Here is a 72,089-nt window from a genome sequence, read left to right as displayed (position 1 = left end):
GAATTTACTGATTCTCCTCTTATCTGTTGTGTACTCTCTATCTCTTTCTCAGATTCTGTTCGCTGCGCCGTGTAATATTTTACATGGTATCGGAGCCCAGGGGGCTCTAGAGATCGGAGAGCGTGCAAGAGGCAAAGGCTTCAACAGCAAAGAGAAACGATGTCGACTCCGGGAAGCAGTTCTGGCGTATCAGGAAGCGGTGCAGGAGGTGGTGCTACTGTACCGGCTATTAAAACACTGAGGATTCGTTCACCAACCTTCAGCGAAGGCAAGTTAGATGGTACAAACTACACCTTGTGGAAGTTCAAAATTACAACTATCCTTGATTCTTATGAGCTTCTGGAGACTGTGTTGGGGACTGACGCAGAACCACAGCCTACCCCCGACCCATCAAATCCTAGTGTGATGATTCCTCCGAATGCAGATCTTCTACGAGCTTGGAAACGAAGGAATGCAGATGCATTGTGTGCCTTAGTTACAAGCTGTTCTGACAGTGTTTTGACTTTGATTCAGCATACAACCAAAGCGTCAGAGGCTTGGAATGTGCTAAGGAGTCAGTATGAAACACGAAACCAAACAAGGATTCAAAACTTGGAGAATCAACTAGCAGCGGAGAAGTTTGCTGAAGGAGAGACGGCTGAAGCATTCATCACTCAGATTAAGAATCTGCGCGATCAGATGGCTGGCGCTGGGATACAAAAGACTAGCGAAGAGCTAGCTCGGAGGTGTCTTCGGATTTGTCCACAAAAGTTTGATAGACTAGTAACTGCCCTTAATACTCAGGTGAGACCTCAAGCTTTGACTTTTGAGGAGTTTTGTGCATTATTAATGGAGGAGGAGTTGAGGCTGAAAGCTCGAGAAGGAAGCAACAATGGAGATGCTGCATTCTCTGCCAATGCAAAAGGCAAAGGTGTCTCCTCCACCAAAAATGATGGTGACAAAAAGAAGAAGGGTGGCAAGAAGAAGTTTCAAGGAGAGTGCTTCTACTACAAGAAGAAAGGACATGTAATTGTAGATTGTCGTGTCAAGAAGGCAGATGAAAAGAATGGTACTCTTAAAAGTAAAGGGAAAGAGACAGCCAATACGGCTGAAGCAGAGTTGGAATTATTCATGGCGACCATTGAGGAAGTGTGCTCCTCGGCGCAAGAAGAATCTACCACTGACTCTTGGGTATTGGATAGTGGGGCCTCCCGTCACATGACCAATAAGAAAGGTCTATATAGTTCTATGCAGCCTCTACAAGAATCCATCACTGTGACAGTTGGAAATGATGCTAAATGCCCTGCTGTGGGCACAGGTACTATTTCTTTTGTTGCTGCAAATGGTGAAGTCAAAAAGCTTTCAAATGTGTTGTATGTTCCCGAAATCAGGAGAAATCTCTTATCAGTTGCTGCCATAACTGATCTTGGTCATGAAGTGAGGTTCAAGAAGACAGGTGCAGAAATTATTGATAGTGCTGGCACAATTGTTGGCAAAGGAGAAAGAAGGAACAACCTGTATGAGCTAAGTGCTCTTACAGCCACCGCTGGAGTGGGCACAAGTAAGCTTTGGCATGAAAGGTTTGGACACATCGGATTTGCAGTATTGAAGGAGATGCAAAAGCAAGGTATGGTTACTCACCTACCTACAATAACTGAATTGAAGGAACCATGTGAAGCTTGTATGATGGGCAAGCAATAGAGAAAGGCATTTCCACAAGAAAGCAAGAATAGAGCACAGGCTCCTCTAGAGTTGGTGCATGCTGACTTGTGTGGTAAGATGCCTACACAGGCCTTGGGGGGATCTTCTTATTTTATGTTGATTGTCGACGACTATAGTAGGAAGATGTGGGTGTACTTCCTTCGTGATAAGGCTCAAGCTTTTGGTAAGTTTAAAGAATGGCTAATACTTGTTGAGAATGAAACAGGGAAAAGTGTGAAGAAATTTAGAACAGATGGTGGTGGTGAGTTCAACTCAAAGGAGTTTGAAGGTTTTTGCAAGAGCAAAGGGATCAAGCGTCAATTGACGACGCCTCACACACCTCAGCAGAACGGTGTTGTGGAACGCAGGAATCGCACCATTGTGGAGATGGCAAGATGCATGCTAAAGGGCAAGGGATTGCCTAACCATTTTTGGGCTGAAGCTGTTAATACTGTAGTCTACATTCTAAATCGGAGCTATACAAAGGCTCTCAAGGGAAAAACACCTCATGAGGCTTACACTAGTAAGAAACCATCTGTCTCACATTTCAGAATTTTTGGATGTGAATGTTATGCACATGTTCCAGATGAGAAGAGAAACAAGTTACAACCAAAAAGAAGAAATGTATCTTCTTGGGTTATAGTGATGAGTAGAAGGCTTACAAATTATATGACCAAGAGGCAAAGAAGATCATCGCGAGCCGTGATGTGGTGTTCAAGGAGGAGCCGCATACAGTGGAGGAGGAGAAGGAAAGTTCTTCCACTTTATCATCAAGCGAAGAAGTAGTCCACTATGAACCTATCCCGAGAGCTATCCCTATCCTTAAGGAGAAGGAAGCATCATCTTCAGATGATGAGGAAAAAGTTCACCAACCTGACATCACCCCACCGGAAAAGCCATTGCCACGCTGGGTGAAGCAGCTCTATGACCACAATAATCCTATGCCTCCATCTGTTGAGGAGAAGGCAGACGGACCAAGGAGGTCTCAGAGAATAGAGGAGCAAAGGAGGGCTTCTGCTCACATAGTCAATATGGCCTTGATGGTTGAGATTATGAGAGAAGTAAAGGAGCCAACTGACTTAGAAGAAGCACTTGCAGATCCATCATGGAAGGCTGCTATGCAGGCGGAGTATGACAGCATAATGAAGAATGACACTTGGGAGCTAGTGGATCGACCATCAAAGCGGAAGGTTATTGGCACCAAGTGGATCTGGAAGGTAAAGTACAAGGCTGATGGTACCTTAGAAAAGTACAAAGCTAGACTGGTTGCCCAAGGATTTTCACAAGTTGAAGGGTTTGATTTTCAAGAGTCATTTGCCCCAACTGCCAGAATGACCACTATTCGCACGGTACTTGCAGTGGCTGCCCATGAGAAGTGGCCAGTATACCAAATGGATGTTAAGTCAGCGTTCTTAAATGGTGACCTCAAGGAGGAGGTGTACGTGGCTCAGCCACCAGGGTTTGAGGCCCCCCATTCTGAGAACAAAGTGTGTAAACTGAAGAAGGCATTGTATGGGCTGAAACAAGCCCCCAGAGCATGGTACCAGCGGATAGATATGTTCTTTTTAAACCTAAACTTCAAAAGATGTGCCTCAGATGCTAACTTGTATGTTTACAAAGATGGTAAAAAGTCTGTAGTGATTGTCCTATATGTGGACGACCTTCTTATTACAGGTGACTATGAAGATATGATCAACAAAACTCGAAAGGCTTTGAGTTCTGAGTTTGAAATGACAGACTTGGGCTTGCTGCACTATTGTTTGGGGATTGAAGTCTGGCAAGAGCCAGGAAAGATCTTCATCTCTCAGAAGAAGTATGCATGGGAGATCTTGAAGGCATTTGCCATGACCGAGTGCAAGGAGATAGCTACACCTATGGAGGTGAATGCAAAGTTATCCGTCGAGGATACATCAACACTAGCAGACATTGGGAGGTATAGGAGGTTGGTCGGCAGTCTGATCTACTTGTGTAACACCAAACCATATATCAGTTTTGCTGTTGGTGTTTTGAGCAGGTTCTCAAACAAACCTCATGAGAGTCATTGGAAGGCTGGGATGCGGGTGCTCAGATACTTGAAGAAAACTCTTGACTATGGTATCACATACAGTTTCAGAACATCTCTTGTGGGGAACTGTGACTCAGATTGGGCAGGAGACATTGATTCCAGGAAGTCAGTTTCTGGTTATTATTTCTCTTTGGGTTCAGGAATTTTCTCTTGGATTAGTAAGAAGCAACCAACAGTGGCATTGTCTTCTACCGAAGCAGAGTACAAGGCATCTTGTTTTGCTGCATGTGAGGCCGTATGGTTGAGAAGGATTCTATGGCATATGGGAGTGCAGGATGAAGAACCAACTGTGCTGAGATGTGACAATCAGAGTTGCATCGCCATTGCCAAAAATCCAGTGTTTCATGCACGCACCAAACATATAGAGATCCAGTATCACTATGTGCATGATTTGATGGAGGATGGGATAGTGGAATTGGTCTACTGTCCAACAGAGGAGAATGGAGCAGATGTCTTCACCAAAGCACTTACGAAGGATCTGCTTCAAGTTCATCTTCAGACACTCGGCATTGGGCCGAGGAGATAGTTCACCTATAGGTGGACATTGAGGGGGGGTGTTAGATATGATCAATGCCCCACCCTCATTAGGTGCTACCAATGATCCATGGTGCTCAAAGTTGTAAGGCCCCCATTATGAGGAGAAGCCAAATGTGAGCCCGGACATTGGTTGAGTCCTAACTTGTATATCAGATGAGGTCTATGTGACCGGATGGCAAAAAGGTGACTGTTGTGGGTCTAATCTTTGGGTTAGATGGAGTGGTTAAACTGGTAGCAACTCGAGGCACATTGCATTGAATTGCGTGGTAAGGAAGTTAAAAGGGGCCCCTATTGTGGGGTCCGGGGGCCGCGGAAGCGGCCCTTGGCTGGGGGGTCCCAGGGGGGCCAGCGGCCCCCCTGGCGGGGGTCCGGGGGCAGCAGGCCGACCTAACGAACTTCGCAGGCTATAAAAGCTAAACCCCTTCGCAGCCATCTCACACTCATCTTTCACCCAGTCAGAGTTGTTGTTCCAGCTAGCCTTAAGCTCTTCACCTATCTTCTGTTTAGATCGCCATCTAAGCTTCACATAGTGGAAGCGCACGGGTGGACAGAGCCATCTTTGTATCAGTTGTTTGGAGTTAAAGAATTTACTGATTCTCCTCTTATCTGTTGTGTACTCTCTATCTCTTTCTCAAATTCTGTTCGCTGCGCCGTGTAATATTTTACAGTTCCTATGCAGTCCATAGAGCAGAGGGCTGAGGATATTCAGCCAACTGAAGTGCATAATTACTGATTTACAGCAAGATTTGAGTAATGCAGAAGAGCATAATGAAGCCAAGGTTGACACGAAATACAAGACTGTGGATAAAAAGGTAAAGCCGGTAGCTATACCGCTTCCACCTGACAGTGATCAGCAAATAGAGAGGGCTGCCAAACAGCCAATTTTGAGGAATCCGGAGCATATAGGCCATAAATTTTCAACAGAGACTCTTGCTAAATTGAAAATTGGAAATGGTGAATTCTTGCTACCCACAGAGAAGGAATGCTTTCAGGAGATGCTTGAGCGACATGGAAGGGGGTTTGCTTTTTTTCCGCATGAGATTGGATGTGTGAATCCGGATATTGTTGCTCCTATGGTGATCTTTACTATTCCTCATATTCCATGGAATCTCCGACCTATTCCAGTGCCTAAGGCACACCTGCCAAAGTTGATTGACTTGTTGAATGAGAAAATCAGAATGGGAATCCTAGAGCCTTCATCTGCACCGTACTCAAATAGGTGGTTTACGGTTCCAAAGAAGAATGATACTCTCCGATTTATACAGGACATGCAGCCAGTAAACAGGGTTACTATCAGGAATGTTGGTACAGGTCCGGTTGTGGATGAGTTTGCAGAAGCATTTGCTGGACGTGCCATCTATTCTTTAGGTGATTTGTATTCGGGATATGATCAGTTTCAGCTGGCTTTGGAAAGCAGGGACATAACCACTATGAGAACTCCTATTGGGCTTGTCAGGATGTGTACCTTGCCTCAAGGTGCCACTAATTCTGTTGCGCATATGATGAATGCCATGCATAAGGTCCTTCGTGATTATATACCTCAGCTTACCATGCCTTTCTTGGATGATGTGCCCATTAAGAAGTGTGCAGAAGAAGAGAAGAATGAGAGTCTAAATGAGCAGGGATGCAGATACTTTGTGGCTGATCATATTTCAACTTGTGAGAAGATTTTGGCTAGGTTAGAAGAAGTGAACTTGACACTATAAGGGCAAAAATCTGTTTTTGGAGTGAATGAGGTTGTCACTATTGGACATATGTGTGGATATTATGGCAGGAAACCCTCACCTGAGAAGGTGGATGCTATAGGCAAGATTACAGAGTATTGTTCTACCACTTCAGAGGTACGGAGATTCATTGAAGCTTGTGTGTTTTATATGATTTGGATACCTCATTTTGCACACATAGCAGATTGTTTATATCAGTTGCTTCGAAAGGGGCAGAAATTCTATTGGGATGAGAGCCACACTAGAGCCATGCAGAAATTGAAGAAGCTATTGCAGATTGCTCCTACTCTCAGGAAAGCAGATTATAATTGCGGAAGGCCTATTGTATTGACAGTTGACACTAGTCCAATTGGCATAGGTTGGGCTGTGGGTTACCAATCATGTTGAGGGCAGATCTTTGAGAACGAAGACCACTAGTGTAGTGTGTAAGTTCTTATTGGAATAAATTTTTTGCAGGTATGGCTGTGTGGGTAAGATCATTGCGGATCGCGGTGAATTGGATGCAGATGAAGCTAGGGAGTTTTTCTCTCAACTAGGAATCAAGTTGGCTCTAACCACAGCATACAATCCAGAGGGAAATGGAAAGAGGGCATCCGCCGATAGTGAAAGCATTAGCCAAAGCATGCAGAGGACGGATTGGAAAATGGCCGAGACTTCTACCATTTGCTTTGTGGGCTGATCGTACGACTCATAGTGTTACCACAAGATATATGCCTGCAGAGTTGATGTATGGTCAGAAACCAGTTATGCGTACTGAGACTTGTGCTTTGACTTGGTCAGTTTTACCTTGGCAGGAGGATTTGACGAGAGAGGAGCTCTTAGCACTTCGGATTCGGCAGTTGGAGAGGATATTCAGCTAGCTATTGACAGGTTGAAGATTGCTAGACTAAGAAATAAGGACAGGTTTGACAGTAGGCATCGCTTGCGACCTAGAGCAATAGAAGAGGGAGACTAGGTATTAGTCTTTGATAGCAGCCTTGAAAATTAGCATACGGCACTTCGAAAGATGGTGAAAAGATGGTTTGGGCCATACATAGTCAGACATGTCTTTGATAATGCAACATATGAGTTGACAGAATTGGATGGAACAGTGCTTAGAGTGCCTATTGCAGGAAAAACAATCAAGATTTTCAAGAAAAGAGATGATGAAGATTATGCATTGGAAGAATTTGCAAGAGAAGAGCAACGAGAAGAAACTCCAATAAAAGAGACAGGTGATATGACAGATAATCTTGTTGATATACCGGAAATGCACAATGAAGAGATTGATCTGTTTGTGGATCTTGATGAGAATGATCATGGGTAGTTGGCCCATCCGAAGGATGCGCAGGATTAGAGGGGGTGGATGTCGTATTGCTACGCATCCGAGGTGTGAAATCCACCAAAAAGTTGTGTGTGTGACATTTGTTACTTTGTACATATTTAGTTGTGTTTGCATTTTGTTTTGCGTGGGCAATATAGTAGAGAGAGAGGTCTTCTGCTGCTTTTCCTTTCAGCTGGGGTTGCACCTGATAGATTCTCCTTCAACAATGGTGGGCATGTGATATCTTCTATGGCTTCCAATTCTCGGGCGAAAAGAAGGAATGGATCTCCACATTTTACTCCCTTGGCATTTTTATCAAGTTGGGATGCTTTTCAAAATCAAGTGCTAAATACGTGGGAAAAGGGCTATGTACTGGATAAAGATTTGTAAACATGGCATACCTTGAAGGCTAAAGGCAGTATTCTGAGTGAGGAAGATAGTGGGTTTTCTCATGATCATTTTATTGATCTTGAATCTATCATGAGTAAGGTTTGGAGAATTCCCACAGGGCCTTTCAAATTTCCACAAGCCATCAAGCAGCACTTGGGTTTCAACAAAGGGCCTAGTTATTGCTTGTCATGCTTAGTCACTTTAGTTGAACAGGTCATTGAAACACTGACATTGGCTAGTGGAATGGGGCTGGTGTCGAGAGCTGCAGGCATTTCAGTGTCAAAGCTGAAACAGTCTGAATGAGAAAAATTACTTCCCTTTGATGAGGAAGTTCACAAGAGGGTTGTTGGACATGATCAGGTAAGCAGTGAAAGCAGTGGCAGATGCAATTTGGAGGCCACGAGTTGGGCTTGCTGATCTGAACTGTCCTATCATCAATTTTATGTTTATGGGACCCACTGGAGTGGGAAAAATAGAATCGAAAAAGCTTTCTGCTGATATAGTAAAGGGGCCACTTTTCTGAGTGCAGAAAAATCAGGCCTGGGGGGGAGAAAAAGCTGTGAGGACAAATGGGGGGGTCTCCTATTGCTTCCTCAGGAATCAGTCCGTCCTATGTATTTTGGGAAGGTCACATTGCAGTGAGAGGAGTTCAATAGTATGACATTGAGAAGGGTGCAGATCAAGTGTAAGCAAAAGGGACCTTCTAAATGGTTTCTTCGTTCCCTTATTGAGTTTCAATTCCAACCCCATAGATCGTTGGCAGTGAGGTGATCGTGATACATAAATATTGAAGACGATTAAGGAAAAGGGGAATCTTTGTAACTAGGAAGAGGAGGCTACAGAATAGGAACATGAGAAGAGAAGTGACAAGAAAAACATTGCTGTGATGCAAAGAGATTGGAAGGCTGCAACAAAGATGAAGAAGGAGATGAAGAAGAGGGTGAGAAAATGAAGGCGGCAGGTAGAAGGATGAAGCGACGACGAATGAAGAAGGTGACGAAGATGAATGAGATGTAGAAGCCGGAGACGAATAAGGTGACAAAGACGAAGGTGATGCAGAAGCCCAAGACGGAAAAGATGACACAGAAGCCGGAGATGAAGAAGGTGATGAAGACGAAGGTGATGCAGAAGCCAAAGATAAGGCGGACGGTGACGAAGAGGGAAAACGGCGAGTTCTACAGAAAGGATTAGAAGGTCCTGCCAGAATTCAACGGAACTCCGGTCCATGCTTCCATGAGAACATTGGGTAGACAAATTTTGAGATTATTATGTCGTGGTAAATCAGCAGGCTATGCCTCTTGTATCTCCAGCTTAGCATCTCTCTTTGATGCGAAAGATGTAATTGGAGACTTGATTTGAAGGGGCCACTCTGAGCAATCTTTGTATTCAATATGAAGAGTCTGGAGTTTACTATGGCATAGCCTGATCTCACTTGTTTAATCTTCTATCTTGGAATTTCTTAAGAACCTCTGTGGTTATGACTTTGCTTTCGAAATCCTTTGATAACGACCTCATGGAAAAATTACAAGGGGCTACAATATTTAGCAAGATAGATCTTAAATCTAGATACCATCAAGTACAACTGGACACATCTGATATTTTCAAAACTGCATTTAGGACTCAATTTGGACATTATGAATTCCTTGTTATGCATTTTGGTCTAACTAATGCACCAGCCACATTCAGTTGTATGATGAATCACATATTTTTGAAGCATCAACATTGTTCATTGTTTTCTTTGATGACATATTGGTTTTCAATAAGAATGAGAACGAGCATTATGAACATTTACCCTTGGTTTTCAAATTATTGAAAGAGAATCAATTATATACTAATCCTAAAAAGAGTGAATTTTTCCAAACCCACATTGAATACTTAGGACTTATTGTTTTATCTAAGGGTATTAAAGTTGATCCTAAAAAGATAGAAGAAATTTTGAATTGGTCGATACCTAAAAATGTGCATGAATTACGTTCTTTCTTAGGTCTTGCTAACTTTTATAGAAAATTTGTGAGAAAATTTTCATTGCTTGCATTACCTTTGACAAAATTATTAAAGAAATATATTGTGTATCATTGGTCTGAAAATCAGCAAAAGTCTTTTGATTTACTAAAACATGCCTTAACACATGCTCCTGTTGTAAAATATTACACGGCGCAGCGACGTGAACAGAATCAGTAAATTCTTTAACAACAGATAAGAGGAGAATCAGTAAATTCTTTAACTCCAAACAACTGATACAAAGATGGCTCTGTCCACCCGTGTGCTTCCACTGTGTGAAGCTTAGATGGTGATCTAGACAGAAGATAGGTGAAGAGCTTAAGGCTAGCTGGAACAACAACTCTGACTGGGTGAAAGATGAGAGAGAGATGACTGCGAAGAGGTTTAGCTTTTATAGCCCACGAAGGTCGTTAGGTCACCTGCTGACCGACCTACCATATGAGCCTCCACTAGTCGGCCAGGGAATATTCCAAGGAATATTCCCTTTACCTTACCACGCAACTCGATGCAATGCGCCTCGAGTTGCTACTAGCTTAACCACTCCGTCTAACCCAAAGATTAGAACCACAATGGTCACCTTTTTGCCATCCGATCACATAGACCTCATCTGATATACAAGTCAGGACTCCACCAATGTCTGGGCTCACACTTGGCTTCTCCTCATAATGGGGGCCTTACAACTTTGAGCACCATGGATCATTGGTAGCACCTAATGAGGGTGGGGCATTGATCATATCTAACACCCCCCCTCAATGTCCACCCATAGGTGAACTATCTCCTCGGCCCAATTCCAAGTCTCTTAAGATGAACTTGAAGCAGATCCTTCGTAAGTGCTTTGGTGAAGATATCTGCTCCATTCTCCTCTGTTGGACAGTAGACCAATTCCACTATCCCATCCTCCATCAAATCACGCACATAGTGATACTGGATCTCTATATGTTTGGTGCGTGCATGAAACACTGGATTTTTGGCAATGGCGATGCAACTTTGATTGTCACATCTCAGCACAATTGGTTCTTCATCTTGCACTCCCATATGCCATAGAATCCTTCTCAACCATATGGCCTCACATGCAGCAAAACAAGCTGCCTTGTACTCTGCTTTGGTAGAAGACAATGCCACTGTTGGTTGCTTCTTACTAATCCAAGAGAAAATTCCTGAACCCAAAGAGAAATAATAACCAGAAACTGACTTCCTAGAATCAATGTCTCCTGCCCAATCTGAGTCACAGTTCCCCACAAGAGTATGTTCCGAAACTGTATGTGATACCATAGTCAAGAGTTTTCTTCAAGTATCTGAGCACCCGCATCCCAGCCTTCCAATGACTCTCATGAGGTTTGTTTGAGAACCTGCTCAAAACATCAACAGCAAAACTGATATCTGGTTTGGTGTTACACAAGTAGATCAGACTGCCGACCAACCTCCTATACCTCCCAATGTCTGCTAATGCTGATGTATCCTCGACGGATAACTTTGCATTCACCTCCATAGATGTAGCTATCTCCTTGCACTCGGTCATGCCAAATGCCTTCAAGATCTCCCATGCATACTTCTTCTGAGAGATGAAGATCTTTCCTGGCTCTTGCCAGATTCAATCCCCAAACAATAGTGCAGCAAGCCTAAGTCTGTCATTTCAAACTCAGAGCTCAAAGCCTTTCGAGTTTGGTTGATCATATCTTCATAGTCACTTGTAATAAGAAGGTCGTCCACATATAGGACAATCACTACAGACTTTTTACCATCCTTGTAAACATACAAGTTAGCATCTGAGGCACATCTTTTGAAGTTTAGGTTTAAAAAGAACCTATCTATCCGCTGGTACCATGCTCTGGGGGCTTGTTTTAGCCCATACAATGCCTTCTTCAGTTTACACACTTTGTTCTCAGAATGGGGGGCCTCAAACCCTGGTGGCTGAGCCACGTACACCTCCTCCTTGAGGTCACCATTTAAGAACGCTGACTTAACATCCATTTGGTACACTGGCCACTTCTTGTGGGCAGCCACTGCAAGTACCGTGTGAATAGTGGTGATTCTGGCAGTTGGGACAAATGACTCTTGAAAATCAAACCCTTCAACTTGTGAAAATCCTTGGGCAACCAGTCTAGCTTTGTACTTTTCTAAGGTACCATCAGCCTTGTACTTTACCTTCCAGATCCACTTGGTGCCAATAACCTTCCGCTTTGCTGGTCGATCCACTAGCTCCCAAGTGTCATTCTTCATTATGCTGTCATACTCCGCCTGCATAGCAGCCTTCCATGATGGATCTGCAAGTGCTTCTTCTAAGTCAGTTGGATCCTTTACTTCTCTCATAATCTCAACCATCAAGGCCATATTGACTATGTGAGCAGAAGCCCTCCTTTGCTCCTCTATTCTCTGAGACCTCCTTGGTCCATCTGCCTTCTCCTCAACAGATGCAGGCATAGGATTATTGTGGTCATAGAGCTGCTTCACCCAGCGCGGCAATGGCTTTTCCAGTGGGGTGATGTCAGGTTGGTGAACTTTTTTCTCATCATCTGAAGATGATGCTTCCTCCTTCTTAAGGATAGGGATAGCTCTCGGGACAGGTTCATAGTGGACTACTTCTTCGCTTGATGATAAAGTGGAAGAACTTGCCTTCTCCTCCTCCACTGTATGCGGCTCCTCCTTGAACACCACATCACGGCTTGCGATGATCTTCTTTGCCTCTTGGTCATATAATTTGTAAGCCTTCTGCTCATCACTATAACCCAAGAAGATACATTTTCTGCTTTTTGGTTGTAACTTGTTTCTCTTCTCATCTGGAACATGTGCATAACATTCACATCCAAAAATTCTGAAATGTGAGACATATGGTTTCTTACCAGTGTAAGCCTCATGAGGTGTTTTTCCCTTGAGAGCCTTTGTATAGCTCCGATTTAGAATGTAGACTACAGTATTAACATCTTCAGCCCAAAAATGGTTAGGCAATCCCTTGCCCTTTAGCATGCATCTTGCCATCTCCACAATGGTGCGATTCCTGCATTCCACAACACCGTTCTGCTGAGGTATGTGAGGCGTCGTCAATTGACGCTTGATCCCTTTGCTCTTGCAAAAGCCTTCAAACTCCTTTGAGTTGAACTCACCACCACCATCTGTTCTAAATTTCTTCACACTTTTCCCTGTTTCATTCTCAACAAGTATTAGCCATTCTTTAAACTTACCAAAAGCTTGAGCTTTATCACGAAGGAAGTACACCCACATCTTCCTACTGTAGTCGTTGACAATCAACATAAAATAAGAAGATCCCCCCAAGGCCTGTGTAGGCATCTTACCACACAAGTCAGCATGCACCAACTCTTGAGGAGCCTGTGCTCTATTCTTGCTTTCTTGTGGAAATGCCTTTCTCTGTTGCTTGCCCATCATACAAGCTTCACATGGTTCCTTCAATTCAGTTATTGTAGGTAGGTGAGCAACCATACCTTGCTTTTGCATCTCCTTCAATACTGCAAATCCGACGTGTTCAAACCTTTCATGCCAAAGCTTACTTGTGCCCACTCCAGCGGTGGCTGTAAGAGCACTTAGCTCATACAGGTTGTTCCTTCTTTCTCCTTTGCCAACAATTGTGCCAGCACTATCAATAATTTCTGCACCTGTCTTCTTGAACCTTACTTCATGACCAAGATCAGTTATGGGAGCAACTGATAAGAGATTTCTCATGATTTCGGGAACATACAACACATTTGAAAGCTTTTTGACTTCACCATTTGCAGCAACAAAAGAAATAGTACCTGTGCCCGCAACAGGGCATTTAGCATCATTTCCAACCGTCACAGTGATGGATTCTTGTAGAGGCTGCATAGAACTGTATAGACCTTTCTTGTTGGTCATGTGACAGGAGGCCCCACTATCCAACACCCAAGAGTCAGTGGTAGATTCTTCTTGCGCCGAGGAGCACACTTCCTCAATGGTCGCCATGAATAATTCCAACTCTGCTTCAGCTGTATTGGCTGTCTCTTTCCCTTTACTTTTAAGGGTACCATTCTTTTCATCTGCCTTCTTGACACGATAATCTGCAATTGCATGTTCTTTCTTCTTACAGTAGAAGCACTCTCCTTGAAACTTCTTCTTGCCGCCCTTCTTCTTTTTGTCACCATCATTTTTGGTGGAGGAAACACCTTTGCCTTTTGCATTGGCAAAGAATGCAGCATCTCCATTGTTGCTTCCTTCTCGGGCTTTCAGCCTCAACTCCTCCTCCATTAATAATGCACAAAACTCCTCAAAAGTCAAAGCTTGAGGTCTCACCTGAGTATTAAGGGCAGTTACTAGTCCATCAAACTTTTGTGGACAAATCCGAAGACACCCCTGAGCTAGCTCTTCGCTAGTCTTTTGTATCCCAACGCCAGCCATCTGGTCGCGCAGATTCTTAATCCGAGTGATGAATGCTTCAACTGTCTCGCCTTCAGCAAACTTCTCCGCTGCTAGTTGATTCTCCAAGATTTGAATCCTTGTTTGGTTTCGTGTTTTATACTGACTCCTTAGTACATTCCAAGCCTCTGACGCTTTGGTTGTATGCTGAATCAAAGTCAAAACACTGTCAGAACAGCTTGTAACTAAGGCACACAATGCATCTGCATTCCTTCGTTTCCAAGCTCGTAGAAGATCTGCATTCGGAGGAAACATCACACTAGGATTTGATGGGTCAGGGGTAGGCTGTGGTTCTGCGTCAGTCCCCAGCACAGTCTCCAGAAGCTCATAAGAATCAAGGATAGTTGTAATTTTGAACTTCCACAAGGTGTAGTTTGTACCATCTAACTTGCCTTCGCTGAAGGTTGGGGGATGAATCCTCAATGTTTGAATAGCTGGTACAGCAGCACCACCTCCTACACCGCTTCCTGATGCGCCAGAACCGCTTCCCGGAGTTGACATCATTTCTCTTTGCTGTTGAAGCCTTTGCCTCTTGCACGCTCTCCGATCTCTAGAGCCCCCTAGGCTCTGATACCATGTAAAATATTACACGGCGCAGCGAACAGAATCTGAGAAAGAGATAGAGAGTACACAACAAATAAGAGGAGAATCAGTAAATTCTTTAACTCCAAACAACTGATACAAAGATGGCTCGTCCACCCGTGCGCTTCCACTGTGTGAAGCTTAGATGGCAATCTAGACAGAAGATAGGTGAAGAGCTTAAGGCTAGCTGGAACAACAACTCTGACTGGGTGAAAGATGAGTGAGAGATGGCTGCGAAGAGGTTTAGCTTTTATAGCCCGCGAAGGTCGTTAGGTCGGCCTGCTGACCGACCTACCATATGAGCCTCCACTAGTCGGCCAGGGAATATTCCAAGGAATATTCCCTTTACCTTACCACGCAACTCGATGCAATGCGCCTCGAGTTGCTACCAGCTTAACCACTCCGTCTAACCCAAAGATTAGACCCACAATGGTCACATTTTTTCCATCCGGTCACATAGACCTCATCTGATATACAAGTCAGGACTCCACCAATGTCCGGGCTCACACTTGGCTTCTCCTCATAATGGGGGCCTTACAACTTTGAGCACCATGGATCATTGGTAGCACCTAATGAGGGTGGGGCATTGATCATATCTAACACCTGTATTGCAACTACCTGACTTTAATATACAATTCTTTCTAGTAGTCACTGACGCTAGTGGATCTGGAATAGGAGCTATCCTTATGCAAGATTCACATCCCATAGCCTATTCTAGCTACAAAATTAAACCATCTGAACTCAAGTATTCTACCTACGATAAGGAATTGCTAGCAGTAGTACAAGCTTTACGACAATGGAAACACTATTTAATGGGATCTAAATTCATGATCAAAACTGACCAACAAAGTATCCAACATCTCCTTAGTCAGCTACAAATCTTTGACCGTCATATTAAATGGGCTGTATTTATTCAAAGTTTCCACCCACTTATTCAATATCAACCCGGAAAAGAGAATATTGTTGCCGATGCCTTGAGTAGAAGATCAACTATCCATAGTATCTCTGTGATATCTTTCGATTCCCTTATCCCTATGAACGATACTTATGACAGCTATACAAATCGGATGTTGTATGCGTATGTAGCGAGTACCAGAAGGTCCCCAAGAACAAAGAACTCTACTTTAAGCTAAAAAATCAAGAGAATAGACTTGCACAACATGAGGCAAAAAGACCAATTAGGTACAATCTCCCCCCATGCCTTGTGTAAGCACTCCACAAAGCATGTATTTATAAATTTATTCATCTCAAAGTTCAAAAATAGCCGAATTTTACGATTAAAATGCTTTAGCTTTTGTGTTTGCTTTTGTCCAAGTAAAGAATAAAGTGATTGGGTGGTCCAAGAGTATGATACCAAGAGGCATATTCCACAGTGGATTCCATAAGACCACTGTGGATTCCGTGAGGTTTTGCAATGGATTCCCTAAAACTATATTCATTTGCCGGGGCTCGTACACAAGGTGGATTCCTTGTGTGAGAAGTTGACGGGGACACATGTCCTTTTTGGGCATCATGTTAATTCAATGCGCAAGTGGGTGATTCTGTAAAATACATATTTAAATTAATAGAGTTTATGAGTTTAGAGGGCGCACTTGTATTAAATGGTTAGGACAGAGTTCCAACCTATTTATTTATTTTCTAACTAAAGAATGCTAGGCATTCACTTTTGTTGGTTTAATTTTATTATTTTCTAACAATTGTGAATGCTTCAGCTGATGTGTAGAGTAGGCAGCAGAGGCGTTGGGAAGCACTGGGTGATAGTGTGAATTCAAGCTACCTACAAGAAAATTATCATTTTTTATGGATGCACATCTTGTCATTAAAGGTGTGGTTCTAATATTTATTTAGGCGCGCTTATTTATTGAAGCACTTGATAAATATTTATTATTTTGTACGTGCATGGGCGCATAGTTTAAATATTCATTATTGGACATTGTATTTGGACATAGCCCAACTCTTGGGCTGCCCAACCGCTTTATTCTTTACTTGGATAAAAGCAAACACAAAAGCTAAAGCATGCTAATTGTAAAATTGGGCTATTTTTGAGCTTTGAGATGAATAAATTTATAAATACATGCTTTGTGGAGCGCTCACACAAGACATGGGGGAGATTGTATCCCATTGGTCTTTTTGCCTCATATCGTGCAAGTCTATTCTCTTGATTTTTGAGCTTAAAGTAGAGTTATTTGTTCTTGGGGACCTTCCAGCGCTTGGTACGTACACATACAGCATCTGATTTGTGCACCATGTGATGCTTACAAGATAAATAGCTAGTCAAAGACAAGACAATATACGTGAAAGAAAAAGTAATCAAAATTCGAACCTGAGTGTTCATATATATATGCCAATGGTCAACCACACGTTTGATAAAAAATACGCTGCATTAATTCGGAGGAGGTGTACTTAAAATGAAAAAACTTAAAAATCGGAGCCATAAAAGCACTATCATGCCAAAATAGTAAGTGACACATGGCACAACTTCCCATGCAAAAACAGTTTGCAGTCGCACATATGAAACCAACTACGCATTACAGTAGTTACAGGTGTAGACCAACATCCTTATTGATGCCAGGAGACATATTCCACGGTGGATTCCGTGCCACGGTGGATTCCGTGAGGTTTTACGATGGATTCCGTAAACTTAGATGACCGGGGCTCATACACAAAGAGGATTCTTTGTGTGAGAAGTTGATGGGGACGCCTGTCCTTTTCGGGCGTTTCATTAATTTAGTGTGTACATGGGTGATTCCATAGCGGGTGATTCCACAAAATGCATATTAAATTAATAAACGTTTATGAGTTTAGAGTGCGCACTCGTAATAAATTTGGTGTGCAGATCGGACGCAGATAGCTCACGTGGTGAATCCCGGAAGGTCCCCAAGAACAAAGTACTCTACTTTTTAGCACAAAAACCCATGTAAAAGCAAGCACGACAAGAGGCAAGAGACAAATTGGGTTCAATCTCCCCCATGCCTTGTGTGAGCGCTTCACAAAGCATGTATTTAATGTATATTTCCAATCTTCATGCTCAAAAATAGCCCAATTACAAAAATATGACAAGCTTTTAGCTTTTGAGTTTGCTTTCTACCAAAAATAGGAAAATAAAGCTAATGGACGGTGCCCATAGAGTCTGGCACGCCCAATCTCAATGTCCAAATAGAAATAACATATCCAGGCGCATAAGCGTATACAAAATAATAATAAATAATCGATGTCTCTATAGACATAACAAAATATAGGCGTGGCGCCTATCAAAATATAGTCCAAAGTCGAAAACCCGCTAGACTCCAATGCTTTCCTCCGCCACTGCTGCTATCCCTACACATCAACTGAAGCATTCACAATCGTTAGTAAAATAACACAATTAAACCGACAAAAGTGAATACCTAGCAGTCTTCAGCTACATAAATAAATCAACTGGTTAGAAATAAATCCTAACCTTAATTTATTACGAGTGCGCACTCTAAACTCATAAACGTTTATTAATTTAATATGCATTTTGCGGAATCACCCGCTATGGAATCACCCATGTACACACTAAATTAATGAAACGCCCGAAAAGGACAGGCGTCCCCATCAACTTCTCGCACAAAGAATCCTCTTTGTGTATGAGCCCCGGTCATCTAAGTTTACGGAATCCACCGTAAAACCTCACGGAATCCACCGTGGAATATGCCTCCTGGCATCATACCCCCGGGGTGGGATAGCAATTGACCTCAATTGCTATTAGCTCAATGTGGAGCTAACAGAGTGGGGAAAGCATTTAAGTCTCTAGCGTGCATCCATTGTGCTTCCTCTACAGGATGGTTCTTAGATTTCACTAGATATCTAGAATACCTTCGGCCAGTTCTAGTGGTCATGTAGTCAGTGTCTATAATGGCTTCTGGTTCAAGTATTTCAGTCTCTTCTTCTAGTAAAGGTGGGTTTTCATAAACAGGGTGGATAGGTAATTGGCCTTTAAATGGTCTCAATAAACTAATATGAAATGTATTATGAATTTTCCAATGAGATGGCAATTCTAACTTGAATGCATTGTCATTAATCTTATGAATGATTCTAAATGGTCCGTAGAATCTAGGAGCTAATTTGACAACTGGATGTCTATCTACACTTTGCAGTCTACGCTTTTCTATTCTAAGCCAAACATAATCATCAACTTTGAAATTCATGGCTTGTCTTTTCTTGTTGGCTTGTTTGGTATATGATTGTTGGGCTTTAGCAATCATATCCTTTACCTCATCAAAAATAGTGTTATGCATAACAGCAATATCATCGGCACTTTGTATTCTATTAGACAAAGATGCAATAGGTGTAGATAATCTATATCCATAAATAACTTCAAAAGGTGCTTTCTTTGTAGATGTGTGCGGTGTATTATTGTAAGCAAACTGTAATAAATGTAAATGAGTATCCCAAGTCTGAGGTTTAGAGATAGTGTATGCACGTAAAAGATCTAGAATGGTGCTATTTGTGGCTTCTGTTTGTCCATTTGTTTCTGGATGAAATGCAGATGAGAAATCAATCTTTGTGCCTAGATTTGCAAACAGTGTAATCCAAAAATTATTACAAAATCTAGAATCTCTATCTGAAATAATCACTTTCGGCAATCCATGGTTAGTAAAAACAGTTTTCAAAAATAAATGTGCTGCTTGTGATGCTGTTAAAGTTTTCTTACATGCAATGAAATATGCTTGTTTACTAAATCTATCTACAATTGTCCAAATCATGTCATGGTTAGATTTAGTATTTGGTAAGCCAGTAATGAAATCCATAGATATATGTTCCCAAGGTTTAGATGGAATAGATAAAGGCATTAATAACCCATACTGTTTACCATGATGTCTCTTTATTCTTTGACAAATCAAACATTCAGAAACGAAATTAGATACATCTGCATCCATATGCGGCCAATAAAAATCTTCAGTTAACATGCGTAATGTAGAAATGATACCTCTATGACCTTGATATGGGGGACAATGAATTTCATTCAAAACAAAAGATCGGAATGGAATAGTAACACACAGTCTCTTTTCAAAAAACATGAATCCATCATTATATGACAATGAATCAACAGGAATGAAATTATTTTGAACTAATTTTTGCCAATCAGAATGAAAAGTAATATCGTGGTGATATGTGTCTTTCATAGCAATCAAAGAATCAAAAGATATAATAGAAATATTATGAATTGCAGGTCTTCTACTCAATGCATCGGCAACTACATTTTCTTTTCCAGGTTGGTATTGAATGATAGGATGGAAACTTTGAATGAATGAAGCCCATTTGATATGACGGTCAGAAATTTGGGGTTGGCTAAGTAGATGTCTAATGCTTTGCTGGTCGGTCTTTATCATGAATTCTGAATCCATTAAATAATGCTTCCATTGTTTTAATGCTTGGACAACTGCTAAGAGTTCCTTGTCATAAGTGGAATATTTAAGCTCAGAGGGTTTCAGCTTAGAACTAGAATATGCTATTGGATGGTTGTCTTGCATTAGCACGGCTCCTATTCCTGATCCGCTAGCATCGGTCACAACTAAAAAGAATGGTCTGTTAAAGTCAGGCAATTGTAGAACAGGGGCATTGGTTAATGCACGTTTGAGTAAGTCAAAGGATTTCTGCTGATTTTCAGTCCATTGGTAAACAATGCCTTTCTTAAGAAGTTTGGTCAATGGTAAAGCAAGCAATGAGAAATTACGTACAAACTTCCGATAGAAACTAGCAAGACCAAGGAAGGAGCGTAGTTCATGTACATTTTTAGGAACAGGCCAATGCAATATTGCATCAATTTTCTTAGGATCAACTTTTATTCCTTCTTTTGATACAATATGACCTAGATATTCTATTTCTGTCTTAAAGAATTCACTCTTGTCAGGATTTGCAAACAATTGATTTTCTTTCAGTAATTGAAAAACTAATGATAAATGCTCATAATGCTCTTTTTCACTTTGACTGAACACTAAAATATCATCAAAGAAAACAATCACACAATACTGATATTTTAGAAAAATACGGTTCATCATTCTACTGAAAGTGGCAGGTGCATTAGTTAATCCAAATGGCATGACTAAGAATTCGTAATGGCCAAACTGTGTCCTGAATGCAGTCTTAAATATGTCGGATCTATCTAGCCTCACCTGATGATATCCAGACTTAAGGTCAATTTTACTAAATATAGAAGATCCTGCAGTTTGTCCATAAGGTCATCGACTCTAGGTATAGGATACATATTCTTTACAGTGATCTTGTTTAATGCTCGGTAGTCAATACACATGCGATAAGTATTATTCTTTTTCTTGACTAAGAGCACAGGTGCGCCGAATGGAGAACTCCTAGGTCGAATTAAGCCTCTATTTAGTAATTCTTCAACTTGATTCTGGATTTCTTTTTGCTCTATTTGATTGTGCCTATATGGGGCTTTGCAAGGTGGTTGTGTGCCAGGTATTAGGTCAATCTTATGGTCTTCTGGACGTAATGGAGGTAAACCTGGTGGTAGGTCTTATGCAAAACAGTCCTTAAAATATGCAAGAAATTCCTTATGCTGAGGGTGCATATGAGTTTCTTTTGCGTGCAATTCATTTACCCAAATGAGATATGATTTAGTATTCTTGCGTAGTGCACGTTTTGCTTGAGTATGCGAAAGCAGTGGAAACATATGAGATACATGCATACCAAATAATGTAATAGATTTTCCTTGAAAATTAATATTCATTGTGTGTGTGGAATAATCTATATTGGGATTATGTTGGTGTCTCCATGGCATTCCTAGAATAATGTCGCTAGACTGTAATGGGACAACTAAGAAATTTCTTCTTTCAATATATGGACCAATTTGAATTTCTAAATCTTGAACTTCTTGTGTGCCATTGTACCTAGTGCCTAAAAATGCAGCTTTTATGCGATAGTGCGTAGGTACAGTATGCAGTTTCAATTCCTTTACCAATTTTGCTGAAATAAAGTCATGGGTACTACCGTCATCATGCAATATAGTTCTTTCTTTTCCATGCACCATACATTTCATAGTCAACAATGAATGTGAAGTAGGCATACCTGGTAAAGTGTCGGAAGTAGTAGTAGGATCATCTTCTTCTTCAGTGAAATCCGGCATATCCTCATGCTCTTCTTCGTCCATAGCTCCAAGGTAGTTGATATGTGCTGATGGCTTCTTCGAATGACAATTTGCTGCGTGATGCCCTGGCTGGTGACACTTGTAGCATACGATGGGCTTTGCTTTGGTCACATTATTTGCAATGGCTGGGAGTCTGGGTATATTTGGATTTGCTTGTGGAATAGGCTTAGGATTTGGATTGACAGTGGATGGTAATGCATGTGGTTTAGGCCAATTCTTGCGGAAAGATGGTGATGAGAAACGACCTGGATTAAACCTTCTGAAATTGGAATTGAATTGTTTAGATCCATAATTACCGTTTGCTTGGAATGGCTGTGGTCGTCGATCTCTTCCGCGTAACTTATCTTCAGTGTCGTGAGCTAAGGAGATGGCGTCTTCAAGGGTAACAGGCTTGAACATGTTCACCTCAGCGTAGTAATGTCCAAGAAGTCCAGACATGTACTTCCGCTTATGTGTCGTCTCTGGTACGTCTTCAAGCATGCGTAGCTGTAAGAGTGCATTCCAAAAACGCTCTGTATACTGTGGAATAGGCTCACGATCTCGCTGTTGAAGTAAATCCCATTGCTTGATAGCCTTCTCATGAAATTGCGGTGGAAGGAAATTTTGCATGAACTTCTTCTTGAAATCTTCCCATGTAGCAGGACATTCTATGCTCTTGCGGACTACAGTCCACCAAAGTGATGCTCTGTCTATCAGATGATTAGTAACACACTTGATTTTATCTTTCTCAGGATAAGTTTCCTCATGGAAATAGTCATCAAACTGGCTAATAAATGATAAAACAGTCTTTCCTTCTCTTATGCCATTGAAAGTACGAAACTTGAAACTTCGTTTACTTATCTTGGATTCCTTGCGAATGGTTTGTGCTTCAAGAGTGGCGTCGATGGTACGGCGAATCAAATCTTCAGCTTGCGGTTCTTCTTTATCAGTGGACGCTCCTTGTAGCTTTGTCAATTGCGCTTGCAAGGCTTGCCTAGCTCTTCGCTCTTCTTCCAATTGCAACATGATAAGATCCAGCTTTTGTTCCATGGTAGGCTCGGGTAGATCGTCTTCAGCCATAGGATCATCCATATGTGGGGTAGTCATCCTGTAAAACTCAACAAACCTTTCTCACTCAAAAATCAGTTAGCGGGATGAGCGTAGCTCAAATTTGGGGTTACAAGGCTATGTATTTTTGGGTATTTTCTTCTTCAATTTTCAGAAATTCTGCAATATTTCTGTCTTCGTTTGCTGAAAGTACTTCAACGAACTTGTAGATAGGTAGAACAGCTTGCTACGAACAACTTTCCAGTTCAGAGTTTTTGCATACGAACAAGTCTTCTATGAGTTTTAAGCACTAGTCAGTTCTGATTTAGTCTGACTTGCAGAGTTGCAGACTTAACAGACTTGCAGAGTTGTGGACTTGCTAGACTTAGGCCAACTTGCAGAACTTGATTACAAGTGACTTACTGAACTTGACTTCTGACGCGCAGGACCCGGAGTTTACAGACTTGTTTGCCTTAACTGACTGGAGTGATTTGGCTTAACTTAAAGAAGTTAAGCTTAAGAGCTTAATTGCAGGCCGTCGTCAATTTCGTGGGGGGGGGGGGGGGGGTCCGTTTTTTTCGCCGCGCGAAAAATTCGGACCTTCTCTAAGGCCACGATGAGAATTTTTTAGAAGCTTTTAAGCTTCTTAACCTTTGTCTTAAGCTTTTTTCAATGAAATAATGAGAAAATTAGTCAAGCTTATCTGTAACTCCACGACTTCATGAAGGAGATGGATGCGTGGTCCTCCGCCTGCAGAGCTTGGTCCTTCGCGATCTGACAGTGGAAACAGTGGTTCTTGATCGCCCAGGGTTCTTGATCGCCAGAAGTCTGCCTGTATCGACGGTTCGCGACTAATGCATCCCCATACACTACTCTTGGAAATAGTAGAGTTGGAAAGGAGGTATGGTCTAATAAACCTCTCTCATATGCACACTTGCATGTCTTTGGATATGAGGCTTTCTACCATATTCCCAAGTAAAAATACAATAAGATGGATATGGTCCATCAAATGCATCTTTCTTGGATATGGTGATGCATGTGAGATGGGATATCAACTTTGGGATCTGTAGGCTCAAAAGGTTATCCACAGCCATGATATCATCTTCCATGAGGAAAAGATGTACTAAAGTAGATAATTCAAATATGTTGTGTCTTCAAGTTGTCATTGTGACAAACTGACCTCATTCACTACAAGATATAGACCTTATACCGACGTTTAAAGCGACAAAAATACAAACAACAAAATTTGCCCCCGTCCTCGCAAAAAACGTCCTTTTATAAGTGTAGTAGTTTGATATCCTTGAGAAAGAGAGGTCTTGTTGACCCAATTAATATCCCACTGAGTCTGTTAGGGGCAGCAAGAAGCCCTAGCATTTCCCTTTCCACCAAAAGTCTTTTAGTGTATCCACCTTCCCTAAGTCCAAGATAATGCCTTCCAACCCTATGGTACCTTGTGTACGAAATGTAAAGACTAAATACAATATGCAATACCCTATATCGGTCCTGGGAATTCTTTGAATTACTCTATAATGCATGTAATCAAGTAAAAAGCCTTCCAAAAATGATCCCAATTCACTATTTGAGTACAATACTCTGTGTAACACCTGTAAGCAATCTAAAATGACATGTAACACCTGTAGATGACTGAGAATTCATCCAAATGAAGGCCCAAATATCCTATTTTCAATTAGTACACTTCTTCCCTGTTCTAAGGAGTACAATGACTAAAATTTCTCTTCTAATAAACTTGTAATAATCTGTATAATCCCTGTAACTAATCAATGGAGTCCCAATCAATGCTATCTACTTGAAGTCTTTAGATATTTAATGACTCCACCCATGGTATTCGTGGTGAGGGCTAAGAAGTAAGAGAAAGAAGAACAAAAAAGAGAGAAAAGAGGAGAGAGAAATACTAGAAAGATAGAAAATAGGAGAGAGAAGCCACGAAAGCTGAGTGCAAGTAGGTGAGATGAGAGACAATAATTGTACATTGATCAAAAGTGCCAAAATTTACATGTCTGTGCCACGGCCACTTGCATCACAATGTATGGTAAACTCCCTAGAGAAATTCGAGCATACTAGAATAGGAGCAGAAGTAAGTAATTCCTTTAACTAGTTGAAGCTAGTGTCTACAAGTACATCCCAAGAAAAAGCTTCCTTCTTCAACCTCTCAATCAAAGGAGCTCCTATAGCTACATAATGCTTAATGAATTTGTGATAGAATGACAATGATAAACCAAGAAACCTTTAAGTGAAGTAGTGGTGGTAGGTGTTGGCCAATCCTTGACATACTGCACCTTCTTAGGGTCAACCTCTATCCTTGTTCACTAATAATATAGTGTAAGTACTACACTCTCTCAAGGGGATTACTCATAAATATATGTGTGTATCATGTGGGTTCAAAATAAGTGATTTTTAAAATACTACTTTTATACAATTTTAACATACAAAAAGGTGTCATATAAAGGGATTATTCATAGATTGAATAGAAAAGGGTTTTTTTTTAATTTAAGAAAAATTCAAAGATAAGGGTATTTATCAATAGGCCTTGAATCCACTTGATGTAGAGAATATTTTTATAGGATTCCACTTCAGTCTACATGAAAGAGCACCTCTTCTCCTCCTTACCAAATAGTCTATGATCTCTCAATACATCAAAAACCTTTCTCATATGCAAATGTACTGAATAAGTCCTTCATCCATAGGAGGCAACTCATTAACTATTTCCACCTGGATACCATAAAAGGTTTTGAGGACTAATATGAAACACATTATGAATCTTAGTGGAAGAACTATCACATGCAGTAATCCATGTAATCTAAAGATCTTCTCCATGAAGTGACTAGCCATTTGTGAAGCACTAAACTAAGTCTTGGTAGGAATGAAATGGGTTGCCTTAGTGAGTCTACCAACTACTACATAAAACTATCCCCACCCTTTTTGATAATAGGTAGACCAGTGAAATTCATGGTGATATGTTTCCATTTGTCTTTTGGAATACACAATCCCTACAATAAACCACCTTGCTTACGAGTGTGGCATACACTTCATGACATAGTCCTTAACATCTTTCTACAATCCTTTCCAGTGAAAGATCTTACTGGTAAAACTAATTTTATCATAGGTCTTAAACACTCCAAAATATCCAAGTATGGGCGAAGAATGTATCTCCTCAATAATGTTGAGCTTGAAAGAAGAAGTAGAGGGAATAACAATCTTGCCATTAAGCCAAGTGAGGCAGTTTTTAAGCTAATAATGTCAATTTTCCTCGATAAGACCTTGCTATATTTTTTTTAGTACATGGCTGAGCTCATCATCTAAAATATAGGCTTCTTGTAACTCCTCAATCCAATCGCCATGTAACTCAGTCACTACTAAAACTTAACATGCCCATATTCTAAAGAGAGAATCAACTACCACATTGTCTTTGCCCCTTGTATGAGCGATGTCAAAATCATAGTATTTGTAAGGTAGCTACTCACCTACAGTGCTTAGGGGTAAGATTTGACTGATTAAAGAAATACTTTAGGACCATGTGATCACTTTGAACTCTAAACTAGTTGCCATCCAAATAATGGTGCCATTTCTTTATCGCATGTAGAATAGCCAATATCTCTTGGTTATAGACATTCATAGCCATCTCTTTATTTATAATCTTGTGGCTTTCAATGGCAATAACTTCATACTCTTGTAACAAAATAGCCTGTATGCCACAACCACTAGTATCACACTATATGATAAACTCCCTAAAAAAATTCGAGCATACTAAAGTAAGTAATTCCTTTAACCGGTTGAAGGTACTGTCTACAAGTGCATCCCAAAAGGAAGCTTCCTTCTTTAACTTTTAAGTCAAAGGAGCTACTACAGTTGCATAATGCTTAATGAATTTGTGATAGAATGATGATAGACCACGAAACCCTTTAAGTGAAGTAGTGGTAGTAGGTGTTGGCTAGTCTCTGACATACTACACCTTCTTAGAGTCAAATTGTATCCCCTGTTCACTGACAATATGGCCCAAGTACTCCACTTCAATCTACATGAAAATGTATTTTTTCTCCTTACCAAAGAGTTTGCGATGTCTCAACACATCAAAAACCTTCCTCATGTGTGATAAATGGTCCTATAGAGTCTTGCTATTAATTAGTATGTCATCAAAGAAAACTAGCACAAACCAAAAGAGAAAATGATACAAAATCTTATTCATCAAACTCTAAAAGGTAGCTAGAGAATTATTAAGTCCAAATGGCATCACTAGGAAATAGTGCAACTCATGATCAATCCTAAAGGGAGATTTAACTTCACCACCCTCTCTCGCATACAGATCTAATGATATGTAGACCTCAAATCAAGCTTGGTAAAGAATCTAGCCCCCTTGAGCTCATCAAGTAAATCCTCAACTCTAGGAATTAAACACCTATTCTTCACTGTGATCTTGTTTAGATCCCTACAATCAATACACTGTTAGATATGATCAATGCCCCACCTCATTAGGTGCTACCAATGATCCATGGTGCTCAAATTTGTAAGGCCCCCATTATGAGGAGAAGCCAAATGTGAGCCCGGACATTGGTTGAGTCCTGACTTGTATATCAGATGAGGTCTATGTGACCGGATGGCAAAAAGGTGGCTGTTGTGAGTCTAATCTTTGGGTTAGACGGAGTGGTTAAGCTGGTAGCAACTCGAGGCGCATTGCATCGAGTTGCGCCCGATGGCAAAGGGAATATTCCCTGGCCGACTAGTGGAGGCTCATATGGTAGGTCGGAGCAGGCCGACCTAACGACCTTCGCGGGCTATAAAAGCTAAACCCCTTCGCAGCCATCACTTACTCATCTTTCACCCAGTCAGAGTTGTTGTTTCAGCTAGCCTTAAGCTCTTCACCTATCTTCTATCTAGATCGCCATCTAAGCTTCACACAGTGGAAGCGCACGGGTGGACAGAGCCATCTTTGTATCAATTGTTTGAAGTTAAAGAATTTACTGATTCTCCTCTTATCTGTTGTGTACTCTCTATCTCTTTCTCAGATTCTGTTCGCTGCGCCGTGTAATATTTTACATGGTATCAGAGCCCAGGGGGCTCTAGAGATCCGAGACCGTGCAAGAGGCAAAGGCTTCAACAGCAAAGAGAAACTATGTCGACTTCCAGAAGCGGTGCAGGAGGTGGTGTTGCTTTACCGGCTATTCAAACACTAAGGATTCATCCACCAACCTTCAGCGAAGGCAAGTTAGATGGTACAAACTACACCTTGTGGAAGTTCAAAATTACAACTATCCTTGATTCTTATGAGCTTCTGGAGACTGTGCTAGGGATTGACGCAGAACCACAGCCTACCCCTGACCTCAAATCCTAGTGTGATGATTCCTCCGAATGCAGATCTTCTACGAGCTTGGAAACGAAGGAATGCAGATGCATTGTGTGCCTTAGTTACAAGCTGTTCTGACAGTGTTTTGACTTTGATTCAGCATACAACCAAAGCGTTAGAGGCTTGGAATGTACTAAGGAGTCAGTATGAAACACGAAACAAAAAAAGGATTCAAAACTTGGAGAATCAACTAGCAGCGGAGAAGTTTGCTGAAGGAGAGACGGTTGAAGCATTCATCACTCGGATTAAGAATCTGCGCGACCAGATGGCTGGCGCTGGGATACAAAAGACTAGCGAAGAGCTAGCTCAAAGGTGTCTTCGGATTTGTCCACAAAAGTTTGATGGACTAGTAACTGCCCTTAATACTCAGGTGAGACCTCAAGCTTTGACTTTTGAGGAGTTTTGTGCATTATTAATGGAGGAGGAGTTGAGGCTGAAAGCCCGAGAAGGAAGCAACAATGGAGATGCTGCATTCTCTGCCAATGCAAAAGGCAAAGGTGATTCCTTCACCAAAAATGATGGTGACAAAAAGAAGAAGGGCGGAAAGAAGAAGTTTCAAGGAGAGTGCTTCTACTGCAAGAAGAAAGGACATGCAATTGCAGATTGTCGTGTCAAGAAGGCAGATGAAAAGAATGGTACCCTTAAAAGTAAAGGGAAAGAGACAGCCAATACGGCTGAAGCAGAGTTGGAATTATTCATGGCGACCATTGAGGAAGTGTGCTCCTCGGCGCAAGAAGAATCTACCACTGACTCATGGGTGTTGGATAGTGGGGCCTCCCATCACATGACCAACAAGAAAGGTCTATACAGTTCTATGCAGCCTCTACAAGAATCCATCAGTGTGACGGTTGGAAATGATGCTAAATGCCCTGTTGCGGGCACAGGTACTATTTCTTTTGTTGTTACAAATGGTGAAGTCAAAAAGCTTTCAAATGTGTTGTATGTTCCCGAAATCAGGAGAAATCTATTATCAGTTGCTGCCATAACTGATCTTGGTCATGAAGTGAGGTTCAAGAAGACAGGTGTAGAAATTATTGATAGTGCTGGCACAATTGTTGGCAAAGAAGAAAGAAGGAACAACCTGTATAAGCTAAGTGCTCTTACAGCCACCGCTGGAGTGGGCACAAGTAAGCTTTGGCATGAAAGGTTTGGACACATCGGATTTGCAGTATTGAAGGAGATGCAAAAGCAAGGTATGGTTGCTCACCTACCTACAATAACTGAATTGAAGGAACCATGTGAAGCTTGTATGATGGGCAAGCAACAGAGAAAGGCATTTCCACAAGAAAGCAAGAATAGAGCACAGGCTCCTCTAGAGTTGGTGCATGCTGACTTGTGTGGTAGGATGCCTACACAGGCCTTGGGGGGATCTTCTTATTTTATGTTGATTGTCGATGACTACAGTAGGAAGATGTGGCTGTACTTCCTTCGTGATAAGGCTCAAGCTTTTGGTAAGTTTAAAGAATGGCTAATACTTGTTGAGAATGAAACAGGGAAAAGTGTGAAGAAATTTAGAACAGATGGTGGTGATGAGTTCAACTCAAAGGAGTTTGAAGGATTTTGCAAGAGCAAAGGGATCAAGCGCCAATTGACGACGCCTCACACACCTCAGCAGAACGGTGTTGTGGAACGCAAGAATCGCACCATTGTGGAGATGGCAAGATGCATGCTAAAGGGCAAGGGATTGCCTAACCATTTTTGGGCTGAAGCTGTTAATACTACAGTCTACATTCTAAATCGGAGCTATACAAAGGCTCTCAAGGGAAAAACACCTCATGAGGCTTACACTGGTAAGAAACCACTTGTCTCACATTTCAGAATTTTTGGATGTGAATGTTATGCACATGTTCCAAATGAGAAGAGAAACAAGTTACAACCAAAAAGCAGAAAATGTATCTTCTTGGGTTATAGTGATGAGCAGAAGGCTTACAAATTATATGACCAAGAGGCAAAGAAGATCATCGCGAGCCGTGATGTGGTGTTCAAGGAGGAGCCGCATACAGTGGAGGAGGAGAAGGCAAGTTCTTCCACTTTATCATCAAGCGAAGAAGTAGTCCACTATGAACCTGTCCCGAGAGCTATCCCTATCCTTAAGGAGGAGGAAGCATCATCTTTAGATGATGAGGAGAAAGTTCACCAACTTGGCATCACCCCACCAGAAAAGCCATTAACGCGCTGGGTGAAGCAGCTCTATGACCACAATAATCCTATGCCTGCATCTGTTGAGGAGAAGGCAAACGGACTAAGGAGGTCTCGGAGAATAGAGGAGCAACGGAGGGCTTCTGTTCACATAGTCAATATGGCCTTGATGTTTGAGATTATGAGAGAAGTAAAGGAGCCAAGTGATTTAGAAGAAGTACTTGCAGATCCATCATGGAAGGCTGCTATGCAGGCGGAGTATGACAGCATAATGAAGAATGACACTTGGGAGCTAGTGGATCGACCAGCAAAGCGGAAGGTTATTGGCACCAAGTGGATCTGGAAGGTAAAGTACAAGGCTGATGGTACCTTAGAAAAGTACAAAGCTAGACTGGTTGCCCAAGGATTTTCACAAGTTGAAGGGTTTGATTTTCAAGAGTCATTTGCCCCAACTGCCAGAATGACCACTATTCGCACGGTACTTGCAGTGGCTGCCCACAAGAAGTGGCTAGTGTACCAAATGGATATTAAGTCAGCGTTCTTAAATGATGACCTCAAGGAGGAGGTGTACATGGCACAGCCACCAGGGTTTGAGGCCCCCCATTCTGAGAACAAAGTGTGTAAACTGAAGAAGGCATTGTATGGGCTGAAACAAGCCCCCAGAGCATGGTACCAGCGGATAGATAGGTTCTTTTTAAACCTAAACTTCAAAAGATGTGCCTCAGATGCTAACTTGTATGTTTACAAGGATGGTAAAAAGTCTATAGTGATTGTCCTATATGTGGATGACCTTCTTATTACAGGTGACTATGAAGATATGATCAACCAAACTTGAAAGGCTTTGAGTTCTGAGTTTGAAATGACAGACTTGGGCTTGCTGCACTATTGTTTGGGGATTGAAGTCTAGCAAGAGCCAGGAAAGATCTTCATCTCTCAGAAGAAGTATGCATGGGAGATCTTGAAGGCATTTGCCATGACCGAGTGCAAGGAGATAGCTACACCTATGGAGGTGAATGCAAAGTTATCCGTCGAGGATACATCAGCACTAGCAGACATTGAGAGGTATAGGAGGTTGGTCGGCAGTCTGATCTACTTGTGTAACACCATACCAAATATCAGTTTTGCTGTTGGTGTTTTGAGCAGGTTCTCAAACAAACCTCATGAGAGTCATTGGAAGGCTAGGATGTGGGTGCTCAGATACTTGAAGAAAACTCTTGACTATGGTATCACATACAGTTTTGGAACTTCTCTTGTGGGGAACTGTGACTCAGATTGGGCAAGAGACATTGATTCCAGGAAGTCAATTTCTGGTTATTGTTTCTCTTTGGGTTCAGGAATTTTCTCTTGGATTAGTAAGAAGCAACCAACAGTGGCATTGTCTTCTACCGAAGCAGAGTACAAGGCAGCTTGTTTTGCTACATGTGAGGCCGTATGGTTGAGAAGGATTCTATGGCATATGGGAGTGCAGGATGAAGAACCAACTGTGCTGAGATGTGACAATCAGAGTTGCATCGCCATTGCCAAAAATCCAGTGTTTCATGCACGCACCAAACATATAGAGATCCAGTATCACTATGTGCGTGATTTGATGGAGGATGGGATAGTGGAATTGGTCTACTGTCCAACAGAGGAGAATGAAGCAGATATCTTCACCAAAGCACTTATGAAGGATCTACTTCAAGTTCATCTTCAGAGACTCGGCATTGGGCCGAGGAGATAGTTCACCTATGGGTGGACATTGAGGGGGGGTGTTAGATATGATCAATGCCCCACCCTCATTAGGTGCTACCAATGATCCATGGTGCTCAAAGTTGTAAGGCCCCCATTATGAGGAGAAGCCAAATGTGAGCCCGGACATTGGTTGAGTCCTAACTTGTATATTAGATGAGGTCTATGTGACCGGATGGCAAAAAGGTGGCTGTTGTGGGTCTAATCTTTGGGTTAGACGAAGTGGTTAAGCTGGTAGCAACTCGAGGCGCATTGCATCGAGTTGCGCCCGATGGCAAAGGGAATATTTCCTGGAATATTCCCTGGCCGACTAGTGGAGGCTCATATGGTAGGTCGGTCAGCAGGCCGTCCTAACGTCCTTCGTGGGCTATAAAAGCTAAACCCCTTCGTAGCCATCACTTACTCATCTTTCACCCAGTCAGAGTTGTTGTTCCAGCTAGCCTTAAGCTCTTCACCTATCTTCTGTCTAGATCGCCATCTAAGCTTCACACAGTGGAAGCGCACGGGTGGATAGAGCCATCTTTGTATCAGTTGTTTGAAGTTAAAGAATTTATTGATTCTCCTCTTATATGTTGTGTACTCTCTATCTCTTTCTCAGATTCTGTTCACTGCGCCGTGTAATATTTTACATACACATCCTAAAGGATCCATCTTTCTTCTTCACTAACAAGATCGAAGATGCATAAGGTGAAGAACTAGACTCAATAAATCCCATCTATAAAATCTCCTTCATTTTGTTGTCTACTTCTTCAAAGTCCACTCGCAATACCTATAGTGAGGAATATAACGGCATAATAGACTCTATACATGGGCTCTGAATCATCAAGATGTGGGCAAAGTTCCTCCCCCTTCCCCCGGGTCGATTAATTGCACCCCTTTGGGATCTTTAATAGTGGGGTAAGGTCACCTCCCTATTTTCCCATTATCTCCCTCAGCAGCCACCTTTTTCCTCAGTGGGAATATGAACACATGTTGGTTGATATTGATCCTAGGCTTGGTTAAAACCCTTGGCAAGTATCCTCTACAAGTTGAGCACAAAGCAAAGATAATTTTCCCATGCTTAAGAAGAAAGATCAAATCTATGTCGACCATGAAGGAAGATTTCTTACTGAACTCCATGAAAGCTTTAGCCAAAGCTTGAAAGAGAGGGGAAAGAGAAAGCTTGTCCTAAAAAGTAACTAGACTTCTAGCCCTTGGCAAGTATACTCTATAGGTTGAGCACAATGCAAATATCATTTTTCCCATGTTCAAGAAGAAAGATCAAGTCCATACTGATCACGAAAAAAGATTTATTATTGAACTCCATGAAAGCTTCAACCAAAACTTGAAAGAGAGGGGAAAGAGAAACCCTACCTTGAAAAGTAATTAGACTTTTAACTAAAACTAACTATATTATTCTTGTCTTTAACCATTTTACCTCCAAAATTGACTATTATGGCCATATAACCTACCATTTTGTCTAAGATGCCTCCAACTTTTCCTTCAAGTACTCCAGTTAGCTCTGATTAGCTGTCCTTAGTCTCCTTGGTCACTACACTAACACACTATCCTTGAGTAGACAGGCTTGGAATAGAAAACCCAAAGTTTGGAAAACACTACATAAAATATTCTTTTGTTGCGATAAAAATGATTAGAAAGATAATGATCTCAAAGACTTCAAACACCAATTGAGCCTTTTTAAAAGGCAATGATAGAAGCTTGGGGTAATCAACACTTCACTCACTATATGGTAAGAAGTTCTTATGTTTACATGGTAAGAGGTTGATATGTTTCTTCATTATCTAATCTATATAAGATTTTTAACTAACTATCTTTGTTTGTTCATTGTGTAGCATATTTTATACAACCATGCTCCATATTTTATCAAACAGTTTGCAAATCTATCTATCTTGTGGACCCAAGATATGGAAAAATCACATTATCAAGTAAGAACAAAATACTTTAGGTACACAAGACATGGTGGAGAAAGAATCAAAGCAAATAGTTTATTAGAGATCTTTTAATAGTTTTACAAATCAATTTGGTATAAACTCAAGCTTAAAGAAACAACCACATCGTGTAATACATCATCTTTGGCAAAAAACATACAAATGGTTACATAGAAAAGGAAAGAGAGATGTTGAAACTCTTGTGCAAAGCAAAGGTTTCTAAAATGGTTACAAACTAAACAAAGAGAAGGCAAAAGATGGGTTTCAAAAAACCCTTGATTCTTTAGGATCTTTCAATCTATCTCTATTGTAAAGGAATCTTTGGATTCATCCCACTCAATAAGACCTCTACATTTCAAAAACTCTTGACTTCTATAGCCTTGGAAAAGCTTCAAATATTTGGCATCTCCTACATGGGAGAGTAAATAGGAGCTAAGGACTCCAAAGTATCCAGCTCTAAACCCATGGAGTAGAAGAGAGAGAAAAAGGGAGAGAGAAAGAGTGACAATGGAGCCATCTCTTTATCTGTAAGCTTATAGCTTTCAAAGGCAATAAATCCATGCTCTTATAGCAAAACAACCCCTATGCCATGGCAACTGGCATCACACTGTATGGTAAACTCCCTAAAGAAATCCAAGCATACTAGAATAAGAGCGAAAGTAAGTAATTCCTTTAACTAATTGAAGCTACTATCCACAATTACATCCCAAAAAAAGCTTCCTTCTTCAACCTGTCAGTCAAAGGAGCTGCTACAGCTACATAATGCTTAATGAATTTATGATAGAATGATAATAAACCAAGAAACCCTCTAAGGGAAGTAGTGGTGGTAGGTGTTGGCCAATCTCTGACACACTGCACCTTCTTAGGGTCAACATGTATCCTTGTTCACTGATAATATAGCCCAAGTACTCCACGCTTGAGGGGAGTACTCATGAATATATGTGTGTATCATGTGGGTTCAAAATAAGGGATTTTTGAACTACTACTTTTATACATTTTTAACATACAGAAGGGTGTCATATAAAGGGATTATTCATAGATTGAATAGAAAGGGGTTGTGTTTTATTTAAGAAAAATTCATAGATAAGGGTATTTATAAATAGGTCTTTAACACATGTGATATAGAGAATATTTGTATAGTGAACCCCTCAAGACTTCACTTCAATCTACATGAAAGACCACTTCTTCTCCTTAGCAAACAATCTATGATGTCTCAATACATCAAAAACCTTCCTCATTTGTGACAAATGATCCTCTAGATACTTGTTATAAATCAATATATCAAAAAATAAAACTAGAACAAACAAATAGAGAAAGGCTACAAAATCTTATTCATCAGAGTTTGGAAGATAGTTGGAGCATTAGGAAGCCCAAAAAAGGCATCAGTAGAAAAGGGTATAGCCCATGATTAGTCCTAAAGGCAATGTTAACTTCATCACCCTCTCGCATACAGATGTGATGATATCCAAACATCAAAACAATCTTGATAAAGAATCTAGTTGCCTTGAGCTCATCAAGCAAATCATCAATCTTGATAAAGAATCTAGTCACCTTGAGCTCATCAAGAAAATCATCAACTCTAGAAATTGGATAGTTGTTCTTCATCATGATATTGTTTAGATCTGTGTAGTCAATACACATCCTGAAGGATCTATCTTTTTTCTTCACTAACAAGACTAGAAATGCATAAAATGAAGATCTAGGCTCAATAAATCCCATCTATAAAAGCTCCTTGATTTGCTTAGCTACTTCCTCATTCTCATATCTTGACAATCTGTAGGGTAGCTTATTGACTGGCTTTGAATGAGGCTCTAAATCAATAGGATAATCCACTTGTCTCTTAGAAGGTAATGAAGTAGGTGCTTTAAACAAGTCCCTATACTCCTCAAGTAGAGCTTTCAAAGTTGCATGCTTTACTGAATTCTTAGACTCATCTTCTACCTCTTTATTTAGGTGTAAAACTAAAATCTATGAGCACTTTTTGAACTTCTTCTTGAGTTTTTTAATGATGAGAAGCTAAATTTTAATTTACTTGGGATTCCCTGTAAATGGATAGAGTGACCATTAATGGAAAACTCCATGTACAATTGCAAGAAATCCGTGGTAATCTTTCCTAAAATCATCAGTCAATCACAACCAAGCATAATATCTACGGGTCCCATTTCCAAAGCAATTAGGCTCACCTGTACCTCATAATTTTCAGCTAGCTATATGGGAACTTGTGGGTACATTTGAGTGTTGATTTCCTCTTCACCATTAGCTACTTGTACTCTTATGGGTTGTTGTAAATCAGTGGTGGGAAAAGACTGTAGCCTGTGCAGAACTAACTTATTCACAAAATTGTGTGTAATGCCACTATTTATCATAATAAACACATCCTTATAATAAATGGTATCCTTCATACGAAGTGTGTCAGGGCTCATTGAACTTGTCCAAGCATCCATGGAAATAGAAAAAAGGGTAGTGGCAACAAGTAAATCTCTACCAGTAGGATCAAAAGGAATATGTCCACCATGATCAAATGGAAATCCATTCACAATGTCATGAAACTGATTGGGATCAAGATCCTCATTATACTCTTCAAATCCAACTTGTGCACTCACTATTGGTTCATCAACAACCTCAACATCCACATCCTCAAGTACTATCATATTGTAATTCTTAGCCTTGGTATTCTTGAAAGTGCACTTGGATGCATGATCAAGTGTGTACTTTTCACCACATTTTAAGCATAGACCCTTTTATTTATTTCCTTGAAAATATCCATAGATATGAACGTGCCATTGTTTGCTAAATTAATTTAGGGTTTATTGTCACCTTGCCCAGGCTGCTCCACTTTACAACTGATTGCTCACTTTGAAACACTTTGCTATCTTAAAGCAATGAAAGTAGGGTATGTAGGGACTTTGGGATTGCCAAATGAAGTATTGAAACCTCCCTAATTGCCACCAAAGTTTCCATATTCAGCAACAACCCTTTGCTATCCAAAAGAAGCCTACATAGGAATGTCCCTCCTATACTTATGAGCATATCTCTTTGCTAGCTCAATAGCATGGAATAGTGTGACAGGTTTCTGGGCTATCTCATACTCTCTACATATATGGTAAGATTCAAAAACTTCTTTGCATACTCTCTAACTAATAGGCCTCTTTGGTCAAACTAATACCATCTTCTTGCTAACTTTTCTTTCTCAATGGGAGATACAAACACTTGAGCCATCTTAGCTTTATTTACTTACTAATTTTCCATCTTTATGTACTTGCTAATTTTCCCAAGTAACCTGAGCCATCACGGAGTTCCCTCTCAACAAAGCCTTGCTGTCCATTAGTTATTTGGGATTGCACGTCCATGTAACAACCATTTGGGTTCAAAAGATTAGAGGCATTCATGTCATAGTTAGTTTGAAACCTACGTGGAGGAATAAGTGGCTAGCTTCTAGTGGTTTGAGGAGGATTTGACCCATGAATGCTCCAAATGGGTTCATCAACTCTAAAAGAAGCCTCCCCAATCTCATTAATATTGTCTATTATCCTTTTCTTTCCAATAATACCGACATGACGATTATTATTTGATGACTGGAAGGACTATTTATCTCTACTCTTTGTTAGCCATTTGTGCTACCACAAGCATAGAGATCTGAGTGTTAATAAGTTTGTCCAAAGAATCTCTAGTAGAAGAAGCAAACTTCTCCAAGGAATCCTTGGTATATTGGCCCATGTACTCCATGACTTCCTTGGTTTCCATATTGGATTAAACCAAATATTTAACTACTTGATCTAATTTAGAAACCGATTTTATGTGATGGAATGCTTAGTCGCATGGCTACAAAGAGTGGCATTAAGAACACTATATGCACCATATTCTTGATAATCTTCATCATCATGACGTGCCTCTTAAGTGTTTCCCTAATTTATTATTGAACATCATCATTAGGATTGTTCTTTCCCTTCTTTCCGACCATTTCTACTCACTAGTACAATGCAGTCCTAGTAGATCTACTGATACAAACTGGCTATAAGTTTTGACCCCAATATCAAAATCTAAAATTTTTTTATGGAAAACAAATCCCACAAATAGCTCTTCAAGATGAGCTATAATACTCAAGTTCAAAATCAAAATAGAATCTTTTTTAACATAATTTTACTATTGTCCAAAATAGTCCAATACCCTATAAAATCACTATTTTAGTGTATCCACCTTCCCTAAGTCCAAGATAATGCCTTCCAACCCTATGGTACCTTGTGTATGAAATGTAAAGACTAAATACAGCATGCAATACCCTATATCGGTCCTGGGAATTCTTTGAATTGCTCTATAATGCATGTAATCAAGTAAAAAGCCTTCCAAAAATGATCCCAATTCACTATTTGAGTACAATACTCTGTGTAAAACCTGTAAGCAATCTAAAATGACATGTAACACCTGTAGATGATTGAGAATTCATCCAAATGAAGGCCCAAATATCCTATTTTCAATTAGTACACTTCTTCCCTGTTCTAAGGAGTACAATGACTAAAATTTCTCTTCTAATAAACTTGTAATAATCTGTATAATCCCTGTAACTAATCAATGGAGTCCCAATCAATGCTATCTACTTGAAGTATTTAGATATTTAATGACTCCATCCATGGTATTCATGGTGAGGGCTAAGAAGTAAGAGAAAGAAGAGCAAAAGAGAGAGAAAAGAGGAGAGAGAAAGACTAGAAAGATAGAAAAGAAGAGAGAGAAGCCACGAAAGCTGAGTGCAAGTAGGTGAGATGAGAGACAATAATTGTACATTAATAAAAAGTGTCAAAATTTACATGTCTATGCCACGGCCACTCGCATCACAATGTATGGTAAACTCCCTAGAGAAATCCGAGCATACTAGAATAGGAGCAGAAGTAAGTAATTCCTTTAACTAGTTGAAGCTAGTGTCTACATGTACATCCCAAGAAAAAGCTTCCTTCTTCAACAACCTATCAATCAAAGGAGCTCCTATAGCTACATAATGCTTAATGAATTTGTGATAGAATGACAATGATAAACCAAGAAACCCTTTAAGTGAAGTAGTGGTGGTAGGTGTTGGCCAATCCTTGGTTAATATATTGCACCTTCTTAGGGTCAACCTATATCCTTGTTCACTAATAATATAGTGCAAGTACTACACTCTCTCAAGGGGATTACTCATGAATATATGTGTATCATGTGGGTTCAAAATAAGTGATTTTTAAAATACTACTTTTATACAATTTTAACATACAGAAAGGTGTCATATAAAGGGATTATTCATAGATTGAATAGAAAAGGGTCGTGTTTTATTTAAGAAAAATTCAAAGATAAGGGTATTTATCAATAGGCCTTGAATCCACCTGATATAGAGAATATTTTTATAGGACTCCACTTCAATCTACATGAAAGAGCACCTCTTCTCCTTAGCAAACAGTCTATGATCTCTAGTCAATACATCAAAAACCTTTCTCATATGCGAATGTATTGAATAAGTCCTTCATCCATAGGAGGCAGCTCATTAATTATTTCCACCTGGATACCATAAAAGGTTTTGAGGACTAATATGAAACACATTATGAATCTTAGTGGAAGAACTATCACGTGCAATAATTCATGTAATCTAAAGGTCTTCTCCATGAAGTGACAAGCCATTTGTGAAGCACTAAACTAAGTCTTGGTAGGAATGAAATCGATTGCCTTATTGAGTCTACCAACTACTACACAAATGCTATCTCCACCCTTTTTGATAAACAGGTGGACCAGTGAAATTCATGGTGATATGTTTCCATTTGTCTTTTGGAATACACAATCCCTACAATAAACCACCTTGCTTACGAGTGTGGCATACACTTCATGACATAGTCCTTAACATCTTTTTACAATCCTTTCCAGTGAAAGATCTTACTGGTAAAACTAATTTTATCATAGGTCTTAAACACTCCAAAATATCCAAGTATGGGTGAAGAATGTATCTCCTCAATAATGTTGAGCTTAAAAGAAGAAGTAGAGGGAATAACAATCTTGCCATTAAGCCAAATGAGGCCGCTTTTAAGCTAATAATGTCAGTTTTCCTCGATAAGACCTTGCTATATTTTTTTTAGTGCATGGTTGAGCTCATCATCTAAAATATAGGCTTCTTGTAACTCCTCAATCCAATCGCCATGTAACTCAGTCACTACTAAAACTTAACATGCCCATATTCTAAAGAGAGAATCAACTACCACATTGTCTTTGCCCCTTGTATGAGCGATGTCAAAATCATAGTATTTGTAAGGTAGCTACTCACCTACAGTGCTTAGGGGTAAGATTTGACTGATTAAAGAAATACTTTAGGACCATGTGATCACTTTGAACTCTAAACTAGTTGCCATCCAAATAATGGTGCCATTTCTTTATCGCATGTAGAATAGCCAATATCTCTTGGTTATAGACATTCATAGCCATCTCTTTATTTATAACCTTGTGGCTTTCAATGGCAATAACTTCATACTCTTGTAGCAAAATAGCCTGTATGCCACAACCACTAGTATCACACTGTATGATAAACTCCCTAAAGAAATTCGAGCATACTGAAGTAAGTAATTCCTTTAATGGGTTGAAGGTACTGTCTACAAGTGCATCCCAAAAGGAAGCTTCCTTCTTTAACTTGTAAGTCAAAGGAGCTACCACAGTTGCATAATGCTTAATGAATTTGTGATAGAATGACAATAGACCACGAAACCCTCTAAGTGAAGTAGTGGTAGTAGGTGTTGGCTAATGTAATATTTCCGCTCGAAATATTAAACAACCTTGATCACCACACGCCCGTGCAAAAGCCGTGCAATGTTATCTCCCACATCGTAAATATTGGTAGTTAAATCATTACCCCACACACGCAATAATGAGCCCATCCGCATTGTGCAAATGAGGCCGGGGCTTAAAAACCGCAAGCCGCGTGAGAACACCCCTCTTGGAAAAAGGGGCAATTTGGATAATGGGTAAGATTAAGGCAAATTTTTTTAATAATTACCCCTCCCCTCAGCTGATACATGGCAGGGGGAGAGGGAGTGTGTGGAGGTGTGAGTTAAGTGGAGAGAGGAAGTGTGGTGTGTGGGATGCATGAGGGGGGAGACATGCACCAGCCACGTATATGGCTACCTCTCCCCCCCCCCCCCCCCCTTAGCACTATACAACCACCCTTAAGTGTGGGTAGAAGGCACGATCAGGGAGAGGAGATGAAAATTATGCCGCCTGCCGTGGAGAAGCGCCAAAATTGCTGCCAGGCTGCCGTTGCAGCCGCGCTGTTGCAGCCACGATCATCCTCATCATCATCATAATTTCCTCCTCCCCTTTCGTCGTCATCTCCTCTCCACCAATCATTGCCCCCTCCTCCCACGTAATCTGTGGAAGCAGAAGCTCCTTAGAAGCTTCTTGAGAAGCTTCTAAGGTTGGGCTCCCATAAGCCCGTTTCCTCGAGCTTTCCCAGGGTCTTAAAACCCACACCCTATAAAGGGGTATTCCTGCGTAAGGGAGAAGTAAACAGATTTTGAGGCTGTTGCCAAAGCTTGGAGGGAATTTAGAGATCCCGTAAAGGGCAAGTACAAACCCTGGAGTCCAAATCTTGTACGTCTACAATGGCTCCAAAGCCAAAGTCACAAGGCACACGCGCGGAGGTCTCTTCCCCGAGCATACGCGTGGACATTCCCACGAGCCCTCAAGCCCAAGTTCTACGAGTTTAATTCCACGTAAAAGAAATGCATTTAGGCATGCTTAACTTCATGGGAAGAATGCATTTATGCATCTTTCTAATTCACATAACCTAGTTAAAATGCATTTGGAAAATTGTCTACTCAAACGAATTACTAGAGTTAGTACATGATGTGGAATTGGGTTGCTTGCATTTCCAAAGTTGTGAACATAAATTACTTGTCCATCTTACGAGCTTAGTTGCATGTTGCCTTTTTGTGCATTTCCAAAGTGATAAGCCTAAACGCATATTGCTTAGGGTTAAAAGATGAAATTGTTAAGTGCATCCTTGATTGGCCGTGAAAGAACAAGCGTATCTTGCATTTAGTCAATAACTTCCTTGTTATGACTCGCATGAGAAAATTGTTAACATCCGTTGCACAGCATGAAAATGAAACCATGGACATTGCATGTTGCATGCGAAGACGCCTGTAGAATGGATTAAGGTTGCATGGTACATATTCATCATGCATGAACTTCATTCATCGAAGTTGTATCTAGGAAAGGTGCATATCATATTAAAGTCTGAAATTCAATTGCATTAAACAAAAGTTTGTAGGCATAGTTCCTTGATGTAAATCCTTGTAGGTTTTATGCAAGTTATTCTCCAATTTGTCAATTCGTCATGACTTTAGCAAGAAAAGAAAGGGTTATCGCAAACCTTATAGTATATAGAAGTAATGAATCACATATTTACACGTAATGTGATGTCTTGCAACTATTTACACCTTTAGAACAAGTTTAGCATCTTTAAGAAAAGATCACTTCTTGTTGCGAGACAAGTAGACCGATTTGGCTAGATCACTTGTAAGGGTAAACCCTCAAGGGATTCATATAAGCATAACTAGTTAGTACAACAAACACCTCAAAGTGCTAGCTAGGATTTAGCACATTCGAAATTCTGCCTAGTATCGCACTTGGTCGCCACGTCGAGACCCTCAAACCCTCAAACCCAAAGGTCCTACCCACATTTACGGAATGTTTGGGTTCATTGGACGCCCATGCAATAACGATCTAGGATTTTACCCTAAGGATCAAACGACATCCGATTGAGTTTAGAAACCCTGGTCCCAAACATTATTGGCCTAGCAAGGTTAGCGATGGGTTGGGTAAGAAGACACCCCAAACCCTACACCTTGACTAAACAAATTCCTTGACCAAGAAACGCCATTGATGGGTGAAATGGTCCCATGAGTAAGGTGTGACACTTGTGCAACAAGTTGCAACATCGCATGGCTTGTGTTTTAATCACAAGATGGATTTGCCACTCCCTCAAATGAGATTGACAGGCTCTAGCACAAGTCTAACTTGCAAAAGGATGAGTAGTCATCCTACTACATCACCCTTCTTGGGCTGACTTGCCAAGTTAAGGGAAGTTATGTTTTGCCTAGTAAGCAAAGGATCAATCAAGTTAAAGCGACATGGTCGCCAGGATTTATTGTCTTAACTTAAGAAACCTAAGGTGTTGGTTAATTTGGGTTGATATGGTATGACCCTAACCCAAGGACAAGAGGGTAAACAAACAAACCCTGGGGGATCTTGCCAAGTTGCAATTTGATCCCGAATTGAATGCTGGATGCACTCGGAGAGAAGGATTCACTCCTTAGCAATTGGCCAAATAAACGACCACTGGACTGATTGTGTTTGTACAGTTTAGGAACACTATTTGTATTGCTTTGCTCAAAGAATTAAAGATGGAAAAATAATTAATGCTTCAGGTGGAAGGCCTGAAGGGAGGGCAGCATCAGTTACCCCCAACTCTCTGCCTGACCCTAACCAAGGGGGTTGTTAGCCGCGCCGGGAATGTGGATCGAACCCACCGCGAGAGGTCTCTCTGTTGGGTGCTACTTGAAGCAGGAGGACGCTTGGGTGCGGGGTGGGGGGGGGGGGGGGCTCTGGTCGTAAATCCCTTGGCTTCCGGGCCCTGCACAAGAGGCCAACGGATCTCAAGGCCCGTATACTAGTCTACAGGCGGAATCTTGGATTAGTAATCCCTATGGATTATGGATTGCCTTCGAGCGGATTATGGATTGCCTTCGGGCGGATTATGAATTAGCCCACGGGCTGGATTGTATGATGTATTCCAAAGATAAATAAGATCAATTGTTGTAAAGGAACTTGTTTGACATTGTTTTTCTATGTCAATGCTAAGATTACGTGAAGGAATCGGTGACTAATTAGATAATTAAGGAAGTTGTTTTATGTGTGTCCAACTAAATGTGGTAGGCAATTAGATAACTAAAGCAACCCTGAGGAAAGTGTGATGGATGTGGCCATGGGTCCATCCTACAGATAGGTGGTCCCGATTGGCCGGGAACTTTTCTCAAACGAAATCAACAGCAAGGAACGATGACTTAGAATCTAGGATATTAGAGTCTCGATTTATGTTATTTTAGGGGAATGGAATGGGACTATGCCTTATGGGAAGAGAGGTCGAGCTTTGCATCCCTCTTGTTTCCCATTCTCCTTGAACCAAGTGTAGAATGAATCCGCTTCGACCCTAACGTTTTTGTGTAAAGTAGTTCGCCTGGGGTTCAACGCTAGTTGTCGTTCTAGGAATTTGACCACTAGAAAAACCTTGATTCAGGTCGGTCCTAAGTGGGAATGGCCGAAATGCTTCCACTCCGTGGCAGACTCGGGAGGACCTAGATCGCAAGCCCCTTGACATTCCGTGGGTGTGCCGGGCAGCGCTTTCTAGACTCTCTTCCCGATGGGATGCTAAGACGTGTCCTGCAAGTGAACAGGTGGACACGTTATAGCTAATCTCTAACATACTGCACCTTCTTAGGGTCAAATTGTATCCCTTGTCCACTGACAATATGGCCCAAGTACTCCACTTCAATCTACATGAAAAAGTATTTTTTCTCCTTACCAAAGAGTCTACAATGTCTCAACACATTAAAAACCTTCCTCATGTAAGATAAATGATCCTATGGAGTCTTGCTATTAATTAGTATGTCATCAAAGAAAATTAGGACAAACCAAAAGAGAAAAGGTAGCTGGAGCATTATTAAGTCCAAATGGCATCACTAGGAAATAATGCAACTCATGATCAATCCTAAAGGGAGATTTAACTTCACCACCCTCTCGCATACAGATTTGATGATATATAGACCTCAAATCAAGCTTGGTAAAGAATCTAGCCCCCTTGAGCTCATCAAGTAAATCTTCAACTCTAGGAATTGAACACCTATTCTTCACTGTGATCTTGTTTACATCCCTACAATCAATAGACATCCTAAAGGATCCATCTTTCTTCTTCACCAAGAAGATTGAAGATGCATAAGGTGAAGAACTAGACTCAATAAATCCCATCTAGAAAATCTCCTTCATTTTCTTGGCTACTTCTTCAGAGTCCACTCGCAATACCTATAGTGAGGAATATAATGGAAAAATAGTCTCCATACATGGGCTCTGAATCATCAAGATGTGGGCAAAGTTCCCCCCCCCCCCCCCCCCCGGCAGTAGATTGATTGCACCCCTTTGGGATCTTTAATACTGGGGTAAGGTCACCTCCCTATTTTCCCACTATCTCCCTCAGCAGCCACCCTTTTCCTCAATGGGAATAGCAACATGGCAAGGGCATTCTAATTAATCAATTAGGGATGAAATGCATAAGTGAAAATTTCTTTTGGTCTTCAATGATACACATGATTGATCAAAGGATGATTGAAATGAAGAAACAGGTGTTGGTTCCAATGCAATTTAGTGACTCATTGATTGCTAGTACTTACCCTTTATAATGTTTTATCCTTGGGCAATGAAAATCATACAATCAAATCAGGGTTATGCATCAAGACAATGTAACTGAGATCCATGATGAAATAGGACTGAAACAAATGCTAACTTTCAATGAAAAGGGCTCTGATCCATGAAAAGAGCACTAACTCTAACCTATTGATCAATTTAGAGAATTAATTGATCAATAATCTCCCATCAAGAAGTAAAAAAGCTTAAAAACAAGTGGATGTTGGAATATTTTAGAAATTAAGCAAGTAAAATACCTTGACCAAGCTTGAAGAAGATGATTGATGCAAGCTTCAATCCAATAGTTAAAGAAACTTCCATAATCCATCATGAAGCTCCAATGAAACTTCCATAATCCATCATGAAGCTCCAATAATCAAGAAGATTGGTCCATACATGCTTGAAGAATATTAAATTTGTGAAGAATCAATTCCTCGATCTTACTTGAACACTTGAATCAATGCCTCGAGCTTGCTTGGACACTTGAATCAATGCCTCGAGCTTCCTTGAACACTTGAATGTCGAAGATTCAAGCTCCTTGTACAAAAGCCCCAAAATATATATCCAATATGAGCTTCAAGAGGCTTAATATACGGAAACTTCTTCATTTGTTCAATCTTTCATCTCAATGCCTGATAGAGCAATGTTCTTTGGCCCTGGATACAAAGTTGTCTTGAGTAATCTTGAAGGATTTAAAAGAGTTTCAATAATAGCTTGCCGTCCATGGCCATTAGAAGGAGAAGAAAGCTTGAAGAGACAAAGAAACCGATTAATCTTGCTATCATTTATGTTCCATAACCAAATAGAAAGCCTAACGAGGAAAAAGATGCATAATCTTGTGAAACTTGTCAAGATTCTTGACCATTGAAGCTACTACCCTATTCTACCATGGCTAACATTTGAAGGAGTCGGAAGAGAAGCTTCAAATATTGAAATAGTAGTTGCCTTGTCTTCTAGAAGTGGCCAAGTGATACTTGATCATTAGAGAATGAAGCAAGGCTAGCTAGAAATGAAGGAAGAGCCTTCAAAGTTTGATGCAAATGCATCAAAAACTGTGTTGGCTGATATTGATCCTAGGCTTGGTTAAAACCCTTGGCAAGTATCCTCTACAAGTTGAGCACAAAGCAAAGATCATTTTCCCATACTTAAGAAGAAAGATCAAATCTATGTCGATCATGAAGGAAGATTTCTTACTAAACTCCATGAAAGCTTTAGCCAAAGCTTGAAAGAGAGGGGAAAGAGAAAGCTTGTCCTAAAAAGTAACTAGACTTCTAGCCCTTGGCAAGTATACTCTATAGGTTGAGCACAATGCAAAGATCATTTTTCCCATGAAGAAAGCTCAAATCCATACTGATCACGAAGAAAGATTTATTACTAAATTCCATGAAATCTTCAACCAAAACTTGAAAGAGAGGGGAAAGAGAAAGCCTGCCTTAAAAAATAATTAGACTTTTAACCAAAACTAACTTTATTATCCCTGTCTTTAACCATTTTACCTCCAAAATTGACTATTATGGCTATATAACCTACCATTTTTTCCAAGCTGCCTCCAACTTTGCCTTCAAGTACTCCAGTTAGCTCTGATTAGTTGTCCTTAGTCTCCTTTTTACCTCCAAAATTGACTATTAAGGCTATATAACCTACCATTTTGTCCAAGATGCCTCCAACTTTGCCTTCAAGTACTCCAGTTAGCTCTGATTAGCTGTCTTTAGTCTCCTTGGTCACTACACTTATCCATTTTTCCAAAGTGACACTTTGTCCTTGAGTAATTAAACAAGATTGAGAAAGAAATCCAAGAAAGGATTGTACCAAATGGATCAAAGACCAATGCTCTAATACACTTGTCAAGGAGAGGGTTGAGACTTGAGATAAAGAAGAGTATAAGTGAGAAAAGATGAGAGAGAAAGAGTGACAAGGAAACAAAAAGACTAGAAAGATAGAAAAGAAGATAGAGAAGCCATGAAATCTGAGTGCAATCAGGTGAGATGAGAGACAATAATTGTATATTGATAAAAGATTGTCAAAAATTACATGTCTCATATCTTTTATACCTATATCAGTGTCACGTGCCTCAATCACGACACGTTTTAGTAGTCCATCAAGAGTCTCATCTAAAAGATGACACTTGGCACTCCCACGAAATGTCACAGGGTTTGTCAAATAGCGACTTCCAAGTCTACTCTGCAACGAAGCATATTGGCCAACCTTGTTAGGATCGGCCTGAATCTTTTTGGGTTTCTAAGGGTTAAGTCATTCTACATCCGATGGGACCAAAAATGGACCGGCACTGGCTATGGCACTAGCTAGACCTCATGCAGACAATAGACACCTCCACCATCACACAGCCTCATGGGCCAGGAGCGTCTGTAATAACTAGATGCACACTAGATACATCTAATATTGCATTTGTAGCTGGATAAGAGTCCAACAGCACCTTCCCCAAAACTTCCCAAAGGGGGTATCCCACACATATTGGCAATAAGTGCAATGTATCACAAACATATGAGGCACCCCATCAACTGATTGTCGTGGCCCCACTGCAGCTCTCCTACATCTTGGGGATTGGCCCCTAGATGCACTACTTTTACATATAAACACATTCACACAAGACTCCTCTTTTTTTTAGCGAGATCCAGGAGATACCATGTTCCCTCACCAATAATTTCCCCCAAGAAACGAACGACTAACCTACAGCAAGGGGAATCTCACCCTCTCAAGCATGGGTCAACTATAATTCAAACAATTGCAATGCATTTTCAGGAGTTGATACCATATGTATGATCAATGCAATAGTGGATATCTCATCGTGCAAAACAGTTATGTTTCAAAATCAGCCTATGTGCTAGTACGCAAACAGTCTTTTCATGAATTCCAACTAATACGTATATGCTTCATTGCAAGAATCTAGCACCAAGGTGAACTTTGTGCTACTAGATCCCTTATTTCCAAATAGGCCGTTCATGTCTACCAATTTTCACTCCATAAGAACAACATTGGCTTTATCAAATATCAAAAACAAGCAATTTTCCTCTGTAAAATAGACCTACCAGTTTTTTCTTTCTTTGTGGGTTTTAAAATCTGATGCGAGACTACAGATCAGCCCTCTTTCAAGGCTCATCCCACCTCTCAATAGCCAACTCTAGCCCTCCATCCATCCAGGAGTGATCCGGTACCATGCCGGACACAAGCATCCTTCAACCGGTTCTCTTCTTGATTCTTTCCACATGAATTGCCTCTTGGAAGAGAGAGAGGGAGGAGAGAGAAATATTGATTTTCATCCTCCATATCCAGGCATCCATCTCACTGGCCAAGACAGGTGATAGGGAGCATAGGCAAGAGGGAAATCATGTATCAAATCTATTGGGGGGGTGCTTTGAAGCTCTCCAACCCCCCATCAAGAAATCGTCATGCAAAACGCGCCATCTTCTTCCTTCACTCCATGGCAAAAAAAAAAAACCCCTCCTAATTCGTCAAAATTCAGTTGGGGGCCCCCAAGGGGAGCCCCCAAAAGTCACATCCTTTGGCTAAAGTCTTTTCCCACTTGGCCATCTTGGTCCTTGGCCTCCCTTCCGGCCTGTCTCCTGCTTCCAGCCTCGGATTTGGCCACTGAAAAATTTTGGACATCATCTCAAAGTCTGTACTACCGAGCATCTCTAGCAATCCCGTCTGATAGTCAGAAAAATTATGAAATTTTCCCAATCACTGCTCAGTGGCCCTTTAAAGCACTTTTGGCCATTGACGCTTAAAATCGTATTGATTACAGCTGTCACCTTCGATGAAGTCTATTTTTTCCCTAAAATTCAAAATTTTTGGCTATTTTTAAGCACTTATTAGCATCAAAAATCATCTGTCAACTGCCTTCTAGCATCCAATCTTCAAATGATCTACTTTGTGCAGAGCATCTAAACCGAGGCAATGGACTCATATCGCACTTGGTTCAAAGAGAATGGGAAACGAGAGGGATGCATTGCTCATCAACCTCTCTACCTATGGGGTAAAGTCCCATTCCAGTCCCCTAAACAATATGAGCCAGGGTTCTACCCTACATTACCTAAGGTCAATATGTCATCACGATTTGAATGTTGAGAATCCTCCCAGTTCTCTGGGACCACCCTATCGTAGGACGGACCCATCGGAGGCTCCACCCACCCACTTCCCTTGGTAGCTTTAATTTTCTACTTACCTAAGGGCACATTAGTGATAACACATACAAGCAGCTTCTTTAATTAACTCGTTAGCCACATGTTCCTTTACGTAATTTTGTGCACTAACACGAAAACAATTCAGACAAGTTCCTTGGAAGTAAACTTCATATTAACATTTTAGCTAAGATACAAGTCCCATCCAAAAGTATGATTCTCACAATCCGTGAGGATGTGTCCTATTTTCCTCCAGGTTTTTGCCCTTACACTAGTAACAAGGCCTCGAGAATCCATCTGAGTCATGTAGATTGTTTAAGTAGGACGGGGAGGTCGAGAATTTATAGCCAAATTTCCCCCCTAGCATCCAAGTGCCCTCCTACGTTCAAACTAGTCCACATAGAGACCTCTCATGGCAAGTTTAGTCCATATTCTCGTCACAATTATTTAGAACCCCTTGGATAGGGTTGGCGGCCAGCTAGGGGTAGTTAGGCGTGGCCTCCATGAATTTAACCTAATTCATTATACTAGTTTCTTATGAGAAGTTGGGTCAAACAATCCTTTCACTGATAGTGCTCCTAAAACTACAAGCACAAACAATAATGTGGACAAGTGCTCAAAACCCTTGCTAAGGTGGAGTTCCTATTTTGATGCTTAGCGTTCAAACTTTGGATTTTTCTTGCCTTGGTGTCAACTGCAATGGCCTTCTGAGGGGATAGGCAATACCCTTGTTCCATCCCTCATTCTTCTGTGACAAGTATGAGCCTTTATGCAATTAAATTTATATCCAATAATTCCTAGATAGTAATTGCCCTAAGTTTTCAACCTTTAGATTAGGGTTTCTTGTTTTGAGATCACAAGACCTAGACGATTCAATCTAGGATCCAAATTGATCATTTGGTAAAACCATTTTTCTTCTTAGAACTCTATCAATATTTCTAAGTTTACCGTAGGATTTCATCCCCTCAAGATTTCATGACAAAATTCTTTCATTCATCTCTCCTACAAGCCAAAAGTAACCTAAATCCTTCGCAATCTTTGACTAATTGCAAGCATCGAATGACACATTGTGAATTGTCTTTCTTTCATGTGGATACGACATTGGAGTTTTTTCACATCGACATCGAGTTGTATCACGATCTAAAATGATACCTCTAAGAGTGACATCGAGTTGTATCACGATCTAAAATGATACCTCTAAGAGTGACATCAAGTTGTATCACGATCTAAAATGATACCTCTAAGAGTGTTATTGGACTTATCATGGCTAGTTATTAGGGTAGAGATCTAAGACCGTATTGATTTGATTCTAAGTCAATCTATGATCATTGCATTAATTGGTTCATTTACAATTAAACCCTGATTTTAATACCATCTAGGGATTCACCTATCAAATTTCTTCTTGCAATTTAGTTTAACAATTTGTACACACATCTCAAATCTATCTTTTAAGATGATTTTCTGTCGTGTAGTGCAACTAAATCTACCTACGATGCCTCGCAAATCAAGATGCAAGTTTTTCTTGATTTCATGATACAATGTGAGACTTCCATTCTTTGAAATTTCATTTCAATGAATTTATGAAAAATCATAAATTGTGTCTTATATTTTTAAGTGCAAAGTACATGAATTCATCATGCTTTATGTAAATGCAAGCTAACTCTCTTTAATGGTTTATGCAATCCTTTGCAAGAGCTTGTATATTTACATATCAATACTATAAGATGCATTCACAAAATTTGTGCTTACTAATCAGCCTAATATTGCAAACATCCCATAAATGTTAATCAACTCATAATTATCATGACCATCATGATTAAGATCCAACCCTATGCATCTACCCTTCAAGTTATACAAACTATACGATGCAAAGGTATGATTCTTTTCCACGATAATTATGATCTACAATTCCATTCATAGAAGAAGACATCGTAGTGGTACCTGGTTTTGGAGTGACGAGTTGGTATTTATACCTGATAGCCCATTCGTGTTAGCAGTGGCATCTTTGCATGATCCTCCTTCCGTGGTTGCCCCTTTCCAGTTACTTGGGAGAATTTGCGCTTCGAGGCCATTTCAGAGCTTGGAATGCGGGCCTTCTCTTCTCTTGGTGCACTCCTTTTGTGCAATAATTTCCTACACTCTGCTTTGATTCCATCAAGCTTTTGCCAAATAGAGGGCTAGTTGATAGAAAAATCATGGGAATTGCGAGGGAGCAAGGGTGCTTGTGACCTCTCTCTAAGAGGGGGAGGGAAGGAAACATCTTGAACCACCACCACCACCACCACCACCACCACCACCTCCTCCTCCTCCTCCTCCTCCTCCTCCTCCTCCTCCTCCTCCTCCTCCTCCTCCTCCTCCTCCTCTCTCTCTCTCTCTCTCTCTCTCTCTCTCTCTCTCTCTCTCTCTCTCTCTCTCTCTCTCTCTCTCTCTCTCTCTCTCTCTCTCTCTCTCTCTCTCTCTCTCTCTCTCTCTCTCTCTCTCTCTCTCTCTCTCTCTCTCTCTCTCTCTCTCTCTCTCTCTCTCAAGAGCGGTATTAACGGTGGAAAGAGGTGGTATCTCTCATTTTTAGGAGGGGGTTTATAGGGAGAAGGAGGAGTATTATTGGGGGTGTGATGGAGGCCCTTTCCTCCAACCTGGGTGGCCATATTGGGATTGCCGCCATGCAGCCTACATTGGTGGGGGAGAGATAGTGGTGGGGGGAGGAAGGTGGCACACATGTGCTCCTCCTCCCCATCATCATCCTCATTGCTATCGCCTCCAACTCCCCGTTTTCATCATCTTGACCATCGACTTCTACTACTTCAGCTCCCCCTCCCTCCGCTAGTAGGCGACATTGACAGGGGGAGTAAAAAAATTTCAAGTGATTTAATTATTTTTTTGGGGGGGTCCTATGAGATACCAGGGGGCTATTACATCCTTCCCCCCTTAAGGGATCGAGATGTCCTCATCTCGAAAGGAATTGGGAGTATTGTTGGTTGAGATCACTCTCATTAATCATGTGGCATCTTCTTCTAGATAGTGCTTCCACTGGATGAGGTACTCTCTAAGAGTTCTACTCCTCAATCTCTTTTCTCGAATGTCTAAGATTCTATCTTGCTAGAGCTCAAGGACTCCTTGGCTTGGCATTACATCTTGTTGATCATTGAGTACATGGCTAGGATTGGATACATATTTCTTTAGTAGGCTAACATGAAATACATTGTGAACCTTTACATTCTCAGGGAGTTGGAGTTTGTAGGCATTGGGCCCTAGGCACTTGAGGATCCTATAGGGACCGCAATACCTTGGGCTTAGTTTTTCAAACTCTCCCAATGATAAGGATCTCTTCTTGGGCTGTACATGAATAAAAACCATATCTCCTTCTTTAAAGAGTCGCTCTTGTCTATTTAGATTTACATAGGCTTTTTGCCTATCCTTGGTGGCTCTAATGTCTTGTCTGATGGCATTGATCTACTCGTCCATTTCCTCCAACCTTATCTTAGAATATTCTACCCTTAGGGTAGGATCTGAAAATTTCAATGGAGTATGACAGTCATGCCCATACAATGCTTGAAAATGTGTAATTTGAATGCTTTGCTAGCAGGAAGCATTATAAGCGAACTCTACCAATGGTAGACATTGGATCCATTTCTTAGGTTCACGGCACTTGGTTGACTCTCTCTGTTTAGCCATCAGTTTGAGGGTTATAAGCTGTATTGAAATAGAGTTGAGTCCCAATGGCCTCGAATATCCCTCTCCAGAAGTGAGATGTGAAGAGGGAGTTGGGGTCACTAACGATCCTTCTGGGCAACCCATGGAGTCTGAATATCTCCTTGATGAATAATTTAGAAATATTAGAAGCTTTATAGTTTGTCTTGACTGGAATGAGATATGCCACCTTGGTGAGCATATCTACTATAATCATAATTGAATTGTATCCTCCTTGAACTGAAGATAACCCTACAACAAGGTCCATGCTAATAAATTCCCACTTCATTTGAGGAATGTCAAGAGGTTGCAACTTCCTAGGCATCTTGACATGCTCTGCCTTAATGCTCTAGCAAGACAAACATTCTGTGACATATTTGAGTACATCTTCCTTCAATCTTTTCCTAGTGATAGCTCTTTCTAACCTTGTTGAGGGTCTCATTAGGGGAGTTTTGAGATCTCGAAAATGCATTTTAGGAGATAGAAAGAGAGTGCTCTAGACCAATAGGAGCAAAGCCTCCATAACAGAACTTCTATTTTTAAAAAGGCAAAAAAATATTTTACAAAAAGGTACATATATAATAATATTGAGAATTTTATTATCAATATCTATTTTTAGCCTCTTATATTCGTAATTATGACAGTCTTTGCATTAATGATATACATTCCCAACAACTTTTATTTAATGATATGTCTAAATTAATGATAATGACAGGTTTACTCTAAATTCAAATTAGTAAAAAGCTTGGAACATATTGTTTTCCCTCCTTTCATTTGTCCCTCTCGTGTTTTTCCCTCCTTTGTGGTAGCCTAGTCCTCTCTCTCTCTCTCTCTCTCTCTCTCTCTCTCTCTCTCTCTCTCTCTCTCTCTCTCTCTTTGTGTACTATGGATACAGAAATTCAACCTTCAACAAGGCGTCGCAGCTCCCAAATCACATCCATATCAATGTTTAACTCATTCCAAAAAGATGGAAGATGGATTCCTACAATCATTAGCAAAGGCAATTGGATCACCATGCAACAGGAAAAACGTGGGAAAAGGTGAAGATATGATAGCTCATTCATCTCTGCTTGGAAGGGTAGAATCCGAGATTTCAAGCTTGGGGTAAATAAGAATAGCATAAAAGAGGTTCTTGTGCAACATGTGTTTATGCATAGAGAGCTATATTTGGAACTTGGAAGTTCAAATCTTCCAATGCATAGACCAAATTGTAAGGATTTGATTCTGAAGGTTTTTCTTTTCTTGAACATGGTTTAAGGTTTTCCATTATAACATTTTTTCATTTGTCTTGTAGATGTCTATCCCTCTAATCTTGAGGAATGGCAACCGATCGTGATGTGATTGATGTGATGCATGGCTTAATTGGAGAAGAGATGTACAAAGGTAGAAAGAAGGCAAAGCTTATAGAGAATGGAATATTCTTCTATGACCATTCTTATATTGTCCCCATGTAGCGTAGCCAATGGGGATCAATATCCCCCCTTTCTTTGCCAGATTTTTCAAGCTTTGAGTGGCCTTTGCCAAGTCTAGCTACTAGTGAGGGCTATAGATGTAAAATATTTTCTAAGATACAAAGAGCATTAATACCTAGTATCTCAACTAGGCTAAGTAAAGCTACTTTGTTCATGTCTATTAATATATTTTTTGACTTCTTTTCTAATGCTGAGATAAGAAAATCAAAAGCTATGCTTTCAATGATGAGACTAACATATGATCATGTTATACAATTTGTTGATAAGGGATGGGACACTAGGATAGAAGGGAAAATTATATATAAGATAGATCAAGACTCTATATCTTGTAAATATATGATTGCTACTCAAAATTTCGTCCTTAGCTTTTATTATAGTAGATGGCATTATGTTGGCGGTAGTCTGGTCGCTTTAAACCAAAATCTTGATCATTTTAGCAAAGATCCTATAGTGGATCTTGATGTTTGATACAATGAGGACATTATTGCAATCCTAAAGGTTAGATCATCATGCACGCTACATCAAGTGAGGATGGATTTACTGAATGAAGATATTGAACTACCATACTCATTTATGTTCCAACAACTTAATAACAAACTAGTAAGTTTTTATTTCATATTATATCCACTCAGGTGTATATCTGATTTCACTTCCTCATTAATAAACATTTGTAACATTTTTTTTTACAGATATCAATGAGGAGAGAGAATAATATACAATGCAAGGATAATGAAGAAAATATCTCTTTACTATCAATATAAAATACATGTACAATTTTTTGTCAGCCATCTCCATGACTTATACATAAGGGCTTACAATTTGAGGCAAAGCTACTTTTTTTTAGAAATTTTCTTAGAATAAGGGACATTCTTTCTAGGAGTCATTTTGCATATCTTTGATGCTTTGGTTGCCTTGGGTGTTGAAGGCATAGCTTCGCATGCTATAGTTACATGCACCTCCTCTCCTTCAATGTCCAAGCCCCCACTATTGTCCATTCTTGTCAGTTGTATACAATTAGCAATTGTATACTTCATGACCTTTGCTCTTATATACCAAATGTGCTCACTTGTGTAGCAATCCCTTGTAAACTGTCATACATTTGTAAGAAAATAATTTTAGTTCATTGTTATTTTTTACAATGGACTATTTTGCAATAAAACTCTATCTTAAAGTTTAGTATGTTTCACATTACCTTTAGTATGTTTCACATTACCTTTATAAGTTTATCATCATTGAGATAAATAAGCTGAACCAATCTTCTGGCATTTACAATTACTCTCCAATTAGAAGATTAACTATTATCATGATGAGGACATTGCAATCAACAATATAAAGTAAAACTAAGAAACTTGTTTATGATAGTTTTTAGAATAAATTTTCTTTGTATGTTCTAACCATATTAATCAAGACCTTACCGCAACTTGTCTATATTGCATTGTTGCAAGTAAGTTAGAAGGCATGGGAGGCCTTTTCTCTAGCACTTCAATCAATCTTTTTACAACTCTGTACCAAAAAGGCAATAAAATTTAGAGTTATTACAAAGGAATGATCAAAATATTTAGAGTACCTACAATAAAAAGATCAAAATATCAAGGAGACCCTAGATTATATAACTTACAACTTGGCATTTCCATTGCTTTCTTTTATAGAATTGATGAGGAAACATTGCCTCTCCACACAGCCTATTCCAATTAGGCTCCAATGAGAACTGAAAAATAAAAATATTTCAATAATCTAGCAAAACAAGATCTCATAAAATATAACAAAATATCAAATTACTTACTTTTCATTGTATGGAATTAGAAGAACCTCCAAAGATTCAAAGTCAATTGAATTGAACCAATGGTCAAAAGCACTTGCATCAAGCTCACTCCTCATATAGTAGGAGATAGATGGATCAGGAACCTCAATCTTTTGTTGGCTGTTGTTGCGCCACACTATCGCCATCATCAACCTCACCACCATCATCATCATTATTATAATCATCTTCATCATTATCCGTCATCGTGATCTCCTCCATCCTCTCCCAATCACTTCCCCCTCCATGTCATTCTATGGAACAGAAGCTTCTTGGAAGCTTCTTTAGAAGCTTCTAAACAAGGCTTCCATAAGCCTTGTTTATATGGCCCTCCCTGGGTTTTTTAAAATCCACGTCTTGTAAAGGCAATTCATGCGCAAGGTGGGAGTAGGCAGTTTTTGAGGCTAATTTGCCAAAGCATGGAGGGAGTTTGAAGATCGCATAAAGGAAAGGACAAGTTTGCCGAGCCAAGGATCTACATCATCGATGGCTCCAAAGCTAAAGACGCGAGGCGCACACGCGGGAGCCTCCAACCCAAGTTCACGCGTGGACAACGCTACGAGTCCTCATGCCCAGGTTCCAATCATATTCTCGCATGAAAGGGATACGTTAAGCATGACAGGTTTTAGGAAAGTTTAAATGCATTTATTCAGCCATTTACGAAGTTAGTGCATGTCGTGCATTTCAAATTGCTTACACTTCCAAGTTGCAAGCCTATTGCATAGGTTAAAAGGTGGATTTGCCTAAATGCATCCTTGATTTCCTCGTGAAAAAGAACAACGCATAATGCATTTAGATAATAATCTCTTAGTTCTAATTCATATGAGATAATCATTGATGTCCATTAGATGTTGTCCAAGTAGTTGCATTGCATGAAAGGGATTTATGTACCTTGTAAATTGCATGCGGTGAAAATTACATCCTAGGCTGGGCTAAGTGCTGGAGAATGAATTAAATCATTAATGGTCCCATGGCATTCATGCATGGACTTCTTTTATCGAAGTTGGATTTGGGAATGGATGAAATTGTCATATTAAAGCCCGAATTCAATTGCATTAAACGAAAGGTTTATAGGCATAGTTCTTGACGTAAATCAACGTAGGTTTTATACAAGTTAGTCCTAAATTGTCAATAATTATAGTTTAGGCAAGGAAAAGAAATGGTCATTGTACATTTTATAGTTGCATAGAAGGAAAAAGTCTATGAATCACATATTTGCATGGAATGTTACGTCTTGCAATTTTTTTCTTTTAGGAAAAATATTAGCATCTCTAAGGAAAGATCACTTCTTGTCGCAAGACAATTAGATCGATTTAGATACATTGCTTGTAATGGCATAACCCACATGGGATTCATAAAATCATAAATAGTTAGTACGATGAACACCTCAAAGTGCTAGGAAGGGTTTAGTTACGTTAAAAATTCTGCCTAGTATTGCACTTGGGATGCCAAGTCAAGACTTTCGATCCCAAAGGTCCCACCCACATTGTCGGAGTGTTAGGGTTAGTTAAACGCCCATGCAAGAACGATCTAGGGTTCTCACCCTAATGATCAAATGACCGAATGTTAGACTTTCGAAAGGAAACTAGGAACCCTAAGGGCTCAAGTGTTATTGGCCTAGTATGGTTAGGGTTGGGTTGGGTCAAGAGGACTCCCAAACCCTACATATTGACCAAAGGTATTCTCGACCAAGGAATACGTTTGATGAGAGAACTAATCCCGCAAGTCAGATGCGACTCCTATGCAACAAGTTGCAACGTCGCATGGTTTTGTATCTAAACCACAAAATAGTATTGCCACTCCTTAAAACAAGGGTTGGCAGGTTCTAAGTACAAATCTAATTTGCAAGAGGATGAGTAGTCATCCTGCTACATCACCCTTCTTTGAGGCTGATTTGCCAAGTTAAGGAAGTTGTGTATCGTCTAGCAAGAAATCAACCAATCAAGATAGGACAACAAGGGTGTCCAGGAATTATTGACCTTAATGCAAAGAAACCTAAGGTATTTGTTAATTGGGTTAACAAGGCATAGACCCTAGCCCAAGGAAAAAGGGTAAACTAGCTACACAGCTTACGAAACCCTTGGGGATCTTGCCAAGTTGCAATTAATCCCATATCAAATGTTGGATGCATTCGAAGAGAAGGATTCACACCTTAGCAGTTGGACAAATGACCACTAGATTGATTGTGTTTGTACAGTTAGGAGCACTGTTTGTACTTCTTTTCTCAAGGAACTAAAGATGAAAAAATAATTAATGCTTCAGGTTGTTGAAGGCCTGGAGGGAGAGGCAGCATCAGTTACCCCCACTGTCTACCTGACCCTATCCAAGGGGGTTGTTAGCCGTGCCGAGCACCTGGACTGAACCTGCCACGAGAGGTCTCTCCGTGGGTGCTACTTGGAGCAGGAGGATGCTTGGGTGCCAGGCGGGCTCTAGCTGTAAATCCCTCCCCTCCGGGTCCTACACAAGAGGCCGAAGGAAAAATAATTAATGCTTCAGGTTGAAGGCCTGGAGGGAGAGGCAACATCAGTTACCCCCGACTGTCTGCCTGACCCTATCCAAGGGGGTTGTTAGCGGTGCTGAGTACGTGGACCGAACCCACCGTGAGAGGTCTCTCCGTGGTTGCTATACTTGGAGTAGGAGGACGCTTGGGTGCCAGGGGGGCTCTGGCCGTAAATCCCTTGCCTCTGGGTCCTGCACAAGAGGCCGAAGTGACTCGAGATTGGATCCCGCATACTAGTCTATGGGCAAAAACTTGGAATAGTAATCCCTGAGGATTGCTGGAATTGCCTTCGAACGGATTATGGATTATGGAATAGCCTTCGAGCTGCATTATATGATGTATTCCAAAGACTGATAAATAAAGATCCAATGTTAAAAAGGAACTTGTTTGACATTGTTTTTCTATGTCAGTGCTTAAGTTACGTGAAGGAACCAATGATTAATTGGCTAATTAAGGAATATGTTTTTGCTTGTCAAACTAAATGTGGTAGGTAATTAGACAACTAAAACAACCCTGAGGAAAGTGTGATGGATGCAACCATGGGTCCATCCCACGAAAGGGTGGTCCTGGTTGGCCGATAACTTTTCTCAAAGGAATTAATAGTATGGCAACAATGACCTAGAATCTAGGAAGTTGGAGTCCCGATTTATACTGTTTTAGGGGAACGGAATGGGACTATGCCTTATGGGCAGAGAGGTCGAGCTTCGCATCCCTCTCGTTTCCCATTCTCCTTGAACCAAGTGCAGTATAAATCCGCTTCGACCCTAATGTTTCTGCATAAAGTAGTTCATCTGGGGCTCGACGCTAGCTACCGTTCTAGGAATTCGACCCCTAGGAAAACCTTGATTTAGGTGGATCCTAAGTGGGAACGATCGGGAAGACCTAGATCGCAAACCCCGTGACATTCCATAGGAGTGCCAAGCGGCGCTTTCTAGACTCTCTTCCCGATGGGCTACTAAGACGTGTCCTACAAGTAGACAGATGGACACGTTATAGTTGGTATCAGAGTGAACCAACGAGGATCTAACACTTACGAGAAAACTTAATAAGGAGAAACAAATGTTGCTGTTAAGAACAGTTCCTTACTTACTTATCGATGCTGGCCTGCAGAGTCGCGAAGCATGGAACAAATTCTTGGTATTCCAGTTTATGTTTGTGACTGTGATGCATGCTTTGACTTATCGACGGAGGCTCGATATGATGAATATCCTAGACAGCATCTACAACCCTTTACCCCTGTACGTGGAATGGAGATGGACGAGTGATTCAGGAATTTATTACATAGCTACCCATTGACGTGCATACCTTCAGACCAACTTGAAGAGAATCAAGTGGATGGAGGACTTAAAGATCGTGAAGCTATTCATCTTTGTCGAGGCTCGCGCAAATGAAACCCTACATGTCGACGGACAAAAGGTCAAGCAGAACACGTATGTGTATGAGGAAGTGACTCGAATAATCCCTGCCAACAGAATCAAGGTGTTGGGACGTTATGAAAAGAACGGGTATCAAAGGAAAGGATACCCTAATCTTCCTATGACCTATCGATTCCTGAAAATCCATGACCCCAATCCATACTATTACTCAGTTCCCGTAGCTGAATGTAACACAATCTTATTCTCCCCGAATTAATGTATCAGCTTGTTCCATCTTCCCAAAAATAATTGTACTCGAAAGGGCTATGCCCTTATGAATGAAATAGACTTTTTTTTTATCAATGTCTGTCATGGCTCTGAGTGTTGGTAAAGAAGTTAAGTGATTAGATCACTTGGCTAAAAGATGAACTGGACATGTTAATGTAATGTGAGAAATGCTTAGCAAGTTTTTAACATAAAGAATCTCATTGCCCAGGCACAACCTCAAGTGCAGATTCCTAGTCCGACCCCTACACCAAGTACGGCCGTGATTCAAGAGAAGAAGTTTCTTCTCAAGCAAATCAAGCCACCAGAATTTAATGGCAAGGGAAGGACCGTCCAAATTGATGCCGAGATCTGGATCGAATCCATGGAGGATTGCTTCGAAGCAGTAGGTACTACACCCGCCAACCAAGCAATGCTCACCAAGCTAAAGCTTACCGGCGAAGCAAGACTTTGGTGGAAGCAATGGTACAGAGACCAAGGGATCTCGAAAGGGTTAGTTACTTGGGAGAAGCTAAAAATAGCTGTGCGAGGAAGATATCTACCACATGCCTACCTCACACAGAAGATAAACAAGTTCTATGAATTGAAGCAGCTTGGTCTATCCCTTGATGCATACTATTCAAAATTCGTCTCTCTTTTGAAGTATGCGCCACAAATGGATATGACACAAGAGGTGTCAAAGTTTTGTGCCAGATTAAACCCCCCCATAAACACCCGCCTGGAATCAATGCGCCCGATAGATATTCAGGATGCGCTCATTCGAGCTGCATCCATAATACAGGAGGTGCAGACCATGCCAAGAAATAACAAGACTTGGTCTTACAAGGATCAGAACAAAGGAGTGTATAGGTCTTAGGCTAAGAGAGCGCAGGGCCAAAATTAGGCACAAAGGAAGAAAGCCAGGACCAACACTGTAAATAATTTCGTTCCTACCCCAGGTAATGGCCGCAATCTCTGTTGCTTCCATTGCAACGAGCCCGGTCATTCTAAAAGGTAGTGTCCCAAGCTTAACGGAGGACAACGTCAAGGGCCATCCCAAGGAACCGTCCGTGGCCAAGGAGCCGCCATCATGGCCAGAGGGAGAACCTCTAGTGTTGCCAACAAGGAGTTGTGTGATGAAGAAGATGTGAAAGTACATGGATCTAGAGCATGGCAAGAGTTATGGAGGACGGAAAGTGAAGAGAGGACTCATGAAGACATGACTTAGACACTGACTATCACACAAGTGAATTAGGTTTCAAGATTGAGACTTGAACTTATAAACACAGTCTTGTGTGTGGACAATGACAATGACACTTTATTGGAAAGAAAAGAGTACTATCATTGCATTAAGGAAAGGAAGCAAGTACAATGCTTTATAGAAAAGTAGGAAACTGCAGTAGGCACCACTGTGCATATGAGATAGGTAAGCCTGCATGTCCTTGGCCCTGAAGCTCCATACAAAGAGGCTGTCAGTGTGTGATTGTTGAATCTCAACTTCCCTCCTCAATCACAACTAGAAAGGCACAAAGTGTGTAGAGGCTGTAATGAGAACCACCTACAAAGTGTGGGCACACCACAAACATGGTAGACACCAGAGGCTATTGCAGAAAAGGCTAAGTGTGGGCACCAAAACATGACGGACATCCAAAGGCTGTAACAGGGGCCTCACAAAGTGTACAGGGATTGTAATGCCAAGTTACATGAGGAGTTTACAAAGCTTATGGCAGGAAGCATTAGGGCAAGGAAATACAAGGCTTTTATAACAGTCTATCAGAGTAATGAGAGTAGAAGGACTAATGAGGCTTGTCCTTCCGATCCTGGTGGTCTTCATCTTCATCTTCATCTTCTTCTTTTGGTCCATGGTCTTCTTCTTCTTTCACAGCTACAAGATAGGCCTTTTGGGACCTCTTTCTAGCATGACAGAACTTCTCAGTGTGTTCGGTCCTTTTGCAGAAGTCACAGAAGAGCGGTTCCTTTTTACCTTTGTATCTATTGTTGACATATAACATTTGTTCATCCTTTGAAGTGGTAGGCTCTTCTTTGTTTTTAAGTTTCTTTTCTTCCTCTAGCAGAGAGGCTTTAATATCAACTAGTTTAGGCTCAGGCATATTGGTTAGAGTAGTTGATACATTATCATAGGCAGGAGGCAGACTTTTTAACAAGACACCAATACAAATATCTTCATCCATTTTTAGCTTTATCCCTGCAAGCTGAGTTAAAAGACTTTCCATTTAATTCAAATGAGATGCTAGGGATGTATGAGGCTTCATATCAAGTCGAAAAAATTCAATCAGTAAACCATACTTAGATGATTTTGACTGTGCACCAAACAAGATATCCAATTTGTCCCAAGTGTCATGGGACGTGTCACAGGCATCCACATGATGGATGTAGCTGTCATCCAATTCCAGCTTAATGATGGCTTGTGCCTTGTCATCATTCTTCTACCAAGTAACTGCAAGGTCCGCATCCCGAGGTTTCTTCTCTTTGCCATTGGTAATGGCCCAAAGACCCTTCTTTATCAGAATGAGCTTGATGCGGGTTTGCCAGGTGTGAAACCCGACTCCCTTGAACCGAGCATTTGGAGAGCCTTTTCCCATGTTGGATGGCTGAAGCAACAGCAAATCAGCACCAATTTCTCAGATTTCAGTAGCAGAAGAGTTAGTTGTGTCACAAGACACAAGTGCTAAGAGCACTAGATGAGTGTCAATGCACACACTATGTTTGTATCTTCTTCCTTGAGTCTTCCAAATCTGCAAAAGTTTTTTTATGAAAATGAAGCTTACTTCAAGGGCTATCAAAGCCCCATAGAAATCGACCAGCGCTGGCAGTACGACACGCGCAGAGAGCTTAATCAGAAACGGCGCAGATCAGGACAGGCATAGCTAATTTCTCCAATGCCGGGGCTAGAGAGCAACAATGTGATCAATTGATGTGCCAGGGTGGAGCGTATTGAGCAGGAGAACAATCCCCTAGAAGGAAGCAGGAGCTAAAGTGGCCTGGTTGAGGAGTTATGGAAGCTCCAAGTGAGGTAGGTCCTATCTGGCTATGGCAGACACAGGGCAGAGATTGAGAATTTTCACAATACTGAGCTCTAGACAGCCAAATGTCATGGACTAATGTGATACATGGAAGCTTTGTGAGCTGGGGAACACTTTTCCAGAAGGAAGATCCAAGAGATTTGACTTATGAAGAGAGATTCAGGAGCTTGAAGCAGGCAGGGTGCAGGCTGGCTATGGCTACCAAGGAAGGTCAAGTAGAGATGGAGGTGAGAAATGGAACCATAAACTTGACTTGAGCTGACTTGAGATGGAGAGAGACTAGAGGAGAGCTAAGCCATGCTCAGTTGAGCTCTGATACCATGTGAAAGTACATGGATCTAGAGCATGGCAAGAGTTATGGAGGACGGAAAGTGAAGAGAGGACTCATGAAGACATGACTTAGACACTGACTATCACACAAGTGAATTAGGTTTCAAGATTGAGACTTGAACTCATAAACACAGTCTTGTGTGTGGACAATGACACTGACACTTTACTGGAAAGAAAAGAGTACTATCATTGCATTAAGAAAAGGAAGCAAGTGCAATGCTTTATAGGAAAGTAAGAAACTGCAGTAGACACCACTGTGCATATGGGATAGGTAAGCCTACATGTCCTTGGCCCTGAAGCTCCATACAAAGAGGTTGTCATTGAGTGTGATTGCTGAATCTCAACAGAAGACCCAACCATGGAAGTTGACTTTGAGAGGGCAACAATTCATGCCACTCTTCACAAGAAAGACTCAAATTGCCAATTCTTGGTGATTCAAACACCATCGGATTATCAAGGTAAAGGCTTCACAACCTTGATTGATTGTGGCAGTACACATTCCTTCATTTCACTAGTTTGTGTAAGAAGATTAGGAATAGCCACAAAAGATGCACCCACCTTACTTGTGGAATTAGCAAATGGTCATGAGGTCACTTGTACCAGGAAAACTGCTAAGGTGAGATTCCTACTGGGTGGAAAGTCAAATTCAGGGTTATGAACCTAGGTATCCACGAGTGTTTGCTCGGAATGGATTGGCTTAAACCTAATGATGCCCACATTCACTATGGAAAGGGCCAAGTCTCCTTCCAAAATTCTGGAGGGGAATTGATCACAACTCAAGGAGCGGTTGGGAAGCCAAAAATTCAACTAGCCAAAGCATCTCGGATAATGAAAGGAGTTAGAAAGGGGCTACCTATCTATTTGATTAAGCTAAATAAGCTAGATCAGAATTAGGAGTCTAGGGAAGAACCGTCGTGGCTAAAGGTATACGCAGACGTATTTCCTAAAGAACTGACGGACCTTCCTCCTCAAAGGGAAGTCGATCATGAAATCAAGCTAGCGCCAGGAGCTGCACCAATTGCAAAGAGACCTTACAGAATGTCCATCCCGGAAGCGATTGAGCTGAAGGAGCAACTCAAGCAACTGTTAGATTAAGGCTACATCCATCCTAGCTGTTCGCCATGGGGAGCTCCAGTGCTGTTCCAGAAGAAGAAAGATGGAATGCTTCGGCTATGTATTGACTACAGAGGGTTGAATCAATCAACCATTAAGAACAAATACCCTATTCCAAGAATAGATGAACTTCTTGACCGTCTTCAAGGTGCAAAGATCTTCTCCAAGATCAATCTCAGGTCTGGATATTATCAGATAAGGATCAAGGAAGAGGATATCCCAAAGACGGCATTCAGCACAAGATATGGACACTTTGAGTTCCTAGTCATGTCATTCGGGCTGACAAATGCTCATGCTACCTTCAACAGGTTAATGCAGGATATCTTTAGGCCCTATCTTGATGACTTCGTACTCGTCTTCTTTGACGATACCCTAGTCTACTCCAAACATGAAGAAGATCATGAACCCCAGCTTCACATTGTCCTTGAGACAATGAGGGCACACAAGCTTTATGCCAAGAAGAATAAGTGTGCATTTTTCAAGCAACAGATTGAATATCTAGGATTCATTGTATCAGCGAAAGGAATTTCAGTAGATCCAGCCAAGGTCAGAGACGTTCTGGAGTGGCCAACACCAACAAATGTCAAAGAAATACGTAGTTTTCTTGGATTGACAGGATGGTACAGAGTCTTTATCAAAAACTATGCTTTGATTGTTGCAACGCCGCTGACCAATCTACTGAAGAACCAAGCATCAATTGTATGGTCACCTGCTGAACCATCTAGCTTTGACAAACTAAAGCAAAGCTTGGTATCAGCCCCTATCCTGAGACTTTCGGACCTTAGTAAGGAGTTTGAAGTGATAACTGATACTAGCACACTTGCCTTAGGATGCGTGCTTAAGCTTAAGCAGGAAGGTCATCCTGTAGCATACGATTCAAGGAAATTGAAGAGCCATGAAAGGAACTATGCTACCCACGATCTGGAGTTGTTAGTTGTCATCCATGCTCTCAAGCTTTGGAGACACTACTTACTGGGTAACAAGTTTACCTTAGTGATGGATCATAAAAGTCTTAAATGGATTTTTACCCAGAATGAGCTCAACATGAGGCAATGTCGATGGATTGAAGTGCTGGAGGAATATGATTTTGAAATCAAACGATAACTCGACCTTTTTCCCAACAAGTTTAGAAGTATTGGTCTTCACTTGGTCCCAGGGTTTCCCAATCCCTTGAGTTTTTCACATGCCTTTGAGGCTTGGAGATGTTGTTTATATCTAGCCCAACTCGGAATAGGATTGATAAATATAGTAGTTATCAGACGGATCTCAAGGCATCTTAGTCTTTAATCCTTATGATCATTGTTTGTACTTGTAACGTGTCCACATGTTCCCTTCAGGGCACGTCTTAGTAGTCCATCGAAAAGGAGGTCTAGAAAGTTCCACCCGGCACTCCCATGGAATGTCACGGGGTTTGTGATCTAGGACTTTCCGCGTCTACCACGTAGCGGAAGTATTCTGGCCGTTCCCACTTAGGACCGACCTGAGTCAGGGTTTTTCCCAATGGTCATTTCCTAAATGGCAACTAGTGTCGAACCCTGAATGAACTACTTTATGCAGAAACGCCAGGGCCGAAGCGGATTCACGCTACACTTGGTTCAAGGAGAATGGGAAACGAGAGGGATGCAAAGCTCAACCTCTCTGCCATAAGGCATAGCCCCATTTCGTTCCCCTAAAACAGCATAAATCAAGATTATTATAACTTAGACTCTAGGTCAGTGCCCTTGCTGTTCGTGTCCTTTGAAACGATCTTCTTGATGTCCATCATGATTGAGAAAAGTTCCTGGCCAACCGGGACCACCCATCCGTAGGATGGACCCATGGCCACATCCATCGCACTTTCCTTAGGTTGTTTTAGTTGTCTAATTACCTACCACATTTAGTTAGACATGCATCAAACAGCTCTCTTAATTAGTCCCGTTAGGCACCGGTTCCTTCACGTAATCATAGCACTTGACATAGAAAAGCAATGTCAAACAATTTCCTTTTCAACAGCTTATCATATTTATCTTTGGAATACATTTATAAAGTCCAACCCATAGACTTATCCATAATCCGCCCGAAGGCTATCCAGCAATCCACAGGGATTACTAATCCAAGATTCCGCCCATAGACTAGTATGTGGGCCTCGAGATCCAATCCCAAGTCAGGTTGGCCTCTTATGTAGGGCCGGGAAGGCAAGGGATTTACGGCAAGAGCCCCCCCTGGCACCCAAGCGTCCTCCTACTCCAAGTAGTGCTCAACAGAGAGACCTCTCGCAGCAAGTCCGGTCCACCTTCCCGGCACGGTTAACAACCCCCTTGGTTAGGGTCAGATAGACAGTTGGGGGTAACTGAGGTTTCCTCTCCCTTCACGCCTTCAACCTGAAGCATTAGATATCTTTTCATCTTTTAGTTCATTGAGCAAACAAAGCAAAACAGTGCTCTTTAAATTGTTACAAGCACAATCATTTCCAGTGGTCATTATTTGGCCAACTGCTAAGGAGTGAATCCTTCTCTCCGAATGCATCCAGTATTCGATCCGGGATCAATTGCGACTTGGCAAGATCCCTAAGGGTTTGTTTGTTAACCCTTATGTCCTTGGGTTAGGGCCATACCCTATTAACCCAACTTAACCAATATCTTAAGTTCTATTAGCAGTAACTATGTTATTCCAAATTATTGGTTGGTCTTTTGCTTTCGAGCAATTATCTAATCCCCTTATCTTGGTCACCTTTCCCAAGAAAAATACTATATCAGGATGACTACTCATCCTCTTGCAAGATAAACTTGCGCAAGAATCTGCCAATCTCATTCCGAGGAATTTGCCCATTCCCTTGTGATCAAATCACAAGATCATGCGACTCTGCAACTTGTTGCACAAGTGTCACATCTAATCCATGGGACTATTTTATCCATCGAACGACGTATTCTAATCATGGAATCATGATTAGATAGGAAACAGGGTTAGGGTGTCTTCATAACCAATCCGTTCCTGATTACACTAGGCCGACATTGTTGGTCCTAGGGTTCCAATTCAAACCGAGTTTCATCTTTTTAGCGACCGATCCTTAGGGTAGAAACCCTAGATCATTTTTCGCAAGTATGTCCTATTGTCCCTGCATTCCCTAAATGTGGACAGGTTTTTAGGGTATGAGAGTTTCGACTTGGCAGTAAGTGCGACTAGGTCACGTCCTCAACGTGCTAAACCCTAGTTAGCATTTTGGGATATATTGCATCGATTTAACCATTCCTAAGCGATTCCTTTGCGGTTTTAAGTGTTTAGGGTAAACCAATTTACTTGTCTACTCATGAAGATAATTACCATACCATTCTCGTAATCACATGATTCATTGCCTACGTATGATTAGATTTACAAACCCTAACTTTTTTTTGTTAAGATCAAAGCGTAGGTTAAGTTACGGCATAATTTCCATTGATCCTTCTAAAACATGCATTCACGATTCATGCTGCTAGGCTTTTAGGGTTTATGTTAAAACGAACCATGCAGCCTTTTCCTAATTTCATTTCTGAATGAATTATTCGTATGCTGAATGAGCATTACACAACCTTTCGTAACTACTTACGTAATTGATTGAGATTTATTCCAACAACTGACTAGATTTTAATCTACTTCATGCAACCCTAGAATCATTTCCATGCCTTGCAAATTCCTATTGTTGTTAGAAATCTTCTTTAATGAATCATTGCGAAGAAAGAGATGTCTAATAATGCAACATGTAGTTTATCTTTCCATGCATAATCGAAGTGTACAACAATAATTTCGACTTTGTAATGATGGTCATTAGTTGATCTAGATTCATTACCTTGCAATGCATAGAAACCACTTGCTAAGAATGCATAGAGATCTTATGCTCTCTTTTTTTTGTTCATTTCATTGAAAAATACAAATGACCAAATTATTCAATCGTGAGCTATTTTCTTTAAATTGGCCAATGTATTTCAAGCGCAAAAGTGCATTTTATCAAACTAGGTGGATTTGACAAGCATAAACGCAACCTAATTTCATGAATTAACCATGCATGTTTGTAATACTTCGACGTGAATCAAGAAATAGGAAGAAAACCTGGACTTGTGGATTCGGTGAAATGTCCACATGAATGTTAGGAGATGATCCTCCTGTGGTTGTGCCTTGTGCCTTTTTAGGGGTCATCGAGAATTCAAATTTCTTGCCTTGGCCGCAGACTTATAATCTTGGCCCGTCTCCCTCGCACGCACAATTCCCTTTTTGAAATAGGGCTTCCTTGACCAATGCACCTTCTTGTGGAATTTGGGCTTTGAAAATGGGAACTTATGAACTCCCCTTCTTTTCGTACAAGTTCCGGGAATACAATTGATCTTCACGGAAAGGGGGCTTAAGAAAAACCCCAGGGTAAAATGGCTTGTGGGAGTTGAAATGGGAAAGGGGTTAAAACCCAGCTAATATGGCTTTATGTGAGTCCACGAGAAGGGCTTTAAAAGAAAGCCAAGGGATAAAGTGGACTTAAGGAGATTCAGGGGGCTTAAAACCGGCGAGTGTGGGAATCCACGGAAAGGAGAAAAATAGCTTTGTAGTATGCAAGGGGGGAAAGGGTGCTTAAATCCCAGGGATTATAAAGACCCCTTGGGAAGGGTTTATACAAGTCCACAGGAAGGGGGTTTAAATGGCTTTAAAGGACTTGTGTGGGGGAAATCCACAGAAATGGCTTTGTGGAAATGCTAAGGGGAGGGCTTTGAAAAACCCGGCTATGGTGTCTTTTGGGAAAACCAAGGGGGGGAAAAGGGTTTAATTCCCGGAGTAAGGTGAACTTTAAGGGACTTGGGTGGAACCCCACGGGAAGGGGTGCTTAAATCCTTTGGGGGGGGCGGGGGTGGTGTCATAAAAACCACTTGGGAAGGGGCTTATGAAAGCCCACAGGAAGGGGGGCTTTCTAAGGGGCCCCTAGAAGCTTCTGGGGGCGTGGAGTATCCACGTGGACGAAGAGAAAGGCGGCAGATTTAGCAATTGGCGGCGTTCGACTTCAGCCGGCGATTCCTCAAGCTCAAGTGGCGGCTTTGGTTGTTTCCTCTCCTCCTCACGATCTCCTTCAGCCTCACGACTCCCAAAACGGCGACAGCAAAATTCCTTTTTCTTAGGAACCTGCCCTAAGGGTTTGTTTGTTAACCCTTATGTCCTTGGGTTATGTCCTTGGGAGAGAGAGAAAGAGAGGGAGAGAGAGAAGAAAAGAAGGAGAGAGAGAGAGAGGGGAGAAGGGGGGAACTGTCGGGGAGGGAGGGAGGTTTTTTTTTAATGTTTTTTTGTTAATAAATAAAAAGATAGAAAGAAAAAAAAAATGGGTGGCCACCCTAATCCCGCGCACATGCGCGGGGCGGGGGTAAAAAAATTTGTAGTGACAGGAAGCAACGGGGGTCGGACGGCGGCGCGGGTGTGGTATGATGCGACGAACACAACGTCATAAGTAAAAATTGAAAAAGACGGCCGTCACGCACAACGCAAGAGGCACAACAGCTGCAAATTGAATGGAAAAAGTCATAAAACCCAAACCGTGCACCGAAACGAAATGTTGTAAAAATGAAAATTGGGCTGGAAGTCGAGGGGGAAACAACGAAAAAGTGCAATGGGGTGTCCAAGAGCAAGTCAAGGCATTCATGTGGAAAAAACACAAAAATCGGGCCCGAAAATGCATACGAAAATTAATATCAGAAAATTCGTTCGCTGAAATGAAGTGCATGAAAAAGGAAAAATGTGCAAAAAGTCATGCAGACAAAGATTTTTCCTATCATGTTAGAACACAGTTCAGACAAAGATGAGACCCATTCACATGGAAAAACCCAAAAAATTACCCCCGAAAACAGGATGCAAAAATTAATAGAAAAAGATATGGGCACCGGAACGAAGGATGGTAAAAAAGAAGAATTTCTAGACAACAGTGTTTCATAGGAGTGTCATGTTGAAATGTGTTTCTAGGGGGATTAGGGGACGTTCACATGGGAAAAACAATAAAATGGAGCTCGAAAACACCAATAAAAATTAATAACAAAAAATACAAAGGTCAAAATATGGCGGAGGAAAAAGGAGAATTGTGCAAGAAGGGTGACCAGACAAGGCTATCCAATCAAAAGTGAATTCCGAGTAGAATAGGGCATGCTCCTAAGAAAAAGGAGTAAAAAAATGCATGAAAAAGATACGAAAACCTGCAAAGATTAATAACAGGCAAATCGTACAATGAAATAATAGACAGCTAAAAGGAAAAATGTCCAAGGGAAGGCGTAGGATAGGACTCTCACATCAAATCAATGGGCCGAAGTGAGAAGGGTATGTTCACATGGAAATACATCCAAGTGTACGGTAAAAGCTTCAAAAATTAATAACGCAAAAACAGCAAGCCGAAATAGGGGGATGTAAAAAGGAAAAGTGTGTTATTTGAAGGGACAAACAAAGCTATAAAGATTGATCGGGAGTGTGGTGAACGTAGGGTGTGTTCACATAGAAAAGGAAAAAAATGGTGCAATAAAAGCAACCGCAAGGGAAACGGCCTCGACAATAAGGGGTACGAGGGCGGGTGGGTGGGGAAGAGACCCCATCATGGCAGAACTAGGAGGTGGTAGACATGCATGATTGGTTAATGACATATGTAGGGGGTATACACAGCTACGCGGCGCAGGGACGCGTCCCCACACTTAAGACCTTACCGGTTAGGGTAGATGGATCAACACAACCTCGGACTTGTCAACCAAATGGATGCTAATGTCCCCACACTTAAGACATAACATGCCCTTGCAAACAGAAAGGTAGGGTTATGAACACTTGACCCATTTCGTAGATGGTTGAAGGGAATTGTTGTTGTTGATGCAGGACGATCGTAGCCAGCAGCAGGAGGTACCAGGGCTCGACAACAGAACACATCCAGTATGGCCGGGACCATGCAACAGCACCCAGGGAGGTAGCTTTATCGATAGAGTCCATCGATTCAA

Source organism: Lygodium microphyllum, chromosome 12 (assembly GCF_053477565.2).
Source record: "Lygodium microphyllum isolate KBCC chromosome 12, Lygodium_microphyllum_v1.1.10, whole genome shotgun sequence".
Lineage (NCBI taxonomy): Eukaryota > Viridiplantae > Streptophyta > Polypodiopsida > Schizaeales > Lygodiaceae > Lygodium > Lygodium microphyllum.
Note: the sequence above shows the minus strand (reverse complement) of the source record.